This window comes from Cyclopterus lumpus, chromosome 2, assembly GCF_009769545.1.
Source record: "Cyclopterus lumpus isolate fCycLum1 chromosome 2, fCycLum1.pri, whole genome shotgun sequence".
In the NCBI taxonomy this organism is placed as follows: domain Eukaryota; kingdom Metazoa; phylum Chordata; class Actinopteri; order Perciformes; family Cyclopteridae; genus Cyclopterus; species Cyclopterus lumpus.
Genome location: NC_046967.1, coordinates 5,922,459 through 5,994,547, shown reverse-complemented (window position 1 = coordinate 5,994,547; position 72,089 = coordinate 5,922,459). Strand labels below are relative to the sequence as shown.

Here is a 72,089-nt window from a genome sequence, read left to right as displayed (position 1 = left end):
GACAGGTAAAGCTCCGGGTCTCTTTAAATCAGGCATGAAAATAGAGACACCACAAAGTGATTTACATAACTTGCTGACACTCCATATGTGTGCAATGTGTTTATAGTGCACAGATAAAAATGAATGCCATCTAAAAAATTATAAGACATAACCCTAAACATAAAAAAATGTTTACCATCGTGATCTCACAGAAATATGTGAAATTACCATAACCTCTCAGCAGCACATTGCCATGGAAACAATTAATGATGGCTGAAGGAAATACATTACGTGCCGCTACCATCTGATGCACTGTTTCACATATAGCTGTGATATTACCTGATTTCACAGAGGGGAAAAAGTAGATTATTATTATCTCAATTGTCTTTTCCGTAGTATACCAGATGTTTCAGGCAATTACTCAATTAAAAATGAAAGTATATATCTGTTTTTAAAATGGGCCGCTGGGCAACGTGTTAACAGAATATTGCCGGCTTTATCTTTCAGCTTGAGTTTGAACTTGATATGGAACGACGGCTCAGAAATGGTCTACTCAGTGACACTGAGAAAATGAAAATCAAACACTTACCGTTAATAGCTTAACAAATGCAGCCTGTGTCTATAAACCTGTTCTGTGGGAGATACCTGTAAATCTCCTTAGTGTGACAAATGTGTTTTTCTGTACTCAGCTGCTTTTGAGAGGAGAAGAAGAAGAAGAAGAAAAAAAGAAGCTGCACAGCATTTCTTAAGAGGCTCTTGGGAATGGAGCTGGGAGGGTTGTGGATGGAGTGAACTAACAGGGCACTTAGCTTGCTATCTGTGGATAAACAGGGCTCCAGCAGGATCTTATTCTTAGCAGAATGCTGCGATGTCTGAAGGGAGCTCAGACCACTGCTCATCCCCTAAGTGGTTTAGATCGCTCAAGACAAAACGAGGCCTCTCATCTCGGCCCGGGTGCTGGTCGGGGGCTAAACACGCGTGTGATCCGGGGCTGAGTAATGGAGAAAAGAAGGCAGACAGATGGAGGTAGACGTCTGGCACTTGGGCAGGTGTACTACTCTCAGTTGGCGAAGTTCACTCCTCCGGTTTCATTCGGCTCCCTCGAGTTGTTTCATAGTTAATGCCAGCGAGCGCTGCTCGGCGACGCTGGCAGCCGGCCCGGGCCGACACCGGGTTTGATTTGAAAAGGTGCAGTAAATGATTGATCGAGACACGAGTCGTATCGTGAAATCAAGTGAAATCTGAGCTTTGACCCCCAGTGGCTGAGGTTGACTGGCACCCGGGATGGTGTGTGCAGTGTGAGCGGACAACGCTGAAGTCGTGGCTCCTCTTTCACATCGTGTTTCGCCCGTGAGAGCCAGACTTGTAAGTGATCGCAATTAATCCAATGGGGCAGGTGAGGACCAGGTGAGGACCAGGGTCAGACGTGTTTGACAGCTTTCGGAAGCTATTTGGTGTCTGGCAAAGCTGTCTGATGAGTTCTCTGAGAAAGAAATCCAGGTGAAAAAGTGACTTCAGCGACTTCAATTTTCCTTCCAAAGGTTAGATGATTAAATTGATTGCACTATTTTATCCGTCCTAAAAAGGTGCTAAATTAGGAATTCAGAGCATAGTAATCACTGAGGGATTTTTTCCTCGCAGCCTTCGACATGGTGACAGCTGAGCCGGCGGCTAGGAGATAACAGCGCTGACAGAGGAAACCGTGTCTGCATCAGGGGGAACCGGAGGGTGGGCGCTACTTCCGGGAGGCCGTCGTTGGGCGCCGGCTTTAACCGACGTCTGAGCACAGCGCAGAGTGGCGACTATTAGCTAACCAAAGTAGTATGCACACAAGGGACTCACAAACCCTGAAATGCACATGCGGCCGGCTACGTAAGCAAAGGTTACAACACACACAGAGGGAGAGGGACTTCATTCTCTGCTGACATTACACTATATCTTTATATAGCAAATAGTAGTTTGATGCTATATTAATGCGTACCGTTAAACATGAAGCTACAGCCAGCAGCCATGTAGCTTAGCTTAGCAATAAAGAACAGAGGGAAACAGCTAGCATGGCTCTGTTTAAAGGTAACAAATTAAAACGTACTGTTTTGTTTCAAGTGTATACAATATATGTAATCTGTTGATTAGATTAGATTAGATTAACGTTCTCTTTGTGTTATCAACTTTCTCATCTACAGTAACTCTTGGCAAGAAAGCAAATTAGGCTATTTATTTCAGTACAATTTGTGATACTTCTATTTGTTTCAGGTCTTTATTGCTAAGCTAAATGGATATCATATCATGGGCACACTGAACAGTTAATCTGTTCACGACAATATTTACGTATTCATAAATTCTAGAAGTTATTGAAGTGCTTGTATGAGTCTCTTTATATGTCTAAAACATAACATGTGGGGCCCCAGTGCAAAGACAATAATTGATTTTCTAATTTAAAACCGATGCAAATAGTCATTATGGTATTCGCACCATTATAGCCGGAGCACATGGAGGAAGTCTGCCTTCAGAAATATCATCCGATTTAGAAAAATAGGATGTTTGGGTTTAAAATAAACCCTTTCCGTCAGAAAGCCCAAAACAAGACACATGATAGGTGTGTTTCAATGACATCGCCAACAGAGGGCGATATGAACTTACTGTTCTTCCATGAGACTCCTACAGTAGGACACATCCCTCTTATTACACGGAACAAAAGCTGTTCAATTTGTAGCCGCTGAGATTAACATTTCCATTCACCTGTAGGAATCACATCCGTGATTGTATCTTCTGCTCCATAAATAAAATACAGTGACACCCACCTCATAAAATATTTAGTGCAGTGCCCTGAGAGTTCTGGCATGTATGCAGCTCACTGCGAAGCCATAACACAATTTCTTTTGAGAAAAGCATGACATTCAAAAAACCTGTCAAATTCTCCACGTGATTCTCTAGGCGACGTCCCTCCTCACCTCTCCCATAACTTTGTGGCGTACAATGAGGCCAGCTGCTTTTAGAGGTGCCCCATAAGAGAAACTGAATCCGCGCAGTGGCTTCTATAGTTCCCCTTGACCCGGTGGCCGGCTCAGGCTCCTGTTACAATTACATGGAGGCTGTGTGAGGTGCACTGATGGCATTACACCATCAGCTGCATGGCAGCTCTAATTAATTGTGTTTAATTACACCGTTACGACTTGAGTACACTAAGACTCATTGTTTTCTACCCGTGTTTGACTGATGCTAGTCCTCGGTGTTTACTCCAAAAACCAAGCAGGTGGATTCAATTGTCGCCGTGGAACTATCATGTGTAATGTACAAACAAAATGTAAACGTTTTCCAAATATAAAAAGAATCACCTAAATGGACCAGATAACTTGACTGAAGAGAGGTTCGGTGTGAAACGGTGGCTTCGGCGTAGCACAGCATGTAGCATAGCATGTAGCATGTGCACAACTTCAAATGCTCACAAATGTTGTAGCTCGTTTGTTTAGCCTGAACAAGTAAAACAAATTGTTACTTAATTTACTATTTTGGACAGAGATGAATGAAGGATGCTACACTATGATAATCTCTATTCTCATATTAAACAGACGGTGTCACTCTGAGTCTTGCTCGACTCCCAGCAGGAAAGAAAACAAGCCCAATATGTCAAACTATTTGTTATTCAGCGTTGATCTTCCGTGATTACCTCTTTGGTTTTGACCGGTGAGTTGTTTGTGCACTCACAGAAGCGATTAACTCGGACGGATGTGGACTTATACTGGCTCAGTTGATCAGAATGAAATACTGATAAATAATAATTCAGCTCTTAGAAACAGAATGAGAGGCATTCAGAAGCTTTTGCAGACATTCACGCACTGAACTTACCGGTACTCACTGATTACATTTTAAAGAGACAACCAGGAGCAGTACTATAAATATCCCCGTAGATTAAAGCTGCATTCTTTATTTAGTCATTTGTACTGTCAATTAGCTGGCGGTAGCTTTACTTTCCTAAAATAAGATTTGCTGTCACGTGTCAATAAGCTAAATGTAGGAGCTTTTTTGCATTCATCTCTCAATGTCACTAGCCATAAATCAATGCAGGAGACTCACAAGGGGGCAACTTCACCTTGTATGACATGTTTTAAATGGATCGTCCTGTCAAGATATTAGGCAGGCTCGATTACGGGTATGCGTGCGGAGTAATGTGTATTGGCAGATTATAATTTGGGTTTAATCAAACATTTTTCCGAGCCAGAGGGAAATGTAACTCGATTTAGTGACTTCTCAGGCAGCCCCAGGTGACTTGATTTATGTCGGGAGCAGCCCGACACAATTCTATCTGTTTATTTGCACCGTGGGGAGTAGACTCCCGCGGCTTCTGCTGGTAAATTGGTGCGGCCGACGCCAGCGCACGTCCACTTGCAGCGCTGTCGTGTCTGATCCAAAGTGATGTGGTGATCACAGTGCGCCTCACATACAGTACAGTGTGGGCCTGTCTCTCCTCTTGAGAGCCGGGCGCTGCAGGTACCTGTTCATGTGGAAAATAATAACATCACCTGGCAACTCTCCCACAATTCTTTGATCAGCCGAGAGCTACTTTTCTTTGAAACTTGGCAACAGTAGCCTCGAGGCAGTCAGAAGCAGATTTATGGAGCGCAGGTAGCAAACTTGAAAGGCAAGAGACAGAGGTTAATGTAAAAATCCTTTTAAATTCTGGATACACTTTTTTTAGCAGTGCTAGTGGAGTGGTTCTATATAGGGATGGCAATGTCGGTCCACCATTTTCATCCTGACTGTAACATCTCAATGGATTTGGATGGATTACCATGAAACTTTAAAACGGACAGTCATGTTCCCTAGAGGATGAATCCTGATGACTTTGCTCATATCTTGACTATTCCTTTAGTGCCATCAAGATGCTAGCATTTTTGTAGTATTGAAACTTATCCAGTCATACAATACCTGAATTCTATTGTTTTTGTACCCAAATCTAGAAAAAAAAGTGTTTTCTTGGATTTAAAAGGTATGGTTGGTAATCTTCTTCAAAAACATTTGGTATTGATATTGAAAAAAGAAATGTTGGAGATTGAAATACATCCTGACAGCAATCTATGTTTCTGTATCACTTTAAGGGTACTCATATGGGTACCGGTATTGGGATGTTTTTTTTAACGATACCCAGCCCTAAATGGTATTACATTTTTTAACTGACATTCATTGTACATTTCTTCACCGACTTATCCAGTGAAACACCTCTACATCTAACAAAGGTTTATAAAGACTTTCATGGTTTCCAGAGGATAAATCCTACAGACCTTAATGAGCTCAATGTAAGTGGCAGTAGACGCTTCATAATATCAGCTACACAGCGCCGCTTGTTTTACTCTTTACCTTTTCGCCAGGCTTCAGAAGTGCAGTGAAACGTTGTTAAAGTCTTACTTTCATGAGGTTATGAGCTCTCCCTCTAAGAGTTTTTTTATTTGTAGCAAAGGAGCATCCTTGTATGTCTGCTTGTGTAAGGGACAGGTATCAGTACCTTGCCAATGGAGGAGGCATTATAGGAAATCTCAGAAAAGCCATGGCTGACCCTATCGCTCCATGAAAAACAAGCCTTAGATAAAGCCCTCTTTCATCTTACTCCGACTGCCACACATCAGCTGACAGACCTGGCTGACTCAGGGGAAAAATGTAGTGGCATGAAGAGATCAAGGGAGAGGAAGAGAAAATGAACAATAAGGCAGATACATGGAAATTGTTTGTTTTTTGGGGGGGGTTGGAACAAGAGGGTAAAAAGTTGGTGCGTGTGTCTGTTTTGTGTTCGCTTTGTGGGGAGGGCGAACACAATCCAGGGATGATCCATTCAGCGACAGGGATAGGACAAGTTGCCACGGCAACCCCGGCTCCTGATCTCTCAGACCGACTGGAGCTGGCACAGAATGAGAGCAGGCAAGTAAGAGAGAGGCAGACTGGATGGTGTGTGTGTGTGTGTGTGTGTGTGTGTGTGTGTGGGGGGGGGGGGGGGGGGGGGGGGGGGGGGGGGGGGGGCTGGAGTGCCACACATCCAGCCCCAGGAGTGCTGCCAGAGATTTTGACAACAGTTCGGTAATAAACAAGAGGGTTGGAGAGCTATAGTATAGGGAGCCTCCAGAGGGATGACCTCTTAATAGTTAGGCCATCTGAAAGCATCAGCCCCTCATTAACTGACAAGACTGAACACACACACACACATTGACGAAGTGTTAAAACTTCCCAGGAGGCGCAGTGTGCATGAGCATACTGTACAAACATACGAGCACAGGAAGCGTTAACGAGCTTGGTGTTTGAAGTTACTGAAGATATTTTAAGCCAAAGCCTGATGTTTTTCCTCAACCTAATTACCCAGTGTGTTAGAAACCAACGCAAAGGGGTCTGACAAAGTGTCACCATGTGACGAGTTGGAATCAGAACCCGGTGGCATAAGAGTCGTATCCATATTCACCCAAAAGATATTCTCTTGAACAAATCGAGAGCTATAAATACTAGAGGGACCAACTACTGTACTCTACAAATCATCAGAAAGAAAGACAGGGGATTATGAAGATGTAATTCAATAGGTAAACAACATGTACAAAATTCATGTTCTTGACTTAGCACGTTAGCAACTCGTTTTATGTTTCCAAGGTGAGTTTATGTGGAAGAAATGCTCAAATTGTTCCCTACGATGACTACAAAGTGCAACCACATTGTACATATTCACAATCGTGACTTCCTTCTTGTTAGATTTCTTTTTTAAAAGTCGGCTATATTTGCAATCCGATATCCCCCAAAATAGTTCTGCTGCCAAGTGAGTGATATTTTTACAAGACTTAGTTGCAATATCCTCAGATGCGAGCGCCAACTCACTATTGTTGCCAGAAGATGATTCATGTTTGTGAGATCTGTGGCTTGGGGAACATCCAGATGCTCTCATAAATAGATGCAATTGTCACCATCTGTGAATTGCAATCACCGCTTCATTTACTTATACACAGAGGTGTGTGTGACGAGTGCAAATCTCAGGTGTTAACGCATGTTTATAAGACACGCGTTAACACCTGAGATGTCATTTCAGAAGGGACAGAAGTGACAGAAGTGACAGAGGTCTCTCGGCGAGAGTCATAGTAGGCTGATCTGAGACCTGCCTTGGGATTTGTGCTACTGATGATCTGAAAAGTAACGATCCAATCTCCCGAATGCAAGTGGTAAATGAACGGCATTTATGTGGCACCTTTCTAGTCTTTCGACCACGCACGGTGCTGCACACGACCAGTCGCCATTCGCCCATTGACACACATTCATAAACCAATGGTTCAGCCTTCGGGAACAATTTGGGGTTCAGTATCTTGCCCCAGGACACCGGGACATTTTGGACTGGAGAGAACCATCGTCTTTCATGTCGTTGCCGTTCATGCAGGTTGAGAGAAGTGTAACCATAACTGTACAAAAGCGTGATTTAAGAGGCGGCAAATTATTTACACAATATTATCATAATATGTGTATTATTAAGATGATATACATTTTTCATTATTTAAATATCACGGTTATCGTCAATAAGGATAATCCCGATTTTCAGTATAGGAAGACTAGTGTACTATAGTGCGCTGTGTGCACTGTACTTGATGGGAACTGGGAGTCCAGATAGGCCCTGAAGCCTTCAAACGGGTTGATGTGGTTATGGTCATAACTCCATGAAGAAGTGGGAACGGGCCAAAATGACCTCACTTTACCAAAATGGCCTCCCTCCAATGTGCTTAAACTCAAATCTACTCTCACAAGGACAGCCACACAAGTATACACAAACACACGTCACACACAAAAAAACACACACTACCCTGAGTCACTCCACTCTTGCACCTCGAGTGGACCAGCAAAGAGACAGGGACATGTTGCAGGGTGATACATCTCCGGGATGACACCTCTCTCCGGCGATGAGCTGTGCAGTCACAGGCGTTTAGCTGTGATGGCGACGCTGACAGAAGACAAAGCCACGGGTTTTACAGAGAGCCGCCGGCGGTATCTTGGAGTGACACGTGGGTTATCGTCGACACGCCAACGCCGTGTCCTCCGGATGCGTATTTCCCACGAACCGCCGAGCTGAACCGCTCCCAAAAGATAGCAAGACAGCAGATGAGGGAAGGTGAGACAGTTATCTGTGGAAGAGGGCCGGCTTTGGAAAAAGTCTGGGACAAAGTTGAATGAGCGATTGCAGCGACACCAAAAGTTCAACCAGAAACATTGGACAACTTTCTCGTCAGTGCTCATCATCTTTGCCTTTCTCTTTGCGGAGATTCTTCTATTCTGCCTTACTCTATCTGTAATCATCCAGCTGGTCAACCTTGTCCTATAGTCTTTTCCTGGCTCCCAGCCAAAGAGGAGATCAGGGGCCAATGACAACAAGAAGAGGCAGAAATAAACAGAGAGAGCTTAGCGAGACCGCGGGGGTCATTCCTGTGTGGGTAGCCGCTCGCCCTATGAGATCCGTGGATTAGAGGCCAAGGCCTGGCTGACCGATCCAAATTGCTCCACATACTGAACAGATTAAGTTAAAAATGAATGGACCAACCGAGCTGATAGTGTCCGAGTTATTGGAAGATATTCTCCTGCAAGGAGGTGAGAGGCCAATGCCAGTTGGGAGATTAACATAGAGGGGGATTTGTTGTCTCACTGAGGAACTGACTGGCATGGGTTTACCCTTACTGATTCTACTGATTATCACAACGTTATTGCCATCAAGATACATCATCATTAACAATTGTTAATTCATTGTTAATTAGTTATGCTTGTAAAAAATTAAAAGTAGAATTTCATGACCACCATTACAGTATCGGCTGCACCGTGGTCTCCATCTTTTTCCACCATGCTAGCGTTGTTGCTTTAGGGATGGCGTGCCTGTTTGTCTGTTAGTTTGGTTATTTATGGTCCCCAGAGGCTGAATGCTTTTGACTATGGTGATCCCCTGACTTTTACTATGGTGCTGTCATGAGGTTGATATGTTTGGTTCTCATTGAAACAACTATTGAATGTGTTGCCGTGGCATTTGGCCGAGATTTCCATGGTTCCCAGAGGATGAATCTTACTAACTTTGATGATCCCCTCACTTTCACGACCACTCAAAGCACATTAACACTACATGTCCTTCACCGCCAATCTTCTGATTGACAGATGACGCTGTTCACTGATCCACAGCCCCACATCAGCAAAACCTTTCACAGATATTCACTGATACACAGAGGATGAATCCAAATCACTTTTCTCCTCTTGTGAGTGAAATGTCTTAACAACTATTGGATAGATTGCCACCCTATAGAGTTTAAATATTCCTGTTCCCATCAGGATGAATTCTAATAACATTAGGCGGTACCTAGTGATCCTTTACTGAACATGTTAGCATTGACATTGTGAGCATGTTAGCATACTGATTAGCTCAAAGCATCACTGTGCCAAAACCAGCTTAAAATCCCGAAGTTCTAAAAATGATGTGTATTTCCCTCAAACATATCATAGCCCATTATTTGGAAAACAGGGGTCTTCTGATAGTGCCAGATTAAACCAGATGAATACTCATTCACTCACATACACGTCTACTGTCCGCTCCACTCTGTGGTCACGAATGAGCTGATGTTGAGTGGATTAGGCTTTATTTAACGACTGATGCATAGCCTCCAGTACACTGAGCCTCTCTCGAGGGCCGAGGTTGGAGAAAATGCCTCATCGTAACAGAGATCCTTCACAACCACCTCGGGAAATCTCTGCCGGTTTGTTGGCAGCCCACGTAATTAACCATGTTAGTGTTCTTACACTCACACAATCTGGAAAATAAACCCCTTGTGGTCCCGACCTTTAAATCCTGTGTCACATTAAGTGGGGCGCGGCTATTTGACAACGGGCGGCGTCCCTAAATTCTGCATGATAAAGCCAATTTTCAATGATTTAGCGCTGACAAGAGAGGGAATAATGATGTGCTATATACAATTGATTGAAGAGGCTGAACATCATTTGTCTGAACATCTCAGGAGCAGGTGGGAATTCAGTGTCTGCCTTTGCTCTAGGAGAGTCCAGTAGGATTGATGTTTACTGTCCAGAGGTCTGAACCAAGGTCACTTCCACTGTATCACTCTACCTTCTTGCTCTGAGAGTGACAGCCTGTCTGGAGCTGGCAGTGTTTGGTATCAGTCTGACTAATTAGCAGGACCAAGGGCAAGGTTACACACTACAGTAATAATCTTTTTTTCCCCTTTCTCGATACATCATAATGATGGTGATGATCCCATAGGGCAGATTTGCTGTAATTTACCTGCTGACTCAGCACCAATTATAAAGTGGCTCAGGCATGTCCTACCAAAACCCAGAGAATAACATCCATCCTCACTCAAACAAAGACCTCGCTTGAGAGGTTTTTTGCCGCTCAAATGTACTTTGACTCCAGCAATGTAAAAAACTCTAGAAAATAATTGTAATGAAAATTACATGATCAATGATTTACATGAAATGGTTTAGAAGACTACAGTTCAGACTTTTCTATGCTTGATCCATCCAATTTGCATCCAGGACATTGAAAACATATCACAATGTTAATTTTATGTTTACCCAGTGGTCCCACATTAAATTATAAAAAGTCTGTAAATATAGGGGGGGGGGGGGGGGGAAGGATGTCATTCATTAATTTAGTGTCATTAAACAAGGATAACAGGTGGGTCAAGGCTTGGAAGTTACGTGGTACATTAATTTGTGTAACAAGCGAAAATGGATGGTTGATGGGTCAAACAAACACAGGACTTTCAAAACCCAGGAGACCGCTGTTAGTGTCCTGCTTGTTACACATCGTCTTCAAGCTGACCTTTCCCACGTGACCTTACGTTGGGAAAGGCTGATTGTTATTTATTTGCGCTAGTTACGTTGTGAGGTTATTATTTTAATAAAAACCTAGATTTGTCCCCTATTGTTGACTAAACCTAACCAATTGTTGGATGTTAACCACAAAGCATTGTGTATTTCTCCAAAAATGATATGAATCTGACCGCAACGTACAATGCCGCCATTTTATCTGGAGAGCGGGTTGCTGTATGTGAGGCTTTATTATTACAGTTGTAGAACTCAATCTCAGGATAAATTCATCTGACCATAACATTGTTGGACAGAGTGACTCTCCTGACAGACAATATTTCCCATGAGACAAAGGGTCTTAATATTTCGGTCTCATAGAAATGATCACTTGGTTGCACTTAATGGAATACAGCTCAGAACCACAGCAAATACCTCTTCTGAAATACACTCAAGCCCCCTAGCTTTACTTCAGAAGTCCCTCTTGAATTACCACTAAGACCCACATCCCTCTTGCATTGTTTAATTTCAACTTAATTATTCATTACACCCTTAACAGCATCTTAGGGATAATAATTAATTTCCTTGACTGACCGTGGCTAAAAAGCCTGGTCTGGAAGATGCAGTCATAAAGGCCATATGCAGATAAGTGATCTTTCAGATAAATGGAAAGTAAATACAGTTTACAGTTCAGTATATTTATAGCAATCAGCACGGAGCCTCCTTCCCACTGCTATGGAGGTATTCAAGGGCACATGGAAACAAGAAGATGGAAGTATTTGTGTCACTTCTCAGAAATGTTCTACACAGTTTGACTTTGTTGAACCGTTGGTTGTTCTGACTGATCCTTCTCACCCCCAATAAATCCACCCCATCATTTTTCATGAGGTTTGTGTCCAGGATTTAAGTGGCCTCTTCGTGGTGGTCACCAAATCACCAAAACAACTATGGTTCTATTGCATTAACACAGAGATGAGCGAGTCTAATCTCGTTCTACAAAGACTGCACTTCATATTACATGACTGTTCACCTTTCAACCGTATGGTGGCACTAAGGTGATAACAAAAACAAAAACAATTCTGGAAGCATCTGTCAGCAAGGACTCATCCTCTGGGGCCCATGGATGTCTGTCACCAAAGTCAGTAGGACTTATCCTCTGGGGACCATGAGTGTCTGTCACCAAAGTCAGTAGGACTTATCCTCTGGGGACCATGAGTGTCTGGCACCAAAGTTGGTAGGACCATAAATGTCTGTACAAATGTCATGGAATCAGTTGTTGATATTCTAGTTTGGACTAAAGTGGTGGACTGAGCTGGAGCTGTCCACTGTGCTGAAATGGACATGTAGGTTGCAGTTTTTTCTAGCTTCAGTGTGTTATTTGGCCTGGCCCTGAGGCAACAATGTGTCTGTAACCGCAGTTCCCCACAATCTTTAGGTTGTAACTAATGAAATAATAAAATTGAGGTCTTGGTAGAATGAGCTTTTAGTGCAATCATATATCTTGCAGATGTCTTTTTAAATGATCTGAGTCAAAGTTTGGTTTGTAGGAGAGAATTACACCCAGATATTTGTATAATTGTATACTTATATTTGTGTAATATCCCAAACAGTAATTCCTGTGTCTCCTCCTTGCTGAACTACAGTAATAAAGACACTGATGAGAGTGTGCAGGAGCTATTACTTCGTCAATTTGAATATATTCTCCTCTATTAAATCGCTGTTCGTCACCGGCAGCTGTCCTTTCAGTGAGCAAATTACGAGGTAAAATACAATTTATTAATGTTGTCATTCCCTTTAATGTGGATATGACTCAAGGGCAGGCCTACCCTTTAAAACTGTTTCACCGCTGTGAGTCAGTGAGTCGTGCTTACTGTGTGACAGAAACAGAGAGGGGGCAAATGATTTGTTGTTACGGGCATGCTTGTTTTTATGAATTCAAATATCATAACTGTTAATTTCTATGTTGGCAACAAAATGCAGATCGGTCCTGATCACCGCTAACGCAGCTAATTATATCCGCGCGGAAAGGCAGCACACGAGCTGCGAGGAAACAAAGAAACACATGCTTCAGCCAAAGAAAGCTGTCGGTTTATGACAAGGAGCAAAGTGTTGAACAAAGGCCGCCTTCACATAGAATCTACTGGAGTTAAAAACAAAAGGTCGTAGAAGCAGCATATGCCACCTCTTCTCCAAACTCCCCCTGGTCTCATGTACACTGAGGACCAGATGGAGAGCTATCGTGTAAGACCAGGACAGATGTTTCACTAGACTGTTTGCACTAACGGGGAGAAAGGCGGGGGGGGGGGGGGGGGGGGGGGGGGGTTGGTAAATTGGATCTGAAAGGAAAGTGGAATGGGAGTAATAAACTGAAAGAGAGAAGGAGAATAGAGAGAAAGCATTAAACCCCCAGTCCAGATTACCTGCCAGTGTTTTAACACGGCATACAGGACCGACTATAAGATAAGGATTCCAAGTGCTGTACCAAAGTACATCTGTGAGATATGTGTACTTCAATTGTGTTTCCATTGTATGCTACTTTATAATTCCACTCTACATTTCAGAAGGAAACATTTAAACAATGTACTTCACTGCATTGGTCTGACAGCCACAGTCAGATATGGTTACCATTCACATATATTTACTTTCTTACTTTCCAAGATTAACATTTTACACATAAATCAAGGGATCACCAAATAAGATGTGATGCATTATTATATGATACACTTCCCAATGGGGTATGAGGGCAAGGGGTCTAGAGAACGAGTCCTACTTTTAGATTCTCTACTTTTACTTGAATGAAAGGATTCCTTCCGCCACTTGACACCAGCAATGACGAATCAGTATAACATCACAATAAACCATGTTTTTGTTGTTGTTGTTGTCATCATATGCACATCCTGGGGATGCTGGTGCGCTCGAGCTGTCTCATACAGTGAAAAGCCTCGACAGCACCATGGCCAGCGCCTGCTCGTGCGCGGAGGGACACTTTTTTTTGGGGGGGGGGGGGGGGAGTTTCGTACTCCGAGGCTGTGACACTGGAGCATTACACGTGTGGGGAAAAGAACCTCGAGGCTCTCTCCACTAATGACATGCGCGATACACCTGCGCTCGCTGCCCTGACGTCACCCCTCCCAGCGCTATTGGCCTCGCGACTCGCTGCGAAACGAATCAGCAATTAGTGTCAGGAGTCACGTTTTAGTTGTAAGCTAACGGAAGACTGTAACGCGTTACAGTCTTCCGTTACCGAGCCCTGCATCGACTACCTCTCCGCCTGCCCCCCTTCGCAGCACCCTCGGCGTGTAGCGCCTCTCCGCTCCGCCAGACTCTCAGCCATTGGCTTCAGAGACCCATCAGTCCTCCCTTCACAACAATAGAACCCCCCCTACACGCGCACGCACCCACCACGCGCGCTCACCGTGCTTTCGAGGAGCAGACGGAGAAATGTTGGCGGAGGGCTGCGTCTCACAGACTACTTCTTCTTTTCTTTCTAGCTTCACGTCGGCCGAGCCTCTGCGATGCGCTCCACCGGGGACGCGTCGGAGTTGAAATAAGGGAAACACTGGGGAGGGGGGTCGGGGGAAAAAGAGACGGGGGTGGGGTGGGGTGGGGTGGGGGGGGGGGGAGAGAGAGGTTTTCTTACGAGGATGACTGACTGGTGACAAAGAAAACGGGGAGCCCCTCTGGCTTCAGTTGTCACCCGCTAGAACTTGCCGTTTTTTTAAGGGGGAGGGGGGGAGGGAGGGGGGCACCGGCTTGGTCTTTACTTGGACGGCCAGACATTTTTTTTATTTAGTTTTATCATCATCACTTTTGGAGGGGGAACCATGCCTGTCCGGAGGGGTCATGTTGCGCCACAAAACACATTTTTGGGAGTAATTATCCGGAAATTCGAAGGACAAAGTGAGTAGCTCGGTGTGTCTCCGGTGCCCGGTGCCCGGTACTGTGTGGTTGTGTTGGGCTGCCTGCCTTTTGTGTCTGTCATGCTGCGTGCTTTGAACAATCATGTTGGGTTGTGATGCAGATAGGCCACAATTATTGTTTTACTATATGTCAGATGCACATGAAAAGTTAATTACCCTAGTCTACCTTGTCTTGGGTTCATCTCCTGCTCAAGTGGCACTTGTTTCAAAAATGTGCATCTCAAAAACAAGGATAAAGGGGTTTAATAACTTTCTGATCATATCCCCAAAATACCTGCGTTGCCCTTATTAAATCCTCCCAATTATGTTTGAGTTTTCCTAAATGATTTGCTGTGCTGTGTGGCTGCACACCGTGCGAGGCCTGGAGACTAAGGAGTCATTTCTTGTGCTGTGGATCTGGTTTTACCGCTGAAAATGTGTGGCTGTAATTACATTCTTCTATTCTACACATAACTCAAATCATATATACTGCAATAATCAAGCTTTAATAATCTCAGAAACAAGAATCAAGCAATAGAGCCATGTTATGAAGTTTTTTTTATTCACTGAAGCAGCTGAGCACCATTAAGAAATAGAAAGGAGGATCAAATGTAAACAGATTACACCCACCTACCTGTATTTCCAGAAATATATTCATTTTTACATGCCATATTAATGTTATGTACTTATTGTTTTAAAGTATTCATTTATATACTTCCACATGAACCCTTCCAGTAAATTGGTCTTCAAATAACAATCGTCCTCTCTCAAACTCCCCTCTTCAGATAGGAAATTCATCATAGCCAATGCCCGGGTGCAGAACTGCGCTATCATCTACTGTAATGACGGCTTCTGTGAGATGACGGGCTTCTCTCGGCCGGACGTCATGCAGCGGCCGTGCACCTGCGACTTCCTGCACGGCCAGTCCACCACCCGGCACTCGGTGGCCCAAGTGGCCCAGGCTCTGCTGGGCTCAGAGGAGCGCAAGGTGGAGATCACCTACCACCGCAAGGACGGTGAGTTACTGTGAAAGATGTTCATTAGCCTGCGCTGGGAAGGATGTAGCTCACCTCCCCAGAGACAAATGTTGAGATAGCGAGGAGTGTGCTTTCTCTTCTCCTAAAACACACCATAGCTGCTGTACAGTTACTCTGCATCCATTCAGCTATCTTCTATAGCTTTCCCGTAGTTTACATAAGGGGATACTTATGAATACTGCATGCAGATCATGACTTGGCATGACAGCTGGTATTGTTTTGATGACGCCAGCTCCAGAGTGAAAGTTTAAACCAGTCGCATCAGCTGTGCTCGTTCAGGGAGCGTCCATGTGGTGACCTTAAACAATGACACAAGTATGGCGTATGTATTCAGATGATTGGGCCTCCTTGCATAATGCTAAAGGTGAAGTTTCTAATATGGCACCAATACGGATTAGTAGTTTTATAAGAGCTATGGGGAGATCATATGTGTCTGGTGTTATTGTTTATTGAATGTTGCCATGAGGCTTTATGGTGTTTTATCCTCAGTGATTGTTAATACTGCCGTGTGTGAGTTATTTTCAATCAAATAAAAATCAATCTACCCCACTTAGGTTGAGCCAATGATGTCGGGGCTCAACAATGAGGATTACGAGCCTGCGCTTAATTTACTTAAATAAAGATTAAACACAACAGCCAAACTTAGTCTTTGTTGTCATGTGACTAATATACGGGCAAGTATAAATTGACTTTATGCACGTAGATCCTGACCCACATTAACTTTGAACCCTGGGCTTACAGCATTTTTCATAACTGCAGACATCTTTTTATGAGGTTCATTGTATTTGATTATTGCTGCAGAGAGGTCTATAAATTAAGAAGCGTGTCCCACTGAGCATCCCAGAGTGAAGGAGCAATTTGGTGACGCAGGAGAAACATTAAGGTCCTGATCTTGAGAAAATGTATCTCTGCTTACGGCCTGATGTGCTCATGGATAATGAAACCAGGTGCTATCGGGGGGGATTTGTTTTGACATTTGATGTGAGATAGGAGCTTTGGATCAGGGAGTCAGTAAGAATCCAATAGCCTTGTTTTATTTTTTATTTTTTTCTGATGAATCAACAATCACCATAAGAAGCTCAGTCGGCATGATAAATACTATAATTTCCCTGCTGGAGATGAGATGCTGTGAGTTGCAGTCTTATTTTGTGTTTGCCACAGATTTCATCCACAGGGAAATTAACTAACATTTACTAAAGTGCCAAGTTCTATCTTGTGCAACTTTTATAGTTTCACACTCCACTACATTTTAGAGGTGTCTTGCCTTCAGCCCACTCCATTTATCTGACAGTTGCAGACATTTCCTGGCAGTGTTTTTCTGATGATGGAAGACAATTGTCACCTTCCTTTTGACATATGTAGAACTTTCTTTTGTGGTTCCTACAACGTTCTTGTCAACTTAGCAGACGATTGCATTAGGGGTATGACATGGTAAATGGACCTGTGCTTGTATAGCAACACTACATAACATCTTTCACCCATTTACACCCAGTGAGGTGGCTTCTCATTAGGAGTAACTAATATTCATAAAATATTCATACACCATAGGCACAGCTACAGGAGCAATTTGGGGTTAAGTGTCTTGCCCAAAGACGCATCCACATGGAATTAGTTAGACTGGAGAATATATCCAAGATTTAGCGGTATTGAAGAATACTTGAAACTAGAGATTGAGACCATAAACTCATGTTTACAATGTTTACTGAGGGAATAAATCAGGAGAGAAGTTTTGGTCATTTTTCTCATAGACTTCGATACAATCAGACTATATTGGTAACCAGAGGAGTCGCCCCCTGCTGATCAGTAGACAGAATGCCTTTTTTGCCTTTTCCATTTGGTAACTTCGTGGGCTCTGATTAATTTTGCATGCAGTTAACAGTTAATGTAGTTTTTAATAAAAACTCAACTCCTGACATTTGCTCAGTGGTCCCCACTGTTTCCAGGAAGATGCAGTTGCAGGAGTAACAGCTTTTGAAAGTGACACGTTTTCTTTTTCATAATTTGTTGCACAGCGGATCCAATTTACGCCGATGTGAAGGGGGGCTTATGTAGATTTGGAAAAGCAACTGATGACTATTTAAAGAAACTTTGGAGTGTTCAATTTGAAATGGTATTGTTCAGTAATTTGCTAAATAGTGTTGAAAACCAATATGAGAAAAAAATGGTGATGAGGTCATATCGCCAACTTAGTTACCAGCACCTTGAAGGAGCATTCTCGAGATGTTCTGAAATGAGTTGGCCGGAAGGAACCATTAGTGAGCACTCATTAGTGAACAGCATTGCACTACCACAAGACGACACTACGCAGAAGCCTTCTGGGAATATTTGTTGAACTAATTAACCAAGCTAAGATCTTTGAAGGTGTACGGACACCTTAACAAACAGCAGCCTTAAGGGAACCCGGCTTCAGGATGAGGGATGTTCTTTTACCGTCTTTTAGTTAACTTAAAAAGTTTTGAACCGAGACCACGATGGAGTATTATCATCCCGTGCTATTGGCGAGGTAAAGGATGGAAGTACTTCAAACAAGAGCATAACGGGTCTGATTTCTCTCTTGGGCCGCCGTGGTGTCAGCCATGCCAAGCTGGGGGTTCAATCTGCATTGATCCGCTGAGCCAACGCGACTAATGAGGACACGAATACCTTTTTATGTTTCATTGATCTTCAAAACCGGTGCATCGGAGAGAGGAAATCAATGAGGGCCCGACGGCCTTCCTCCACCAGCCGCCCCTCAGGGAACTTGGATATAAAGAGCTGGAGGACTTCTGACCCTCGGACCCTGTAGCGGGGGGGGAAAGCCCTCATTAGCATTCTGTGTGCTGTGCCTCTAATTACCTCAGTGTTTTCCTCTCACCTGACTTGGAGCTTCTCCCGGAAAGGTCATACACCCGTTTCCTGCTCCCATGCTCTCCTTTATATAATATGGCTGTGTAATGAATCCTGCAATAAGATTTTAAAAAAAAAATAATAATCCAGTGACAATGAATTGTTAGGTATTTTCAAAACTCTGGTATGGTATTGCATATCAATAATTAGGAGTGGAACATTTTTTATAATTTGATGTATCCCAATTCTCTCTTGAAAGATTATATATTGATGCATAAATGTAAAACTAAACTCTCAACGTTATGATCACGTCTAACAATTCTGTGGCCCCAGGCTGTGTAGAAGTAACATGGCGTGGACGTCCATCGACCCAGAATCATGTGTCGCTGCACTCTCTATGCATTGGTTTACCACATGTTCCAGAGGAAGTGTTTTTTTTTTTTGTATGAAAGCTGATAGCTAACGCTTATTGCTAATAACAGAAGTATTATTTTAACAACAAGGATCCTTCTACACAGACAATTCAATTTATTTTCTTGTTGATTCTCTTCAACAATGCCGGGGAATGTCACCCTGCAGTTTACATATTACAAATATGCAGTGTTTAAAATTAATTAAAAATGAATGCATCAAGATGAATCCATAATCAAACCGTAGCCCTCTGAATCGGAATCAAATTGAATATATATATATATATATATATATATATATATATATATACACACACACACACACACACACACACACACACACACAGCCCCTATGCCCATTCTCCGCTGTATTGGAACTCCAGGAGCTGATTGCTCTCCACGTGGCGGACCCCTGTGGGTTTCTGCAAGGCAATCTTCTTCTTTTTAATCCTGTGACCCGGGGTCTGCATAAATGCATCGCCCGCTGTCCTTTACAGCCTGTGAAGGAGATTCAGCTCGTCAGCACAATCTCCGGCACATTGTTAATGCTTTCTGATCTGTGCCTTCGCAGAACAACCTTTTTTCTCCTAGTGCTCATATCTGGACGACCTCTATAGGAGAAGTAGCTTATTCCAAAGCCCTGTGCTTGACATTTAGATGCTGAGCTGTTTGCTGCGCTTCAAACTCCAGCTATTGTCAAATCTGACTTTTTTTGTTAAGCTTGATGCTTTTTCTGAAAAGACTGGTCTCAACTCAGTCAGCACCTGGAAGGACAGCGAGTGATGCGCGAGTGCTTTTTCCTTTTAATCATCCCATACTTCATGTGTTTTTAGTTTTCCCATTCGTAATGTGACGACTGATACATTTCACACAATTGTAACCACATCAACAACAACAACAACAACAACAATGATGCCACTTGAACCTCGTTAATGAAAACTAAGCACAGAGTGCCTTGCTAACGTTGATGCATCTAAAACTGTCAATTTCACTCCAAGGAAAATAAAATAACAGCATCCTTTTTAAGTTGTTTTGGCTGTAAACCATTTCAAACTAGAAAGGTGAATTCAGTCAATGTTTCTCATTAATTACCAGAAACTACAAATGCATAACACATCTATTTGGGGCACAAAGAGCTGTTTCCATGCGCCTTCTCCAACTCAATTTAGAGAAGAGTTCAGAAGTTCCAACTTTAGCGTTGTGATAGTGTTATAAGTGCTCTGATTTAATAGGCCTATTTTTTTTTTTTAAATAGCTATATTTTTATTTCTCCAGTCACTGCAATGATTCAACTGTGAGACTCGCGGTCGAGTAAATGTTATTATATTATATATTATTATATTTCCTATATTTCCTATATTTCTTAGACGTAGTGGAGTGGAGGGACAAAGTCACATAAAGTAGTAGTAGCCTAAATGTACTTGGTTACATTCTACCATTGCTAGAAGACAGAATTGTTTACAAAAGCACAAAGTTCTTAATTTTGCCCTCAAAGTGCATGACGAATGAATGCATTTAACTTTAAAATGTACAAAAAAGCAGACGTCAACTGGCAGTATAAAAGGGGCAAAAAAAGGTGTGAGTCCCCGCTACCACAAAAGGTCCTTGGGCATGCAGCTGCCCACCCATTATAATATTAAATTGAGATTAGCCATGGACAGACAGAGGTACACCCACACACACACACACACACACACGCACACACACAAGCGATTACATGATTGTTCTGGCAGAGAAGATGATAACCTTCATAAAGCGCCCCACAGTGAGGAGAGTGCACCTCTTTATGATGTCCATCCAGGAAAAGAGCCAAACATTGCATTAAAATAAATCCCACGTTACAGAGGGGCCGTCAAGTCGAGAAATAATCGTGTTCTAAAACATAATCGTTTTCTATTCAATTAGCCCCTCCATTATGTGGCCTTACAGTAAATGCTGGAGTGTTGCCAAGATTTTGGATGAGAGTTTGTTTTCCTCTGGCAGGCTTCTTTAAAAGATAACCACATGTCCTATTTAAATGCTAATAGGGCACTAATTGGACTTGCAAAATGACAAGAACTCCTCATCTCAAACAAATGCTAATGATAACGCAGTAACAAAGCAACCATATTTTTAAAGACCAGGTCTCACTGAAGTTATTGCTTACAAGTATTTACTCTAAGGTGTCTTGCTTTCCCCACTCAACAGGCCACTCTCGGGGGCTTTTGGTGTAGCAAGAAGCTCAGTACACGGTCAAAGCTTTCACTGGCAAATAGTAAATGAGACTGAAAATGTCTCGCTATAAATAGGTTGAAGTTGTGCTTCAGCGATGCTCACTGAGATGAGTTCTTTTCCCTGCGCCTTTTTAAAATGTCTTGTATCCTTGCAGAAACTTCAGTCACTATCACTGTTATGAAAGAGGGACTGATGTTATTTTTCTCGAGAATTATATCTAATTATAAAAAATGTATGCCATAAGTTTCTGGATTTCTTGTTTTGTCCAAGTCGCAGTCCCACAAGGTCTTCAATTTACAATTATGAGGAACCTGCAAAGGTTTGGTGTTTTTTACTCAAATAGACTCGGTCTACAAAATAATAATATACTTGCCCATTTTTAAAGCTAAAATGTGCTAATGTTCAAACTGGTTTTGTTGAACTTTTACTTTGCATTTTTTGTATACCGGCTAATTTGAATAACGCTATAATCAACATTCCAGAGCATACAGTCCGACTTATGCCTCTCTGCTGCATAGACGGCCCAGTTTTTATGAAAAGGCCATCTTTCCAACAGTGAAATACTTCTTTAAGTTAATTAGGCTACCACAGTACTGCAACTGAAATGAAAACTAGCTGATACATCCCCGCCCTGAGAAACAAAGTTTAAAACATTACATTTGACCATTACACATGATGGTATTTAAGCTGCTCTCAGGTGTCTTTAGTATGAACATTTCATATTCTGGCAGTGTAGATGCTGCCGATGCAACTCAAGTTTTAAGTTGTGTGAATTGCTCTTAAGAATAACAAGTAACTAGTCCATGAATCTGGAGCCTCGGAGGAAGCCAGATGAGTGATGAGGAGAGGACCCGGGCAGTTCGATCCTGTGGCTGTTCTAAATGAAAGAAACCCAGTTCTAAACAGGATAGGCTCTCATTCTGTTTGGCCTGCAGCCTCTTCAACAATCTCAGGTTCAGCTGTGTTTGGGAGCGTACAGTGGGCAGCTTGGTTATCTAGCTCTCTAGTTCCCCCATGCTTTAATACTACACCAGCTACAGAAAGTAAGCTGTCAATTTTTGCCTCACTCACAAGGACAAGCTAACTAGCTAGCTGGCTAACTAGCAGGCAACTTGATTATCTAGCTCTCTAGTTCCCCCATGCATTAATACTACACCAGTTACAGAAAGTAAGCCGTCCCTTCGCCTCACTCACAAGGACAAGCTAACTAGCAGCTTGGTTATCTAGCTCTCTAGTTCCCCCATGCTTTAATACTACACGTTACAGAAAGTAAGCCACCCCTTCACCTCACTCACAAGGACAAGCTAACTAGCTAGCTGGCTAACTAGCCACCTGTCTCCCTGGAGCTGCGCTTCCTTCCCACCGAGTTACGACCCACAATTTAAGGCCCCACCGACGTGTGTTGTCCCCAAAACAACTAACAATCGCCATTTTCTTTTGTACTCGTTACATGACCACGGATAACAATTCAGTATCCATTCTGCTCTCGCTATTTCTATGGCCGTAGATTTGTAGTTACTCTGCTTGGTTGTTGCCATCACAAACACAAGTGCTTTAAAAACACTCAAAGTGTTGTGATGTGAAGTGGACACACGGCCCTGCTTTACTTTTCCGGTCACTCTTTAACATACTTCACTGTCACCACAAACACATATTTTGAACTATTCTGATGAATATCTTCCTGTGTGTCACACTTTCACTTTACCATCCCTATAACAAAAGTCTCCATGTGCTCTACAGCATACCGTTGTCCAGGCAACCATACATATGAAAAGTGGCCAGAGCCTAGTGTCAGCGTGAGCTTTCTGGTGTCACTATAGGGGCAGATTGGGAAATGGAGGTTGGATTTAGTGTGGATGGAACAGACCAAACATGGAGCTTTTTTGCTGAGTTTTGCAGCTGTTTGGTCACACAATATCCACCTGATGAGGGCTCTTAATGAAAAGGATCACCAAAGTCAGTAGGATTGAATAGTTGAGATTTCAGTGTGGACCAGTTTGTGCATTTTTCATGATATATATTTTATTTATTGGCATTCAATATATTGCTTCTTCCTTGTGGTAAATACACATCATCATCATCATTCCACATAAAATATGTCAACTCGAAGATGGTCATTCACAATTTAGACAACAACAAAAAATAAAACTTCAAATAAATAATGCATCAGGGTTGTTTAGAAAAGAGAAATGCGGCACATGATGTGGCCGTAAATATAAATTAGTAAGTATGTCCTCGGACAGATTGAGATTCATGAAGCCTTGCCTTTCTTTTTATAACAATGTCATTCGGATCAATAACCCATTCCTTCAGTGATCCTCCCCTTCCCATTGCTTTCCCATCCGGTCATTTGGGAAGATGTTTGTCTTTAGTTTAAAATTCAACACAAATCATATACATATATATAATATTTTCTCTGAGATGTAGTAAGTAAAGTCCACTCAGTTTGTGCCACGTTGCATCTCATTCTGATTTTGAGAACCAAAATCGGTCTGAAAAATCTGGCATTTTATGTTACTGTTTGTGTGGAGTAACTTTAATGGCCACAGATTAATTTCATATATGTATCGAAGCAGTCATATTTTCTACAGAATGAAATGCTTTCAGGCAGCCGTGTAACTCTGATAAACTGTGCTTTATGTTTGCCGATATCAACCACTCATACCAGTTGGACCTTGGCTTTTACTTCTGATTTATCTATTTAACAGCAAGGGTCAGCGTGCAAGGTGCCGATCAATAAATATAGGTCATGCTGATGTCGGATGAAGCCCGCACATGCTGCCAGTGTGTGATGGTATTACCATGAACACGCAGTAAGTAGCCCGACAGCCCCATCCATCCATCCATCCATTTTCAATACCGCTTATCCTCATTAGGGTCGCGGGGGCGCTGGAGCCTATCCCAGCTGACATAGGGCGAAGGCAGGGGACACCCTGGACAGGCCGCCAGTCCATCGAGGGCACATGTAGGGACATACAACCATTCACTCTCACATTCACACCTATGGGCAATTTAGAGATCAATTAACCTGCAGCATGTCTTTGGACTGTGGGAGGAAGCCGGAGAGCCCGGAGAGAACCCACGCTGCCACGGGGAGAACATGCAAACTCCACACAGAAGGACCGCTCCGATCGGGAATTGAACCCGCGGCCCTCTTGCTGTGAGGCGACAGTGCTAGCCACTACACCACCGTGTTGCCCCCCCGACAGCCCCCTCCCCCCCAAACACCTCGCTCTGCAGCTCCCCCTCGTCTCTCCCCTCACCCACCCTCCCACAGAGGTAGCATTCATCCAGCCAGTATCTTATAAATAATGAGCTGCATGAGAGCAAGGGAGTTTAAAAAAAAATAAAAATGTTGTGTCTCACAGTGCAGTTAAAAGGTTTAACAGTAACACATTCAATGCATATGACAGACGTTATTCATATAATGAGTTGTAGGCATGATGAAAAGGTTATGACTACCAATAATAATAGCAGTAGTGGATGTAGTAGAATAATAATGATAATAAAAGCAGTAATGGTATTGGCAATACTAATAGCACTGCAACTAATAATAATAATAATAATAATAATGATAATAGCAGAAGGTATCGGGCAGGACCAGGGTCCAGATATGACCACGATCCATGTGAGGCGAGAAAGCCGGACTCCGGAGAAGGAGCAAAGCATAAATTCTGTAAAAATTAGTATTGGACGAAGGTATAACGTTATCATGATGTAATCTTGATAATCATGATGGAATCTTGACTAAAAATTTAGTTTTGGTGATAAACTAAAGGGAATATGTAACACTAAACGGCTCATAAGTTTACCCAGCAAACATCTCAACCATCTGAAGCTCCTGTACTAAGCAGCTTATTACACATCAATAAAACTACTAAAGCCAAGAGTAATTGTTTTTATTTCCTAATCATATGAATCGTGTGTTTTTATGCAAATAACCACTATAGATGACGTGAATATTCTTGCTCTGCGGCTCACGTTCAATGTTTTGGCTAACCGCTATCAGCTAACTACCAGGGTTTCTGTCAATCTGATAAAAGTTTAGCTTATGAAAAGGAACAAGTAAATATTTGTTTTCAGTCCAGAGTCTGGGACTTTTATTGTCCAACACGTCCCATCAAGTCACTTTGCATCGCTGTATCTTGCACCGTCTGTCGAGTCAGATTATTTTCCACATTCATAATGATACACAGTGTATTCATGGCTCCTTTCACAGCTTGGTGTTTGACGGAGTCCGCAGAGCCTTCCATCACCCAGATGACCTTTTGGAGTGACACCGCATGGTGCCCAGAGCTCCAAGAGAGATTATTCTTGTTAATGCTGCTATGCGAGGCTTTGTTGTATTCCATGAATTTCACCTTTTTCAGATTATCTCACCACTCACTGTCACAAAGAGTGAGTGACGCATGAATGAAGATGTCCATAATCCATAACATTTAGGATGAACTCTTTGTATTGTGCTCTCCATCGTGTGTCATCCTCTGTTTCTGGAGCATACACAAAGCTTTAGTTTGCATTTATTTGTCAGTGTATGCGATCTCAACCTTGTTCCAAAATCAATTTGTATTTGGATATAATAAACATAAAACAGCACCAGTTCATATTTTCTTTCAAAACTAAACTAAACTCATTTCAGATGAATGAATCATCTCCGAGTGAAATCAAAGCCCCACAGAAGAGATTAAATCCTTGCCTGACGTGCACTTGAATATCTTGTCATCTGATTGTTTAGCTTTACCTTCTGCGGCTTGCAGGTCGCACTCCTAAGTTTCGAACATGTGGACCTCTACAGAACACGGTGACCTTGAGGTTTTCTTTTAAAAGTACTGATAGACCAAAGGAACAAGTCCTGTTTAAATTCATTATGCACTGACAACATCCTTAATGCCTTGGTCTTTCTCAGCATGTCCACTCCACATTGATTTTGTCTGGTTTTCTAGTGCAGGCGATATTGGCTGCCTCCACATCCTTGTAATGCTGCAGTGTATCGCACCCACAGGTCCCATCAGTTAGTCAAGGCACAATAGGACATGGGAGGAGATGGGGGTTTTGGCCAATAACTGATTTTCAGTATGTCATTAGAACATATACAAATGCTACAGCCATGAAATGACATTTAATGACGTTTTTAGGGTTTGCTTCGCCCCCACGAGGGTTGCTTGTTGCGTCTGACTACATACATGTTTCCCACACAGACTTCACTCCTCCAGATATATTAAAAGTAAATTTGGCTTCCACATTTTTATAATTTCTATTTTTGATTCTGTCTGAGAGAACAGTGCCATCGATGAAGATAAAGAAGAGGACAGAGAGGGAGTTCTCTGGCTTAGCCGTCATGGCTGGATCAATGGCGGGAATACAACCCTATTTCCTTTATGGTTAGATGACGCTTCCACAGCGCCACCTGTTGGCCAAATGGCACTACGTTTGTCATGGTCACTAAGACATCTACAAATTTGTTCCGGAGATGTTCTGTAACAGACCTGGTGACTATTTGTCGGAAGGAGTGAAAAATGAATCTTGACACAAATGGTCGAGGCTTACATGGATCAATGTGTCTGGACCCCCAAAATCCCCAAAACACTTTTTGTTTCTGAGATTTAGGGTTCAAAGCTAGTGACCAAAACTTAAAGTTGATTTTTATAGCGCCACCATCTGGTCCAAACTGGGTCGGATGAAAGTTATTGAGGCTCTGCAAAGGACAGACGGACAGTGAATCCTTTTCTTTATCGTCAGATGTTTGCGTGAGGTCTACATTGAAGAGAGAGTGTTATCTATTGTTTGTGTCTGGCTTTGTTTTCTAGAGAATTGTCTTGTAATTGACAGGCAGTGAATATGTATTGAGTAGAGGTGACATATTGAGCACTGAAGTTACAAATACCTTTTGAGCTTGAGAATTGCCATGCCCAGTGATGAACAAACATCTGTGTTTCAGTGATCTTACAGTCCTTGGGTTCTAGGACTGTTTCTAGGACTGTCTCCCCAACCATCAGGCCACCGTGCCGCCACTGATGATGTTGTAACGCCGGGGATAAGGTAGCCATCTTGGATTAGAGAATTAAACAGCTGATGACCCGGGGGGTAAGGGGAAGGGATCACATTTCCCTAGAATGGAAAGCAAAATATAAATAAGCCTTCCTCTGTCTGGTGCGAGGTCAATTCTTGTATTTAACTTTCTTTTTTTCCCCCCCACCTAAATAACTTTGGCCCAGCAGTGTCAAGTTCAGGGAACTAGTGTATGTGCCGCGGTGCCACACATTGGGGTAGGGTGATATAGAAATTATTTTGCTGATGATAAAAAAAAAAAAAAACATTATTAGTGAGACTTTTGCGATACCCATAAGGTGGCCACACAAGTCAAAATAACAAAAATTTCTCACAAAAATAGTTGTTGTTTAAAAGCCTTCCAAAATAAAGAAATTGCCCCGCGGTCCAAAACGTTTTTGAAGTAACTGGGTGCTCGAGCAATAATCTAACACCACCATAAACAACATTAATACAACCACAAGGACTTATGCGACAACAATGCATGAAGTGATGAGAAAGCAAGAGAGCAAGAGACCGAATATAGCGACAGATTCCTACCGAGCATTTTGGGCTGTCCTGTCTCCTGGGCTCCTCTCCTCAAGTGTGAGAGTCCTTCTCTCTCCCCCTAAATGATTAGTCCTCCACCTTGTTCTACAGAATTGTTTGTGTTTTTATTTGTTATTGAAACAATCCTGAGACGTGAAAAATGGAATACCCAAAGAACGAATCAGCGAATAGTCACATATTCCGGTCACGCCCTTGTGTAGTTTGTTGTTGTTGTTGTTGTTGTTGTGTCGGTGGACACGTGAGGACCACCATCGCCAATCTACATGGTGTTGAGCCATTCACGATGCCACTACGGTTTGTGGTGTAACTGTCAATCCGTACTTAATCAATACAAATACAATCTTTTATTTCCTTATTTGAATTGTGTGTTTAATGATTAAACAAACACAATAAATGACTTACAAAGTAAAAGTTTAGAATGTTTAATGGTTCACTAACTTCAGAGCGATTGAAATTATTAACGGTGGCAAGAAATAAATAATCTGGAGTTTTGTAGACCAGCTGCTATAATCAAATAACAATAGGATCGGTATACCGCCAATAGGGATCATTAATTATCATCAATTAGTATCGGTGGCAACAAAACACGATTAGGGATGTTCTTTGGTTCCGATCCGTGAGTTTTATCATCTGCTGCACCATCTACCACGCGTCCTCGTCCAAAAAAAGTCAGAGGGGGCAAAGATGGCGGAGCAGGGATTGATTCAGACGCACTGTAATGCGCACCCAGGGTCAGAGAGGCGACCCGGATAGCTGTGAAGATGCCCCCCCCGTGTGTGTGTGTGTGTGTGTGTGTGTGTGTGTGTGTGTGTGTGTGTGTGTGTGTGTGTGTGTGTGTGTGTGTGTGTGTGTGTGTGTGTGTGTGTGTGTGTGTGTGTGTGTGTGTGTGTGTGTGTGTGTGTGTGTGTGTGTGTGTGTGTGTGTGTGTGTGTGTGTGTGTGTGTGTGTGTGTGTGTGTGTGTGTGTGTGTGTGTGTGTGTGTCGAGCAGTGCAGCACCAGCCAACAGATCCCTGCTGCTGGAGGCTAGGCTTGCATCATTGTCACTCACTCAAACACACACACCTGTGTGTGTACACACATACACTCACCATGCCTATTAGGCCAGGGCAAAAAGCACAAGCTGCAATTTAGAATGATTTTGACGGTGATGCTCTTGGCAGCGGTTTCCCCAAATGAGGGCGATCAAGATTCCCATATGCAACAATCACTGTCAGACACAAGCAGGCAGCAGATGTCCCGTGTGTGTGAGAGAGAGACCTGATGTAATGCATTTTAACCACCCCAACTGATCAATGTGTGTGTGCTACGTTACCCCACCGTGAGAGCGGATTGAGCTGCATTGTCTTAATTATTGATGGTGGAAATAGAACTCTTTTCTCTCTGCATCGCCTCTGAACACACACGCACACTCTCTCACTCAACAATTCCTCGCTCTTCGTTCATTTCAGTTTTCTCAGTGTGCAAAACTGTTGATGTGTTCAGAGAAATATTGCTTTGCTTTTGAATAATGGAGCTGAAATGTATTGGTTCAAATGCTGTTGGTCCTCCCCCCTCCATCCATGACCGTAGGTTGCACTGGATTTATTAGATATTAGTTTACGTGAGGTCACCATGCACTGATGGTAAAGTTGTGACTTGTCCTGCAACAAAATAGCATACCATAAAATACTTTCAGGACCTTTCATATAATACTCTGAAAGGATCCATTGCTGATTCACTATACATTGCAACTACATTTTGCTCGTAATAATGTATACCTTGACTTCCATCCACCGGTTTTCATGCACATTTTAGATGGATACCCAGAACATAAAAAAAAAAAAAATGAAATATCACAAATCATTTATAGGCTTGTCTGTGGTGGAATAGTTGGCTTATCAATAACAATCCAATCTCTTCCTCTGCAATGGTGGAACCACCTGCTGCTTATCTCAATGAAGCAGCTCCTAATGGTCACATAAAGGTGGTGGATGGATGCATCCGCTTTTCATTATTCTCAAAATGCGGTTTCAAATTTGAGACGCGTCGGCCTGTGAAGTTTGATCAGTTTGACACCAGACGGCTTTTTATTTTATGTTTCTGTGCTCACCTTGAATCAGATTTTTTTTTTTTAAATACACCAAAATAAAACTAAATGTGTATGTGTGTGCATATTGAAGTGTGGAACAGTTGGTCAGTAGTGTATTGGTGTCTTCATGTGACCTCTCAGTCCAAACCTCAAGGTCAAATGAGCCCCGAATACATCTCTGGTGTAAAGAGTGCTCTCCGTTGTGATTGTCTCCAGCATATTTATGGTTTATGGCGTGAATGTGTCATTCAAGTAGTTTTGGCTTCTTCTGGTGAAACCGTGGCACGGCTCTGCTCTGAAAACCTTTTTTTTTAAAGAGCCCCTCGGCGTGTGTGTGCTCAATGCCACCCTGTGCCGTCATCCTGCCGTGCCATCTGTGTGGCAACAGATTACCAGGTAGCCCTATTAATCCAGGTGGCGCCGCGCCGCGTCAGGGAGGAAATGAAGTCGAGTGGAAAATGTTCAAATCAATAAGACCCACATTTCCTCTCGGGCTTAAGGCGGCGGGCCGGTTCCATCAGGCCGCTGCTGACGCTACATCTTTTTTGATGTTTCCCTGGATGATTGGCAGCTCCATGTTTATCAGCTCACTTTCACCTTGCCAAAAGATTATTGGCCTATCTCGCAAACCGCAAGTCAGCGCATCCCCCCTCCTCAGAAGATTAGAACCGGGAAAAGAACAGATTCGGTTTTTAGTCCGCGACTGCAAATTTGAGTTTATTTGAGTCACGCTGTGTTTAAAACAAAACAAAAAGGTTGTCATCTTTCCTCTTTTTATTTTCTGAAAAACATTTCTTAAGAAGATACTATCCTGATGTTTCACAAATATTCAGGTCAAAGACTAAATACGTTTTAGTTCCTCTCATAGGGTGTGTGTGTGTGTGTGTGTGTGTGTGTGTGTGTGTGTGTGTGTGTGTGTGTGTGTGTGTCCACTGAGGCAGGACAAGCAGGAATTTGCATCTGATCTGTTTGATCTATCCACTTAAAACACATCAGGCCGCCTTCCTGCAGAGAAGCTGGGCAGCGTTCTCATTTCTCAGGGAGGTGACATGCACAGACAGAGCAGGACCACTGAGGGAGAAGCTTGTCATCATGATTTCAAACCCACATGCAGTACTGTGCTGCATGTAGGCTTCACAAAGCAATCAAAGCACTGAAACATTGAACCGTTATTATTTTCTCTTTTATGGGCCTCTGCAGGCCTGTTTATGGTCCAACACCCACGATTCAGACTTGCTCCGAACACAACTCGGAAATAACACAAAGATAAAAATACACCCACGTCAGCTGAAGCAAGACTCAGCTGTACACACGCACACCTGCATGGTTGAGACGTAACATGTCTCAGGTTATTACTATGAACTAATATGTCACATGGAAAATATAATGAATGTATCCACCACTTGCTCTTAACAAGCGAATCAGTGGAATTTTCATTTCATCCAATTTTGGGAACCCATTTTCTGTGTGTGTGTGTGTGTGTGTGTGTGTGTGTGTGTGTGTGTGTGTGTGTGTGTGTGTGTGTGTGTGTGTGTGTGTGTGTGTGTGTGTGTGTGTGTGTGTGTGTGTGTGTGTGTGTGTGTGTGTGTGTGTGTGTGTGTGTGTGTGTGTGTGTGTGTGTGTGTGTGTGTGTGTGTGTGTGTGTGTGTACACTACACACACATGCTGCCTCCTCTCATTCTTATATTCCCTAAACAGGTCCAACCATTATGCTTTCTAGAACATAATACTTAGCGCCTATGAATTATAAATGCCTGTGGTTTCCACGGCTTATTTTACCTCACCGACCGCTCTTACCGGGTAACCTGGAGAGGGTCTGTGTCTGAGCCTTGTCCTCTGACTACTGGGGTCCCTCAGGGTTCAGTCCTTGGTCCTCTTCTCTTCTCTCTGTACACCAACTCTCTTGGCTCTGTCATTCGCTCGCATGGCTTCACCTACCACAGCTATGCTGATGACACCCAACTGATCCTCTCGTTTCCCCAATCCGAAACACGGGTAGCAGCACGAATCTCTGCCTGTCTGACCGGCATCTCTCAGTGGATGTCCACTCACCACCTGAAAATTAACCCGGACAAGACTGAACTTCTCCTCCTTCCAGGAAAAGGCTCTCCCACCCACGACCTAACTATTAACTTCAACAACTCAGTGCTGGTTCCGACTCCGACTGGCAGGAACCTCGGTGTGACACTCGACAGTCAACTCTCCCTGACTGCCAACATTACCGCAATAACACGCTCCTGTAGGTACATGCTGTACAACATCAGGAGAATACGACCTCTTCTCACTCAGAAGGCGGCACAGGTCCTGGTCCAGGCTCTGGTCATCTCACGGCTAGACTATTGCAACTCCCTCCTAGCAGGTCTACCTGCTAATGCCATTCGACCTCTACAGCTCATCCAGAATGCAGCTGCTCGACTGGTCTTCAACCTACCGAAATTTACCCACACTACTCCGCAACCTTCACTGGTTACCGGTAGCCGCCCGCATCCGCTTCAATGTCCATTGACATCAGGACAGCAGAAAGTCTCTACATCTTCCGTCGCAAACTAAAAACACATCTTTTTCGACTATACCTTGAATAGGGAAGGTAGAGCCGTAGTAGCACTTAAATGTCCCTTACCGATAGCACTTTGTTGTTTAGCACTTTAGTAGCACTTAAATGGCACGTGCGGATAGTACTCTGTAGTTTAACGTTATTGTACTTGCTTGATTCTTGTTGTTCTGAGTTTGGACTCATGGTTTAATGCACTTATTGTAAGTCGCTTTGGATAAAAGCGTCTGCTAAATGACATGTAATGTAATGTAATGTAGAGCGTACCCCCCGTGCACACAAACACAGATTGCTTTACAAAACCGAGGTTAGGTCCCGTCCCGAGGCACGCCGAACATCCAACGGGCCCTCTCTCTGTTACCTGTCGTAAAGGAGTCAAGAACGAGAAAATATTCCCGTTTAAGAAGCTGGAATCAAAGAATTTTGATTTCATTTAGGAGTAAAGTCACTGTTGTCAGAGTGCTCCGCTAACCGACGCAGATCAAAGCTCCCACTTCACTTGAGAAGCATCTCGATGTCGCTCGGTGCCGGTGACCAATGCAACTTGGCACAGGGAGTTTGCTTTTTCTCTGGAGCGCTCTGTTGTTTCCATGGAAACGCACTCCATCGTTTTTATAATTTTCATTTGCAAACAAGCGGGGCAACTAACGGGCCACTCGTCGGTGCCATTGCTGCTCGTTATGGAGATGAAAACAGACGACGGACTGACATGCAAGTTCTGAACTGCTTCATACTGCTGACGAGGTTTGTTGTGGTGAAATACAAGAACTCAAATCGGTAGTTGGTATGTCTCCTCTTCATAATAAAACGAGATGAATCTTCTTCCCAGAACTTATTTCTACGGCTCAAGGCCCCTGAGTGAAGCAGTTGGTTTATAAACGTGCTGCACAATAGGATTTAAGGTAACTCTGTAATGCACAATATTGTACTTTTGAATTGGGGATGCTGCGATACGACTTTTTCGGTCCCGATTTCAATACCTCGGCTTTTGACAGAGAGTGGATCCACCTTCGTTTGCTTCAATGTTTGGAGACTGGGATCAGTCTTATATATGTAAGAAAACATTAGGCCTGACTTAAATATCGCTTCACCTAACTAACTTAAAACATAATGTAATAAATACATACATAGATATACATTTACTGAATTGTTATTAAGATAATAAATTGTACACTTGCCACTTGGTAAAAAATCTTCAAAATTAACTGGAATTATAATTCAAGTAAAAATACGAGTCAAAACTTAATCAGGAGTTAAAGTTGCAGTGTATATTTTGTATATAGTATATCTATGGAGAATTGAATATATCGGCTACATTGTCACTGATACCTGATCCAGCTATTTGAGTCAGTATCGGCCCGATAGCAGGTATCGATGCATCTACACTTATAATGCGTTGTATAGCTATAATTACAGGCACTCGTATAATATAATATCATATAATTATGACAATAACCCACTCATTCTAAAGCTTTTTACAAAGCCTCATAAGGAAGTATCACAATACTTCCTTATTGCTGATCACTCTCTGACATTTTCTTTCAAGGATCATAGTGTTTTATAGCTATAACTTTATTTATTAAAGCAAACAATGAGTGGAGAACAGTAACTTATAAACATTAAATAAAAGTGATTAGAATGTGTTATAAAACATTGCAATTGGAATTATTATGGTCCTTTTTTTTTTTTAAACGGTGAGTGACCAGCAATTATGAAATATTATGATACTTCATAATAAGATGCTTTATAATGTATGATGATTATTCCTATAAAGCATCAACGCATATGAGTATAATTATACAGTGCTTCCAGCTGTATATAATGCATTGTAATTCATGGGTGCCAGATTTTAGAGCGTGACAAAACAATAAGAGAAAATGGCCGAAGACTGAAATCCTGCAATTATTTTCATCCGTGTGGCAAAGGCATCCTCATTTGCAAGTGCACACCCATTTGTGAGAACGGCAGTGTGTCCGCATCTCCGTGTTCCCCCAGAAAAGAAATGCTGGAGGCCAGGTGCCTGCTGGGCGAGCTATTAATAGCCTCCTGGTGACAGCAGGACTAAGAGCCTCATGTGAGGGAGAGCGTCTTCCAGAGATGTCCATGTTCATTATTTAGAACTTAATATGCATTTAATTGTCTACACCAGTAATCCTGCTCACAGCTTCTGTACATCCATCTAGAGAAACCGCTGTTGAAACGTATTATTAATGTCAGGCGAATCTGAAATATCTCCACAACAATCTTTTTTTTTCTTATTTTTTTTTTCTGAAAGATCGTACTTAATATGAAGCTGAGAAAAGACAGCCGGTGTAAAGAGTGCACCGTCTCCATTTCATCTCTGTCTGCTGTTTTGATGAACTGGGAACATTTAGATATGAGGCATTAACAGATTTACCTCCCATTGAGAAGCCTTCGGCTTCTGTATTAATTAGGGTTTAAGAACTGAGAGCAATTCATTTTCTTTCCCTTCAGATTGAGAACATGTCTACCGTTTGTCCACCTGCGACTCCTTTCCCATTGCCAGTATGGGTATAGTTTACGTATACTATGTCCAGTATCTGTGATATTACATATTTTTCTGTCAGGTTCAACGTCACAAAGGTACGTCTGTTACTTATTCAGTCTTTTTCAAACCCTCAAACCTTAGCTGGTGATGGTTGGAACAGTGGGAACGGACTAACGGTTTTGATGAACTTCATTCTGTTTCTGTGGAGAATGAAGTGTGTTTTTATAGTGATCAGAAAGGCCAAATAACTATATTTTTTAGCTTTGAGGAGAGCATATACAGTATATGGGCTGTTTCTGTTCACATCTAACTTGGCCAAATCAGAGTTGAGGGGAGGGATTGTTGGAACAGTAGAAAGACTTTCATTTAGTTTACGTGTGTTTTCAATGATCAGCCAGGTAAAATGACTGTTTAACAGGAGTCTGGTGGCTTTGAGGAGAGCATATTAACTGTATGTTTTGTACTTAATACATTATAGTAGTTGTCCAGATCCTCGTTGGTTGTATTCGTTATAATCACGTATAGCATTCTGCAGGAAAAGAGGTGGAAATGATTGGAACTAGAGACGATAAATACTTGTGACCACTGAGTCATTTGTCCCGCGAAGGAATGGTCTTAGTGGGTGTTGGAGGGCTTTTTGTCCAGTGGGACAAAGCGTCAGAGGGGGAGAGACATTCCTGGTTGCTATATTTTGGTAAATACATGCCGAGCATACATTTCATGTGCAAGTTTCTATTTGTGCGATGACATTGGATGTCGTCCGGGGGTTATACGGTATGGAAATAACTGGATAAGTCATGAATGTGAACTGGATGGTTTTCCCCTGTACCTGACGGTACTGAATCGTGCAGTACCTGACGGTACTGAATCGTGCAGTACCCGGCAGCAGGACATGTCTAGATGTATGAAATCATTCAGCTCCATCCTCTCAGTGGACCTCTTGACCTTTTCCCCCTCATTCCGCCGCCTTTTCGCGCACACACAGCTTTATCTTGAATTAGATGTTTGAATGTCAGAGTGTTTGGGTCAAACTGCACTGTATCTGAGTCTTTTGATCAGGTTTTACCATTTTGTTTTGCACACATTTGAATTATCCCTTTTTTAGAAGTCTATCAAACACAAACCATAATATGTTATTAGCCATGTCTAACTTTCATTTCCTGTTTAAAGGTTCAAACTTCCTCTGCGTCACCCATATCATCCCCGTGAAGAATGAAGAGGGCTTGGTCATGATGTTCATCCTCAACTTCGACTACGTCCTGGACGAAGGCAGCAGCGACTCGCTGGAGAGACTAAACCACACATCGCCGGCCAAAGCTGACCAACGTGAGTAGAGACGAGAAAGAGCTGGAGTGGTAGCTTAATATACGGCATTTCACAATTGGTTATTATAACAGATGATGAGATAATAGAGTTTGACAGAAAGTCTATTTGGGGAGATATGTAATTGATAGGCAGCTAGATAAGTCTCCCAGTGGAGTCCAGGCACTTGTGGTGGTTATGGCTGATGATTCTGAGACCGGTCGGCTGATGAAATGATGAAGCTGTGAAGACTGGGCGGGGATCAGGAGGTGGACGGGACATCATGTTTATAAAGAGACAGCATCAAGATGACGGAAGTCTAACAATGTAGGTGTGTTGCTGGGCTCTTGGATAAAAGATACGGGAAGATAACAAGATTGACGGCCCTAAACAATTACAGGAAATACGAAAAATAACTCTAGGCCTAATACATTTTGAGAGGGTTCTACCTTTAACCCAACATAAAGGGTTACACCTAGAACCATCTGTCAAAGGTTCTACCCAGAACCCCCTATGAGAGGTTGTATTGAGAACTCCTCTCTGGTGCAATGGTTCCACCCAGAACCCTCTCTATCCAGAACCCTTCTGACCTCTAAGGGTGTTAACAAGAACCCAACTGGGGTTTTGACTGAGAACCCTTGTATATTCCAAGGGTTTCATCTATAACCCTGTGAGGCTCTTAAAGAGCTGCGTGGGACTGATGTGGTTCAGCAAAACCCCCAACAATCCTGGTTCTCAATTACAGTTTCCTGGGTGGGGGGTGGGGTTGTAAGCGTTCACCCCTGCGTTAAAACCCCTGCTTTTAACAATATTTGAAGAACTCTTTCATCCAGAAAAAAACCTTTCAGAATCAAATGGTTGAAGGAAGAAGCTCTTTCGACTAAATTTACGCTAGAGCTTTATTTGGTAGAAGCTTTTATTTCCTACTACATATTTATATATATAACTACAAAGTGGAACACTTCTGCTCTCATGTACTGAGAAAGAAAGAAGCATAAGACCTTAAAGAGCTCGGGGGGGGACAGCCACGTGTGACCTTTTACTTGTAACCTTTTCCCACATCCACATCAATTTGTGCTTTTTTTTACACGACTCAAATGTTAATGTTATACACCCTGCAAGATGCTACATAGATACATTTGTTTACCTTGCCGCTTTAGCATAATGCCTAAACCTGACCGCTCTTTGGCATGTTGACACCGACGTTTAGCAGACAATGATGTGTTAGTCTGCCATCGTCTCAAAGGTCTGGCTCAATTATAGCTCTTAACCTGCCAGCATCGCCCGCTGAACCTCTGGAGCGGCGCCGGAGAGCGCTCCTCCCAGAGCTGTCGGGGTAATGGCGTAGAATGCCCCTCCCCCTGCAGCACTCCTCAACATGTTCTTGATGCCTGCCTCTTTCTCAGCAGCAGCATGGAGGACCAGAGGTCACCTCTAGATGACTGTAATTGGATGCGTTGCCTCATGGGGGTATATAAGCAACGCAGCCTCGTGTGCACACTCACGAAACCATGCGTGAACGTGTAAGCTTTTCTTTGTGAGCGTGTGTGTGTGTGCATAAGTGTCACTGATAAGGCCTTCCCCTCTCACTCTTCGGGAGCTAATTGCTCAGCCTGTGCATAAGTGCTATCCCTGCTGGGAACAGGCCTCTATGAATTAAAGTCTGTTTGTGAAAATCTGAGGTCTAGAAAATCTGAGGTCTAGATGTTTTTACAAGGTTGAGCGTCGCGCAGGACAGTGTCTCTCTATGCCTACACACAACCTCTGCCGTGGCATGCTTTACCGGAGAGGGTTGGTATTTCTCAGCCTCAGCCCTCCCGCCGGTAACTCCAGGGACCTAGTGTTGCACTAGCAGATGGACCGTGATCACAGACCATGAACACCTGCATAATCGAAGAGAACATTGCAGATGGACAAACATCTACAGATGCAAATTGAACCGAATGGAAGCCGGGTGTTACTATTCCAGGGCTCCGCAGTATGCGCTGGAGCAGCTGCCTGTAGGTGGTGTGAGGAGGTGATGATCCATGTGTTGCATTATCTAGACGCCCTCCGGGGAGTGAGCAGCCGCGCATTCAGCGCTGCTTATAGATTGCCTTCGCCGCTCGGCAACGCTTTAACAGATCCCTCGTTCCTCACACAAGACAAGTGTCATTTAGCTAACTGTTCTACAGGGGAAAGCGGTGCGAAAATGTTTGACGTGTACGAGGCTGTGCATTGTTCACTAACTTAAATGAATGACACTTTGAAGACCATCAGTAGGAAAATAAGGACCACAATATATAGAATAGAAGCCACCTCATGTTGGAAAAACAAGTCATTGAAATCAAAATGTCTAATGTTTCTAGCTAAACGATGATCCTCGTTCACACCTAACCAGATGGTATCAATGTGAATCCAAAAGCTTAACAAATCAAGAGACACCAGACAGACAGACACCTTGGAAAGTACTTAAAACCTCCTCTGCACTTGTTCCTGCTACAGTAGGTGTACAGGACCACATTTTGCCATGATGTCTCACACACACACAGACTCACACGTTGAAAACTATACCAGCCACACGCTGTCACAGCTGGTAATAAATATAGTGAATTTGACACCTCATCAGAGCAGCCATTTTTAACATCAACTCTCTGCCCGCTTCTAGAAAAAGAACTTAACAACCCCCGAACTGGAGCGTTGCATAACCTTAACTTGTAAGAAGCCCTAAGGTGCAGGTCTTGGCATAAGACCAGTTCCCATATTGTGGGACAGGTTGGCTTCCCAAAGGACACGGCGGCAGCTGCTGGTCTTGCTCTCGGTCTGCTCCGTATTTTATCCCACTGCTTGAGTCTCTCTTGAATCAGAAGACAAGTGAGTGATAGTGAAGATAGTGAGGGGTGGGAAATCATTTCTGAGCTATGATTTTAAAGAGAAAATAAAGTACGGTGAAAATAAAGTATGGTGATGTGACAGTGTTTCAACCACCTGAATGACCATCTGTTTTATAGTTTTATGGTTGTATAGAAGTATATGCTTTATGTGTTAAAGCTGCATTCTCTCTCCTGACCACCAGGGGGCAACTCCTCTGGTTGTATAGAAGTCTACGCTTCATGTGTTAAAGCTTCGTTCTCTCTACTGACCACCAGTGGGCAACTCCTCTGGTTGGATAGAAGTATATGCTTCATGTGTTAAAGCTGCATTCTCTCTCCTGACCACCAGGGGGCAACTCCTCTGGTTGTATAGAAGTCTACGCTTCATGTGTTAAAGCTTCGTTCTCTCTACTGACCACCAGGGGGCAACTCCTCTGGTTGTATAGAAGTCTACGCTTCATGTGTTAAAGCTTCGTTCTCTCTCCTGACCACCAGGGGGCAACTCCTCTGGTTGTATAGAAGTCTACGCTTCATGTGTTAAAGCTTCGTTCTCTCTCCTGACCACCAGGGGGCGACTCCTCTGGTTGAATAGAAGTCTATGCTTCATGTGTTAAAGCTGCATTCTCTCACCTGACCACCAGGGGGCGACTCCTCTGGTTGTATAGAAGTCTATGCTTCATGTGTTAAAGCTGCATTCTCTCACCTGACCACCAGGGGGTGACTCCTCTGGTTGTATAGAAGTCTATAGAAAATTATTCTACTTCTCTCTGGATTTAGTCCCTCAGTAAACATTGTAAACATGAGTTCATGGTCGCACTCTCTAGTTTCAAGTCTTCTTCAATACAGCATGATGTTCATTTAGTAAATGATGGTCCATTTAGAATATAAAAGACCATAAAGCAGGGTGTGGTTTAAGGCGGGGCCACTATGTGATTGACAGGTCACTCCTCCGCAGTTCTAATATGGTCACTTCCAGTCCCTGTTTGCTGTAACCAAGATGGCGACGACCCAAATCCCAAACTCGAGTCTTCAAAGCGTCAATCTACAAGCCAATGGGTGACGTCAACTTCCTATATACAGACTGTTTTCATCTCCTTGTGGGAACATCGCCTTATGCAGAAACACACCGTACAACTTGATCCTGCTTTAATTCTCTCTCTATAAATGAATGGGGTGAATAGGGACACGTCAGATTTACTCGTGTAATGGGAGCCCAGGTAAAAACTAAGGCATGCAAATCAGTTAGTAAGCGCATCAACTGCTCCGCAGGTTTTAATTCATTCGAAACCATAAGAACAAGCAACCGAAACAAAAGGATTCAAAGCCACCTTTGTCCCCCTTTCACCAAAGGATGGCGGTTTATTGTCCTCTATACTTCTCCCTGAAATCTGAATCACGCTCACATTACAGAAAGACATTTCAATCTCTGAGGGCCCAATTAATATTCAATGCAAATATTACTATCTGGTATCATAGCAACAAGGGCCAGTGTGCGTCCGTCGGTTGAGTTTTTTGTTTTTGCAGGGAAAGAATGAGAGTGGTGAGAGGGAGGGAGTGATCGCTCTCACACACACACACACACACACACCGAGGTACAGCACTCAGAGCCCTGAAAATTAAATATAGCTACAACGCTTCCAGCGCACACCGTGAGTGCGTGACAGACTTATGAGCTAATTAAAGGATTTGCGGCATTGCTTCTAAGCACATCTCTGAGCATGTGAGTGCTCATGAGCCACCATTCATTGTTTTGTCGAGGTGTCTTTCTAAACAGTCGAGGCTTGTGTTCAAGTCAAACTTTTGGAAAATGTGAAACGCTAGAGCGGCGCTATTTTTTTAATGAGTAAGACTTCTTTTGGAGGGGAACGTGTTTGAGACGGCCCCATTAAACAGGTGTTTGCTGTACTGTGCAGGCTCTTTTGGAATATGAATTGTCTCTGCTGGTTTAGGATCAAAAAGACATAGGCTTATATTACTGCTGTATGGGTATTGAGTAGTTACAGAAGGTCTGACACCCAGGCCAGGATGAAGTGACTAAGCATTTCTGTTCGTGAAAATGAAGATGATTGATTAAACCATGCACTCGCCTTAAAAATCAAAGAAAACCTTTTATTAATCAGAGCACTCGCATGAGGACGTAGCACCAGCTAAATATCTAATCACAATTTATGAACATTTATGAACAGGGCTCGTTGAAAGTGTGAAACCGCATCAGATAGATAACGGCAAGCGCCGCCGTCCGGGGCTCCAAAACAACAATGCATATGATGGTTTTAATGTCATGGGGGACGGTGACCAATATCGTTGGGATCATTTAAAGTATATGTTTTGAGTAAAACACAGATACAGTCCAGGCTTTTATTAAAACAAAATATTACATGAAATTACCCGGGTCGTCACCAATCAAATGCAAAATGTAATTTCCGGCACCATCAGCTTTTGCCTAAAGAGTTCATTTAAACGCGGTGACCCAAGAAGGAGAAAATGACTTTCTCTCTCTTCTCCCGTGCTCTCTCACCCCAATACAAGGAGCGATAAACACAGAGATGCTTGCTTGGCCCTTCAGAGCCTCAATCTATTTGACCTCCTATTGTGTCTCTGAATACGACGTTAGCTGGTCCCCTCTTTGCAGCTGTGCATATCCAATACAATCTCCAGTCGTTTGCTCAAGCAAATGTATAAAAGGAGACGTGAAGAAGGTGGCGTGAGGTGTTCAGGTGTGCTCGTCCCGTTCTTTTTCTTTGAATGCTTTCATGAAGGGACTTCTGCATCATGGCAGCAAGACAGAAAAAACATGTTGTGAATCTAGAACATATGCCATACATATCAATGTATGGCATATGTTCTAGATTCACAACTTAGGCCGATCCCACTGGCTCATTAAAAACGACCATAAACTCAGAGTTACCTAGCTATCTACTGCCTTAGATTTATGTTTATATGCGATATCAAATTGCCCGTAGGTTCTCTATACTCAGTGTCATTGGTCACCAAAAACAGTTTTTATGGAATAACAAGACTGTAATCTCGTTCTTATTGCTCTGTTCACTGTCAGGGAAAGGGAGATTCTTTCGCTTCCGTTTCCCGGCCATACCTCTCCTGGGCATCAGCAAGCAGTCGCTGCCCCAGGAAGACCCCGACGCCGTCATGGTGGACTCGCCTCGCCACAGCGATGGTTCGGTGGCGACGCGCGACTACCAACTCCCCACCACCCGCGAGAGCTGTAGCCCGTCCTACGCCAATGACACCCGCGCCCTCATCGGCCCCAGCCATTGCTCCACCCCCGTGTCCGGGCCCTTGGACCACTCGTCGCCCAAGGGCCCCTGGGATCGGACGTACCCGGACCAGACCATCACCCAGACCCACCACCGGAGCAAGGAGGACACGATCATTGCAGCGCCGTCAATCCCAGGCCTCACTCCAACCGCCTCCAGAGAGAGCGTGTGCAGTATTCGCAGAGCCTCCTCCGTGCATGACATCCAAGGCTTCGGGACCAACTCCAAGATGGCGTTCAGGGACAGACACGCCAGTGAAGGTAGGAATCACCTGCTCTCCAGTGCCCTTAATGTAAGCTGATTTTTTAACAATAGTGCAGAGCATGACACTAAAAGGTTGTTTGTACAAAGTCTCTCTGAGCTCACCACAAATATCGGATGAACACATATGCATTAAAGGACTTTGACATCAGAACTTGAGATAATTGACCCATTCCTAAGCCCCGCCCCCCGCAGCCACCCTATTAAGCTGTCAGTATCCCACACTGTCAATAACTTTACTCACTGAATACATCTGATGTGATTTTGAAAAAGCTATTTGAGAGAAGCCGACAGATGGGTCTACGATACGAGTTAGTAGGATGTGAAACTGATTAGATGAACGTTAAAGTCGACCGATCACAGTGTCAAAGTGAACCACCACATCACCTGGTGTTCAACAGAAGACATCAGATACCAACATTCATTAACAGTGTTCCTGTAAATCCGGGTACGTCTTTATACAAAAGCAACATGCAGTATACGTTCAGTAGCTTAGAAGTGCTAAAGCTACTTATATTATGCTAACATGCTCTGCTAACGTTAGCTCCACAGGTTTTTACGTAGAAATCCAACCTCCGGGTAACAAGCATGACTACACCAGAGTAACGGTTTACCAGAGCTGGATAGTTGTTGTGCTTATTGATGTTGATGGTATGCTATGATTGGCCAGTCTGCGTTTGAGGTCGGGACATAGCCATGGGTCAACTGTGATGTACTCGCAGACGGAGGGGATCTTTAACTAAATGAATAAAGGATATTTTTCCCCCTTGACGGTGCGTGGTTGGTGCCCGCTGCTACTTCCCCAGTGAATTCTAATGTTGTATTTCATAATAAGTGACTTATGAAGGAATTTAACAGTGACAACATTAACTATAATTTTCAATGTTATTAATTGCCAAATTTACTGCGGGCCCGAAATAGGAGATTGGAGATGTGGCGTCTCTTAATCATTATTACAGTGTGTCACCATCTACATTGTGTGCTATTGATCTCCCCTTGAGACTCATTAGCTTTTTGGCCTTCATTTGGATGAGGGGTAAAAGTGGCCCAGACTGGCCGTTTCCTCCAGGCCAATTAGTCTACTCCCCCCCCTCCCTTATCTATAATCCACATCCAGTGGCTGACACAGTAATACGTCCACGTCACAGTAATGAATTGTTCATGGGAACAGAAGCGGGGGTTTGATGCCAGCCCCCATTTATCATCATAGACACACCCAAAAAAAATCCTCTTTCACCCTTTTTTCTTTTTTTCCCCCTCCTACTGCCGTGTTGCTGCTATCACAGACAATGGGCGCAACATGAAAGGTAACAAATGGCAGCCCCGCTGCATCTCGAGCTGTTAGACTTCAGCACGTCTACCGGAGAACCTTCACAGCACAAAAGCCTGCTTGCTGCATGAGATTCCCCCACGCAGATGAGGTTTATGTCGAATGCAAATTCCCTGGCGGACCGTGTTTGTAAGCTCTCGTCCCGGAGCCTGGAAACACTGGCACGGCACTAAATGACTCGGTCTCGGTGCACATGACCTGCTGATCCCGAGCCAGTCGGCCGGGGGAAGACTCGGCTTAAAAAAAAAATAAAACACCAAAACACCACAATGACCTCTGCACGCGCTTGCATGAAGCAACACATTACGTCTTTCTGCTTTATTTGTTCATTGAAGAAAATCAATGAAGCTTTACAAGATGATACATCCCACTGTCTGCGACCTCTGGTTCCTTGTTGCCATGATTTGTTAGTGGATGAAGAGAAAACAGTTTCCATTTGAATTCTTTCAAATGGAAACTTGCCACTATAATGTGATTTCTTTTTTTAAGTCAAGTTTGTACCCATGACGACTGACCCTGATCCAGCCACCCCTCTATATTCCCACTTTACCCCGTTTGTTCTCTCTCCCGGTTTGCTAGTGTCTCGTTCCTGGATGGCCGGGGGGTATGGCTTCAGCTTTTTCCCTTTTTTTTAAACTTATTTTTCATGACTGCAATGACAAATCCTCACGTGGCATGTATTGAAGCTGTGCATGCAATCCCTCATCCTCAGCTGTCTGTTTCCTTGTCCTTGACTCTCAATCACTGCACTTTACTTTGTGAAAAGATTGTGTAACAGCCCTTTGCTGGCTCACAGGGCTGAATCAGCAATCCTCTCTTTTTCACTTTTTAATCGTGTGTGTGTGTGTGTGTGTGTGTGTGTGTGTGTGTGTGTGTGTGAATATGCTGTAAACTTGTAGAGAACGTTGTGTGGTATGAGGAGTAAACATTTAGTTAATTCTGGGGTTGGATACCATTCACATTTGAACCCGTACCGGTCCCTTTACTCTCTCTGTAATGGCAAAAATGGAATTTCAGTGGTAAAAAAAACTGTAGTCACGGCAGAAATCCCTCATAGGATATAAAGATATTGTGTCACGTTAAAGTGAAGTTGGCCATCATTGAAGGCCGAAGACAGATATGTTATCGGGTATCTAAATTTAGCACCGATTGATTTAACAAGAATCGGTACTGTCTGTAGTACCGAGTTCGGTACCCAACCTTTGTTAATTCAACACACCTCATCAGATAGATTTTTGACTGACTGTGTGAAGTGTCATTCTTCTCTTTGGCCCACAGTGTTCATTATCTTATAAGGAGAAACTTTGGAAGGCCTGTTCTACCTAGATGGCTCAGAGGGTGTCGGGTTTATCTGTCGGTATCTGTTGTATTCTGCGTGTTGTGTTGTCGTTGAACTTACTCCAAAAGTAAGGGCCACCCCATGCTCACTTCCCATGTCACCAGTCACGAGAGAATGCGACCGTTCTCTGACGTCTCCGTGATTCAGAACGCCTATATATCGACAGTTGCCTAAAGACATGGCGGCTTTTACCGACGCCGTCCTCCCTTTGTCGCTCTCTCCCTCTCTCTCTTAGGGCCACTCAGCCAGATCAGATCCAGCCTGCTGGGCTCCACCTCCGACTCCAACCTAAACAAGTACAGCACCATCAACAAGATCCCCCTCATCACGCTTAACTTCTCTGAGGCCAACAATGAGAAGAAGTGCCCCTCCCCTCCATCCTCTGAGAAAACCCTCATCGCCCCGAAGGTCAAGGACCGCACGCACAATGTCACCGACAAGGTCACGCAGGTAAGGCGCTCACCGGGCAAGGCTCTCCTCAGGAGTGAGAAGTTGAGACTGCGAATGGCCTTGAATGTCTCCAGTCATATGGAAAGTTCTGCTAGCAAGAGCTAAAGCCCAGGCCCGATCCCTGTTATGCTCAGTGTGATGCTCTGGTTTTAAGGCCTGTATGTCTATTTGTTTCATAGGATTGGAATATTCTCAGAATCCGCTCTGATCACAAGTCATATCAATCAGCTGATTAGGCCCAACATGTTGGACCCTCTAAATCCTTTAGTCCTTACCTCTGTGTTACAGTTGCACATAGTTTTCTGATGTTATATGTTTTAAATAATGACTATGAATTTTTTCTTAAGGACTTGTCAGTACTCAAACCTAGTTTGGCATTTATGTACTGCAACATTTTTTCCAATCCATATAATGTAGTCATCCTAATTTTCCATATTTTGATTAAGCTATTTTGGTCCATTTATTTCTTTCCTTGTTGAAGGTTTTTTTGGGGGGGGTTGTGAAGGATGAGCTGTCGGCCATAAGGAGTCACAGGTGGAATTTCAGAAGAAGAGTTTTATTTACCATTTACAAGATATGTGGCACAGTTCTTGGCCTATAATTATAATAATATATATTATATATATTTAAGATCAGCAAAGATGGAGTCAGCAATTATGCAGAGATGATGTCGATGAGCTGGAATAGTGTTGTGTGTCTCTTTGTTTGTGAACAACAGATGGAAACAAGCGTAATGCCAACAACACTAAATATACTCCGACTATCATGAAACTAAATCGCTGATGTATGTGCATCAACAGTAAATCTGTCTTGATCAAATTATGTACCATGTTAAAATCCCCATAGAACATTACAAATGTAATTTTCCCCTTTTCTTTTTAATTGAATGCGCGAATTTTAGTAGCTTCCATCCCTTGGTCTGTATGAACAGCGTGGGATAAAATATCTTACCCAACCGTCTATTAATACATTATTGTTCTGAACAATAAAGAACGGCAGTAGACATGTATAGTCGATTTGTATTATTAATTCATACCACCAGTCCCTTGTTGATGGTCTAAGGTTGTGCAGACTGGATATATATATATATATATATATAATTTACTATCCCCACAAATCACACCGTCACAGATTGAGCACCCGCCACGCCTCAGGGAGATTAGTTGAACTTCAAGGGGTTTGATACGTCCAACCCAGAGGTGTCCATCACTTAATCAGGGATTCTCCTACCGTCTGGTAGGAGAATCCCTGATTAAGTGATGGAGTGATGGAGAAGCCGTCTGGCTTCTAGAGCTCAGGCCGCACGTCTAGAGTTACCGACGGGGTTAGAGGTCATTCTCACCACCGAGTAGACCGTGACTGTAACTCACTGTATTCCCAGGCTGCCCCCAAAACCACCGATCAGGTCTCAGATTAGCATTTTGCCCATTAAAGGTGGAACGGATAGAGGGCGCAAAAGTTTAAACTTCAGCTGAAGGCCGGAGACTGAAGCAAGAGCCACAGAAGACCTCACTGACCTCCACATTCAGCATTAAAGTCAGCGTGAGAGCGGCCAGGCCTGTTAACAGCTTTTAATGGCATTTTGTGACGTGTCAAACCAGAGGACCTGAGAACCATATGCTGTGCGACTTGTCTGTGTACACACAACACATTAGTAGTACCGGTATTATACCCCCCCCCCCCTCCTGCTCCTGCTCCTTCTACAACTAGTCACACAGGTCTACGTTCTGCATATACTGCATGCTGTTGAAATAATCATAGAAACAAATGGAGAAATAAGCCCCGTGGGGATCGCGATGGATCTCCATCTTTCCACAGTTCTGGGTCAGTAAACCATTCTCTAGACGCCCGACTGTGAGCAGCACACAGAGCAGATGTCTCGAAAACCAGCTCCGGACTCATGCGAGTTAATTGGAAGCCACGATGGAGGCGCCTGAGCAGACTGGTTCTTCCCTGGTTCTCCTCCACGGGCAGATGGAGGCTTCGCCCAGGAAGCCTGGCCAGCTAAAAAAGACCGCTCACACGCTGTGAACGTGTCAGTGCACACACACACACACACACACACACTCACACACAATCGGAAACCTGGTTGTTGAAGATCCACCTGCCCTCTGCTGGGTTAGGGCTGAATGATTGGTTTTAAATCATAATATCAGGGTTAATCCTAAACAAATGTTTTAAAGGGTTAATGATAACAGATGCATGAAACAACACTCCTCTCCTATAAATGATTTTAAAAAAAGACTAAAAAAGAAAGCTAATGGTGCGTTCACACCAAACGCAGTTTACTCCCCAGACAAGTTGTGTTCATTCGCGTCTTTCGCAACCATTTGCGAAAAGGGGGCGTGGCTTATCTCCGTGGCTTATAATTTCCGCCATCCACCACGGAAGAAATAACCACTAGTTCTGCTTTATACTTGTTGTCGACATCCCATAAACGTCAGAACATCTAACGCCCTGGTGTTTGGGTTTATAACATCACCCGTAGGCTCACACAGCTCGGGGAATTTCACCGACTCCGTCTCGATAACTTCCGCTTACAGCGCTACTAGAGTAACAGCAGCCAGGCGGGCGGAGCATCTCAACGCTGATTGGCTAAGTTTAGCCAAAGTTGAAATATTTCAACTCGCCATTCGCGTCCATCCGGCGAAATTCGCAACCATTCGCGTCTGAGTATTGACTTTGCATGGGATCTACTCGCCCCATAACGCTCATTTGCATTTTGTTTGAAGCCGGGATCTTTATTTAGCCCGAGCTGTTCTCCTGCCAACCGACCGGCTCCTCCCAGGCTTGGCCGATGGGCGATGTATCCATCGTGGTCACCATCCTGTTTGTGTTATGCTTATATTATTTATTTATGCATGGAAGTGTATCATGCTGTGTTTGTTTGAAATCTGTCGTCTCTTTTTCTGTGTTTTTTTGTTTTTTACAACTTTTTGCCGTATGTTGTACGTTTTTATGTTGTGTAACGTTTACACTGCCATCAGGAACCCCTTGTAAAAAAGATTCTAAATCTCAATGGGATTATCGTGGCTAAATAAAAACATAGAATAGTAAAAATGTGCAAGCTCCTTCGTATGCTTGTTTTATAATTCTTTCTTGCTCATTTCCAACACAAATCCAATTTCGGGATACAGAAATCTAAGCATTCGGAAGTCGTCGGCAATTCCACATTGAGCTGTGAGCTGTGATGAAACCTGCTTTTAATGAAGCGGCAGCCTGGTGAATAATACAAGACATTTCTGTCCTTTTGCTGTCTGATCAATTCCAAAGGTCATCCCATACTGCGTTTGACCCTCCACTCCGCACAGAGGGCTGGAGTTTCTAATAACCAATTCAATTGCTAGGGCTTCAGTCTTTTAGTTTGATGTGCTCCTCTGTCACAGGGGTCGTGAAGGTCAGTGGGGCAGAGAACCGGGTTCAAGCAATAAGAGTCTTCTCTTGTTTCATTCTCTCGCTCACTGACACAGTAATTGTCTACCAGCTTGTGTACCACAGCATTCCTCCGTAGAGCTACTGGGCCCTGGAAGTCAGACACAAGTCATTGAGACTCCCAAATGGTCCATGACGCTGCTGTAATATTGATGTTAAAAGCTATTCAGGTATGTATGGTAACTGTAATAACAGAGATGAGGATCTCCAGGCTCGCTAGAGTGGATCACAGCTCTGCCCTGGAGGCGAAACACTGTTAGGGTTTTATTGCCGACCGTTGTTTTGTCCATGCAGATTATTTGTTTAATTTAATTCTGGTTAAATTGCTAAATTATAGACAATATACCTGATATTTATGTTGCACTGGTGATCACGATAAATGTACGTCTTATTTTATCTTAATATCATTATTATCATAGGATTATATGTATTGGTCATGTTATTGTAAAAAAGCTTCTTTTTTTTCCATCCTTCATTTAACACATGAATGATTTATTTTTGGAGGTGGGGGGGATTCATGCCTCAAGGAATCTGCTCATGCCAGGTTTTATTTCTGTTAGCAGATTAGGTTCAAGTGCATTCGGATTGTACAGTATGTACAGTCAATTTAACTTGACCTCATCCCAAGTCATATGTCAAAATGCAACTCCACATACCAGCACGCACACCAATGGCTCAGAAATGCAAATGCATGCTGGCTTGTATTAAACTGCATTAACATTTAGATAAATTAACCACAAGGCATGTTTAAGATTTTTCATTGTAGCCTCGTCTACATGCAGAAACACTGTACATGAAACTAGTGTTTTACTACCTTCAAGGGGTCTTCAGTGATTCAGTATGGCACTTTCGCCAAAATCAAATGAGCAAGAGCTGAGATATTATGAATTATTACAAAAACACTGCATCCTCCATTTCCAATAATGCAACGTAAAAGCATCTTTTCCTCCACCTTCCCTGCCTTGTTAATGCCCAAAAAGGTCACCCCCCCCCTTCCCCACCCCTCCAGTGTCATGCTCTCTACACACAAAAAAAATTAGCTTATGCCATTTTTGGAAATGATGCAACTCGGGATGAGTAAACGCTGATCTTCATGCACTGAATTTGGGCCTCTGCACTGTATAAATATAGAAATGATTTAGTTTGAATGCAGAGCAGATGGGTCAGGGACATAGGTTAAAAGTACAACAAGAGAACATTTTCTATTTGGGGAGTAATATTCAGATCTAATATTTCTAGATTAAAGTGGTACATTCACGAGATAAAAACAAACTTGGATGATGAGATTATAGTGGTAATTACTATAACCCCCCACAGGTTCTCTCTCTGGGTGCAGACGTGCTGCCCGAGTATAAGCTCCAAACCCCGCGCATGGACAAGTGGACCATTCTCCACTACAGTCCCTTCAAAGCCGTGTGGGACTGGCTTATCCTGCTGCTGGTCATCTACACGGCCATCTTCACGCCCTACTCCGCCGCCTTCCTCCTCAACGACATCGAGGAGCAGAGGAGGCGGGAGTGCGGCTACTCCTGCTCTCCCCTCAACGTGGTGGATCTGATCGTGGACATCATGTTCATCGTGGACATCCTCATAAACTTCAGGACCACGTACGTCAACACCAACGAGGAGGTGGTCAGCCACCCGGCCAAGATCGCCATCCACTACTTTAAAGGCTGGTTCCTCATCGACATGGTGGCCGCCATCCCATTCGACCTGCTCATCTTCGGCTCGGGATCCGATGAGGTGAGGGGGGGTCATCAGGCCCAGAGTCTTCCTCAGAGGAAGCTTTTCTTTTTTTATATATCTATTTTTAACGAGGAATTTTCATTTTGTGTTCATTTTGGCGGTCCCGCAGGTTCCCTTCAGAAAACCTCTTAACTGGTTGGTTTTTATAAATGTTTGACATTGTTGAAATATGTGTATTTGTAAATGGGGGGGGGAAAACCTTCTGAAACTCTGAGTATTTGCAAAGTAACTGAGATTTAACCCGTGACAAGTGATTAGAGACATGATACATTCCTGCGGTGTATGAATGGGTATGAATATGAGTTAGTCCTGATGGGCAGGTGGCACCTTGCATGGTAGCCCCTCCCATCAATGTATGAAGGAATGTGAATGGGTGAATGATGACAAAAAGAGATGTACAATTACAGTCCATTTACCCCTGAGCCACAGTTGCCACTGTATACCAGTATTAAACTGTGGATCATTATCATCTGCTCCAGTTGGAGGCTACACATAGTAAAGATATAGTGCTTTTAGATGGCTGTAATGAGTCTCCAGAGTGCAGGAAAGAAGAGCGGTCATCCACCAATCAGAGGGTTGGTGATGAGCAAGGTGGCCGTGCGTGGGTGCGTGCGTGCGTGCGAGCGAGAGAGTGAGTACATCATGCATCTTTATTCTGTCATCAATGCCAGCATAGGAATACAGCTTTTGGAAAAAGGTAGAATGAAAATGAGTTTGAATGTGTTTCTGTGATTTGTAGGGAGGTTTGTACCAAAATATTATGGAACACCAAAGTGCCAAAATGAAACCCCTTTCATGTTTGATACAGAACTCTTTCCAACGCAGTCCGAAAGGGTTTCTTCCCTTTGTTGTGGGACAGGTGACTTTGTCTACATGCATCTGATATTACTTTTATGAGAAGAGCATAAACGTTTCCCCCTTTCAAAAGCTTGAGCCCCTCGCCGTCACTCCAGCGGCCGTGTTCTGTTTCTGAAGCCGTTCCGACCACTAAAGCGATCTGACGCCCGGCTGTCACATCTGCTTCCCTCCGCTCTCTTTTCAGCGGAGCCCGCCTGGAGGACCCCCAGGCGATCCCAATCAGGTCAAAAGGTCTCCGCCTCACTCACCGCTCTGCCTGCAAGGAACCGTTTTGCTTGTGTGTGTCTGAGGGAGATGGTTGAGCAAGTTATCTAATGCTCAGAGAGAGCAGTTTAGAGAGTGCAGTATGTTTTGTATTTAGAACCTGCACACACACACACACACACACACACACACACACACACACACACACAAAGAAAACATCCTAGGACGATGTGTGTGTTGAGGGCGAGGGCCTAATTACCGGTAGGTGTGTGTTCATGTGGGGGGGGGCTCGAGGCTGGCAGTGAGTGGCAGGTGCAGAACACGGAGCGGACAGCTGAGCGACGGCGTGGCACGATGCATGTCCCCGTTACACGGCTAGATGACAGAGTGTGTGTTCCCGTCACACGGCTAGATGACAGTGTGTGTTCCTGTTGCAGCTTGTGTCAAAAGCACACAGCGACGGGACGAGAGGAGCGACAGGAGATGGTATTTTTAGCTCCTCCGATCACCAACAGCAACTGAAAATAACACGTCCATGTACAGTTTTAGCTCTCGCCTTTAAGGTGCGTTATTTTAGCTATTTGTGCGGAGACTATTTTTAGATGCAATCCCGTGCGCCGTAGTTGCCTGGAAACCATCTCCGAAAATACGGACAAGATTCCTTTTTTTTGTGGCTGATTTCATTAGAAACATGGCAGGTTGAAACCTCGCGTGAGAGACTTCAGCTCTGCAGGCTGCCCAATGGAAATGTTCTGGTGTCAAATTTACATACAGGAGTCATCTGAGCTCCCTCCATCATTTTCATAACGATGTCCATTTGCCTATTATGTCCATGTGCACTTGTGCTTAGGTTCCACATTTGAGGTCATTGCAAATTACGGCGGTTTAGTGTGAAAATGTGCTCTTAACCAGAATGTAAATATAATTTTCGTGTGGAGTTGAATTAACATGCATGTTGATGCAAATTAACATCAAAGACTTCTTCCCCAACATGGCTTCTTTGAAATGAGTCCATGTGTTGGTTCAGTTGTCCTTAACATTGAGTCACAAATTAACATACACTTTAGTCCACATGTGTCGGGCTGTTATTTGTTGTCAATGAGGCAGTTCCACAAAGTTGACCATGTCGATGATTAGTATTATTATATATATATTTTCCATAGTATTACATTAACTTTCTGAGATCAAAGTGCAGCTCATTAATGGCAGATTTTCAATAGATATTATCATGCAAATTATCCAAGCTTTGTTTAATTAATGATTAAAGCAGACTGTACAGAAACTGCCGCTCCATTATGCTGCTGAGGAGGGAGGAGAGAGGGGAGAGGGGAGAGGGGAGAGGGGAGAGGAGGAGGAGGAGGGAGTTCATTGTAACCAGCAGCCACCTCAAGGACACTTTAGTCCTGCTGGAGTGGTGCAGACGGTCCGAACAGACACAGACGGGTTTTAAAGTATTCACTCCTCGTTGGGCCCAGTTAGTTGTTTCCTTGTGAGATTAGATGAATAAACTACACCCTGGTGTATTTAAGCAGAAACCCACAGAGGACAATGGCCAAGCCTGCAGTCCCCCTCTGCCCGACAGCCTCTCCCAGATCATTGCTTTGGTTTCATGCCGTTGGTTCAGTCTTGCTGCTCTCATCAGCATCTTTTTCTGCTGCAGCAGTGAAAATGCACCGTCCCCATTAACCACACAGACACCAGCTGGTAGACATAGTGGGAGCATTTATGGATGTCGGGGACCAAAATGGATCTGAAAGCATGCATTCATACATCGCCTGGACACAAACACGACCCCATCAACTTAAAAAGTCTGCTGTGGTAACAGTTTCCAATTATCTCAATGTTGTTTCTTGTTATTAAAAGTTACGGTTCAGATTCAGACATGATGTAGTATTCCTTTATTCAATTAAATTCAGTTTATTTTGTATAGCCCAATATCACAAATTACAAATTTTCCTCAGAGGGCTTTACAATCTGTACACATACGACATCCCTGTCCCAGGACCAGCATTTTCCAAAGTTACATAAACACATTACATGAATATGACAATGTATGAATGGACCTCCACAATCCATGAAACAGAAGGAGGTAGAGAGGAGGGGGGGTGGGGCGCATCAGCAGGGCCAACGCGGGAGGCCGGCTCACCAGGCATCAGACACCTCCAGGTCCAATAGACCCTATGAGACGTGAAGTCACAACGACTCCAGGGAGGAAGCAGAGTTAATAAGGTGCAATGGAGAGATGTAAATTCATCCATAAGGAGAGAGAGAAGAGGAAATAGGTGCTCAGTGTATCCTAAAACATCGTACAGCAGCCTATAAGCCTATAGCAGCATATCAAGGGGCTCGACCAGGGCAAACCTGATTCAGCCCTAACTATAAGCACTATCAAACAGGAAAGTCTTAAGTCTACTCTTAAATGAGGTGACTGTGTCTGCCTCCCGGACTGAAAGTGGAAGCTGGTTCCATAAAAGAGGAGCTTGATAACTGAAGGCTCTTGCTCCCATCCTACTTTTTAGGACTCTAGGAACCACAAGTAGCCCCGCATTTAGTGAGCGCAGCTCTCTAGTGGGGCAATATGGTACTACAAGCTCCTTAAGATATGATGGTGCATCACCAATCAAGGCTTTGTAGGTGAGGAGAAGAATTTTAAATGTGATTCTTGATTTTATAGAGAGCCAGTGCAGAGCAGCTAATACAGGAGTAATGTGATCTCTTTTCTTAGTTTTTGTGAGTACACGAGCTGCAGCATTCTGGATCAACTGGAGGGACTTAAGAGACTTATTAGAGCAGCCTGATAATAAGGAGTTGCAGTAATCTAGTCTGGAAGTAACAAACGCGTGAACCAGCTTTTCTGCATCCTTTTGGGACAAGATGTGCCTGATTTTTGAAATGTTACGTAGATGAAAAAATGCAATCCTTGAGATTTGCTTAACGTGGGAGTTTAAGGACAAATCTCGGTCAAAGATAACGCAGAGATTCTTTACAGTGGTGTTGGATGCCAGGGCAATGCCATCTACAGAAACCACATCACCAGATAATTGATCTCTGAGATGTAAAATAACTTTTTGTCTGAGTTTAACATCAGGAAGTTGCAGGTCATCCATGTTTTTATGTCTTTAAGACATTCTTGAATTTTAGCGAGCTGGTTGGTCTCCTCTGGTTTGATCGATAGATATAATTGAGTATCATCTGCATAGCAATGAAAGTTTATGGAGTGTTTCCTGATAATGTTGCCCAAAGGAAGCATATATAAGGTAAATAAAATTGGTCCAAGCACAGAACCTTGTGGAACTCCGTGATTAACGTTGGTGGTCATTGAGGCTTCATTGTTTACAAATACAAATTGAGATCGATCTGATAAATAGGATTTAAACCAACTTAGTGCGGTACTTTTAATGCCAATCGACTGATCCAGTCTCTGTAATAGGATGTCATGATCAATGGTGTCGAACGCTGCACTAAGGTCTAACAAAACAAGTAGAGAGATGAGTCCTTTATCTGATGCAATTAGGAGGTCATTTGTAATTTTCACCAGTGCTGTCTCTGTGATGTGGTGTTTTCTAAATCCTGACTGAAACTCCTCAAATAAACTATTCTGATGTAGAAAGTCACACAATTGATTTGCGACTACTTTCTCAAGGATCTTAGAGAGGAAGGGAAGGTTATAAAACTCCTTTATTAGGAATTTTATATACAAAATCCTTTAATGTTCGAGTGAGGGTTATCGTAATTGCAGTTGGTGTTTTAAAGTGGCCGGTCCAGTCTGTGGAGCCATAGTGGCAGATGTTTTATACAGCTGGTTGCTAACGGCAGCTTTGGCCCCAAACGCCTCCGACTTACTGTAAGCCCAGAGTTTAATCAACCGCTCCGATCACACGCCGCGTGCTGCGTCATCGGACCGAGTCAGAACTAAGGCGGCGCTGGATCATTCAGAGCTCGTCCGTTCCAACGTGTGATTCATTCACTGCCCGCTCTGTCAGTGAAAGGGGGCCCCGCCGGCCGTGAATGATGACGGTGATTTAGGGCTGAGATTGGGACGACGGAGGCTCCTTAATGGACCCATCAGAAGCAGCTACAGCGCGCTTCCTCACAGTGATGGAGACGCACTTAACCTCCATGAATCATCTTCAAAATAAAAGATAAAAATCCACTGGCCCCGTTCCCGCTTTTAAATAGTCCATGTTTTGTTCCCTCTCACCTGTGCATGAGGCCTAACACGTATAACACAAATATTGCGGGAGGCTGCCGGTAATGATTTGTCAGGCAGGATGGGACCTATGAGCATTCTCACTTATTGTGCTTACGGATTGCACGACACTGATAGATCGGGGCTTGTGTCGTGTCCCCCTCCCTCCCATGGTCTGCATACTAATTTAGTCTGTCTAGATATATGTTATTTAACTTGAACCAGGGAGAGGCAAGTCTGTTTTAGATTTGTAACGCAGGAGTGGGCAACATTTTTATTTGATTTTGGGCCACATTCAATTCAATTCAGTTCATTTTGTATAGTCCAAAATCACAAATTACAAATTTGCTTTACAATCTGTACACATACGACATCCCTGTCCCAGGACCTCACATACAGAAAAATATCAGCAGTCAAAAGCTAAACAATAGTACGTGCGTAGTTCTTCTAGAAAATCTGTGTTTCTGTACCTGAAAATGCCATATATATATATATGACGTTGTCACCAAGATAACTAGGCAGCACTAGTCCACTAGCCCACATATTACAAAAATAATTTCTGTATCTGCAGCGCTGAAATATGATTATGAATACAATACTTTTTAACTTCACACACTGTATGGCCTTAATATATTATGATTGTGTCAAGTTGTGAAATGATAAAGATTAAAAATATATCGTTTGTTGTTTGATCACGGTTTACACGGTAATGCACTTTTGATTTCTTTAAATTAATTTGACCAATATATTTCTGTGCTACTTTTTAGTTTTAAGATAACTGCATGACCACTTATTTTCCAATATAATGTCCACTCTGGACTGAGTCGTCTGGGTAGAAGCAGGAAGCAGAACATGTCCACGAGGCCTGATGGACTGTGATTGGCTCCAGGTCCCAGATTCACTAGCCAATATGTTGACGGGAGGGGGAAGATCTATTTGACTCTAAATGGACCATAATTTACAAAATGAACATGTTGTATTGAAGAAGACTTGAAACTAGAGACTGAGACCATAAATTCATGTTTACAATATTTACCTTGTGATAAATCAAGAGAGAAGTCAGAAGTCATTTCCTCAGACTTCTATACAACCAGAGAAGTCGCCCCCTAATGGTCAGTAGAGAGAATGCAAGTTTCAAGACACTTGTACATTTTCTTCACTTTTCAGACCTGGAGGTTTCCTCTTGGCTAAATCCTGTGTATGTGTTTTTGCCCTTAGACCACCACTCTGATCGGTCTGCTGAAGACTGCCCGTCTGCTCCGGCTGGTACGAGTCGCCCGTAAGCTGGACCGGTATTCAGAGTACGGCGCTGCCGTCCTCATGCTGCTCATGTGCATCTTTGCCCTTATCGCCCATTGGCTGGCCTGCATCTGGTACGCCATCGGCAACGTGGAGAAGCCTTACCTGGAGCATAAGATTGGCTGGCTGGACAACCTGGGGGTGTCAATCGGTGATCCAATTTGTTTTTCGTTCTATTTTTAAACGGTTTTAAGAAAATACAATTTGCTAGTTTTGTATGTACTTCATTTCCATATTTGTATTCATTATAGGAAAGAAGTACAACTACAGCGACCCCAGCTCGGGCCCTTCCATCAAGGACAAATACGTCACAGCACTCTACTTCACCTTCAGCAGTCTGACCAGCGTGGGCTTTGGGAACGTGTCCCCCAACACCAACTCTGAGAAGATCTTCTCCATCTGCGTCATGCTCATTGGATGTGAGTGACGGCTGTCTCACAGTACATGTAGTGTTATAATCCTGGTATTACTGCAACCCTCTGTAATCAGGGGTTCCCTCACACAGTATTTAATGTTGCTATTATACTACGTTTTACTGATAAAAACGCTGATTTATGACATTGTGTGGCAGCAGCAAGAGGGGTTTTGTTGGAATGCTGTGTATGCTGTGATGCCAACGTGGCTCAACGGTCCCCCGTATGACTTCTCTCCCAGCTCTAATGTACGCCAGCATCTTTGGGAACGTGTCCGCCATCATCCAGAGGTTGTATTCCGGTACAGCCAGGTATCACCTCCAGATGCTCCGGGTCAAAGAATTCATCCGCTTCCACCAGATCCCAAACCCGCTGAGGCAGAGGCTGGAGGAGTACTTCCAACATGCCTGGACGTACACCAACGGCATCGACATGAATATGGTACGAGAAGAGTGTGTGTGTGTGTGGCCTGTCTTTAAAACAAAATATATAATATCAAGTTTTGTTTGTTGTTGCTTTCTCCTGTGCTGCTTCTTCTCTTTCCAAAACGTTCAACTATCCTGTCGAAAAAAATAGCCGTAACCACATCGTGAAGAATTCTCGCTATGTCACTGGCAAAGTATAATGTTGGCATCGTGATTATACTGGGCAGGTGAAAATGAAAGCCCCAGTTATTGCTTCTGCATACGGTAACTCTGGCTTTTCTCATCATGATACTTACTGTCCATGCTACTTATATAAGTTTGTCTCTTCCATGTCCGCTTCATGTCAAATGGAATGACCCCGCCACTCTGGTAAGAGCAGGAGGTACATGTGTTGACTCGACTAATGCCGATGTGAATGACCCTCAGTAGTAGAGCTTCCCCTAGTTGTGTTTGATTCCAGTAGTGGAATGATTTCAGTTATTTGAGTTGAGAAAATAACGGATGGCATTCCAGTTTGTTTAGTTATTTCCCCAAACATGCATGACGTTGTCTCACCTGTTAGATACATGAACACGTACTGTAAACGGTTGCTGTGATGCCACATCATAGATGGATTTACAGTATCTACTTGTGCATGCCAGTTACTGCACACACAACACGGCCACATTAAAGGGATAGTACGGATGTATTGAAATGGGGTTGTATGAGGTGTTAATCCATAGACGCTGTATTATCTACAGTAGATGGCAAAGTCCCAAATCTAGAGCAAAGCTGCTGTGGAAAGGGGCAGCAAATTGTATTTTAGACACCAGTCAGTCACAGTTTATATGTACACTAAATGTATAATATAGTAATTTCTCATCAGACAGCCCTTTGCAACATTACCTATCTCTCTTTAAAACTACAAGACTCCATTGAGAAAAACAGTAATTTAACTTCATAGAACACACAAAATGCGGTTCTACTTCTGCCGCGATGGGTTAGTTTGTGTTATTGTGTGACTTTGGTGAATCCGAATCTAAATATATCGTAAACTTATACTGATATAGAAGATACATTGCTTTGCTGATACTCCGGTCACACAATGCCACTTCAAAACGTCCAAACTCTCCCTTTAACCGTGAACTTGCACGTGGCCTTTTGAAATCGGTGTATTCAAACGCAACCCCTGTGATATTCATACTGGTACCAGAACCGGAGTGAATCACGCCTGTGAGAGTGGGCACAGCCTCGCCGGGCGCTGCCAGGTTTCCCTCCCACTGTGGGAGGCTTGGCGGCACGCTCCACGGTGGCACCTGCGCTTGCCAAATGTTGTTCAGTCTTTCCTTTCCAAATCTACTGTTCAGTTTTTGTTCTGAGCAACAAAAAAGATTATTTTGAAAACCGAGGCAGTAAAACAGTTCAGGCTACATTTCTTTGTGCCATGCTCGTGTCATTAGCACATTGTGTCTTATGTGTAAATGACAAAGATAACAAATGTGTTTTTTTTGTTTCACCTGTCCCTTATATGTCCCCACCTCTGTGTCTGTTATGGTGTTCAAGTCCTTTACAGTCAGTTCACGCTGTTTTGTCACTGTATTTGTCTTTAAAGGGTAAGTGTACTATAAGTCTTTTTCATGCATCAGAAGCTCCTCCTTAAAAAAAATGTTTCCTTTCCTTTATAGGAAATTCAATGTAACTAACTAATGCTAACTCAGATGGGTACGGACGCTTGACCAATCGTAATCAAATTTCAACATTTATTGCTTATTTCTTTTTTTTTAATATATTTCAATAAACAGACTACCTTTGATACAATATTGAATATTGTTGCTTCTTACACCAGGTTATCATCTCAGGACATAAAGGCAGTGAAACACAAACGGAGAGAATTTTTTGACAGAATTTTTTTTATTGCCCCCGTGTTTTCACTCTGCTGTCATTTATCTGCAGCTTCTCTGTTTCTGAATGTTCTTGTCTTGTCTCTCGTCTGCTGCTTAACAGTAAAACAGTCTAGTGTCGCTCTGTGTTGAAAGACATCGCAGGGTACGATCGGTTTTGAGAAGAAGGAAAGAACACAAGTGGCAATTGTATCAAATTTCTCTGAAAAACAAACAAATTGGCCTGCAACTCCCCCCCCCGCCCCCAAAACAAAAATTCAGCACACATTATGAATCCCTGCACGCCAAAGCTCCGACAGCTTTTTAAAGATCCGCCCCGTAACCGCGTCCGCTTTGACCCGTGTTTCACACGCAGGTCCTGAAGGGTTTCCCAGAGTGCCTGCAGGCAGATATCTGCCTCCACCTCAACCAGACCCTTCTCGAGGGCTGCAAGGTATTTCAAGGAGCCACCAAGGGCTGCCTCCGGGCCCTGGCCATGAGGTTCAAGACCACCCACGCGCCCCCAGGAGACACCCTGGTCCATGGCGGAGACGTGCTCACCGCGCTCTACTTCGTCTCCCGCGGCTCCATCGAGATCCTCAAAGACGACGTCGTCGTGGCAATCCTCGGTGAGTTTGCTACATAGTTGGACACGCTTGTTTGCATTCTTGCCAATAGTTGGATAAGAGAAGAAATACCCGCTCTCAGATATTAATATCTGGTTTGTTTGCCAAAAAAAGAGATTGGTTATTTACGTGCTGGAAATATTTCCTGGGTGAGCTTCCTGACTTCCTGGAGTCACATTGTCAGGCAACTAGGGTTCCCCTTGCTTTCAGTGTTCATGCTAAGCTAAGCTAACTATGAGGTGGCTCTAGCTTTACCGAATATAATAAGTGGTATATGATTCAATGATCTATTACACAATGATGCACCAAACAATCATTTCTTTTGAAGTGCCTTGGTTGGCAGCTCTGATCCCTAATGGGTTTGTTGTAATAACCTCTGATGGAAAAAAGAGAGCGAACGATTGCTTTCAAATAGAGCCGTGTGACAATAGGAGAGGGATGGAGAGCTGAACTAGGGAGAAAGACAAGACAGGCGACGGCAGAGGAAGAGGAGGAGGAGGAGAACAGGGGCCAGATGGAGGAATCGGGAAGAAGACGTTTGTCAGAGTTCCACGTGGTTGTCAGTACGGTGTGATGCGGTTCTTAATGACAGGATCCACTTGTGTTCATCAGCTATCATCCCAGCAGCCAGCAGGTGTACCCACAATCCTTTTCTGCATTCCTTTTTCTTCCAGTGACCGCTTTTATGGGGCCAGTAAGATTTGTCAAAAACCAGTGACGCATTAGGGTCATGATGGGGTGAATTGTAGGCCACATGCACCTCTGCACATATTCTCAGCTACAGCAGCAGAACTGCTGAATACTACATTTTCATATGTGCCTTTACATATTTTCATATGACACGACGCTGACAGTAATAGTATGATATTAATCTGAAGAAGATGGAAACAAGTAATTATCAAATGGCTCAATGCCGGGAACAAGATAAATGTGACACTCGGCAAACACCAAAAAAACAAAGAGTTTGAAATGACCATAAATAATAAGACCAGATAAGAATTCATTCCTATGGAGAGCCATCCTTTCTCCCCAAAGTGGTAATTATATATAAAAAAGAAAATACATTGAGATGCTGTAGAAAAATTGTATTTTTAAATTGTACACAATATATAGAAATGAATTATTATGAAATGTTATTGCTTAATTTTCAGAATGAAATAGTTTAATTGAATATTATTTTGTATTTGAATAACTTGTATATGACTTATTTATGACTTATTCATGCCATTTCATGAAAATACTACACCTTGATGTTTTTCATTCATTAAAAAGCAGATAGTGTAGGATTAATTCATAATAACTCATAGATGAATGCAGACTATTGACGTTGCCGCTTCAACCACATTAAAGATTTCAAGTGACATTACGAATCCAAATAGAACCACGAGATAAAAAGTGAAATTATGAGCTCAAAAGAATGTATATTACATATATAAATTCATTTGAATAATTGTAATGTAAGAAAATGGTATGCACATTAATACACCTTTTTTCATGATTCACGAGCAATATAGTTGTGTCATATTGAACACTTTATGGTCCCTGGCTTCAGCGAGTGTGGCGAACCCTGCAGCCGTCCCATGTCGGTCACTCCACACTAAACGGGAATGTTTGGCCTGTGACTGACTGACTTTGTGCAAACCCTTTTTTAGATGGCTGCGATACCCTTCAGCCTCTTTAACATTCTATCATTCTCTTTATAGCTCATCGCATATGTTCCCCCAGCAACAGTGGATGTTGTTCCTTTAGAACAAGCCAATGCTAGATAAGATTGATTAGCTAACGGGAGTCGGTCACTTGTGTCTGGTACGACAGGTAAGAACGACATCTTCGGTGAGATGATCCACCTGTTCACCAAGCCGGGGAAGTCCTGCGCCGACGTGCGGGCGTTGAGCTACTGTGACCTGCACACCATCCAGAGGGAGGAGATCCTGGAGGTGCTGGACATGTATCCGGAGTTCGCCGACCACTTCCTCGCCAACCTGGAGCTGACCTTTGACCTCCGGGATGAAAAGGTAATCCGTACGGCGGTGCCACAACCAACTCTGTGAAATGGAATCGAAGGCTTTTCTGTCAAATCCATCTTTTGTAATTCTGCTTTGCCGTACAGTCCTTGTAGATAGATGAACATTTATCTCTAATTAAGTTCAAACGTTTAAGTAGAGCAGAGGGTTCCTCTTCATCCTGCATATTCGGTTCGACGTGGTTCTAATCATTGTCCTCTTACAGACGACTGATTCTAACGTGGACGACATCGAGGGTCGAAGACGGGTGTCCTACAGACGGAAATCCTCCACAGGTCAGCTTGAGACGCAACATGGCTACTGTGCATCACATAATCATGTTTATTTTATTCATAAAATACTCACTGTTCCTGTTGCTCTAATTCATAGCGACATATTCAAGGTAGACTGGCGCTATAGGATTGTTAAAACGATGGAGTCTGCTCCCAGATATCAAACCAGGCCGGTGTGGCGGCTCGATTGGAAACTTTCTTTTATAATGCAAACTATTTATATAAAACTTAAGCGACATGTGTTTCTGAGAACTCTTTAAGAGAGAGATAAGCCTCGCAGCCGCTTAATCTCTCGGTAATTTTGATTGACAATGTTTATTAGGGTGCATCAGAATTCAATGCAACATTTTAATGTAAATATATCTGAACTGTCTGGGGTTGCATTTCGTTCGAATGCACATAAAAATGATTTCTGCAAAACTTTTAAAATTTGCATTTTGGGGTGTTTTCAGAACTCCAATTGACAACTTCACAAGGCTGACATAAAAATGCAAGAAATTGCCTCGAACCGTGACAAGGCTCCGATAGAACCGGGTCGCTTGGCATGCAGTCACAGTTGTCATACACGGATTACACGGCATTGCTGGTAACCCCCTTCAGTCATAAAAGCTGATGTGCCGTTGCATGTGTTGTAACAACATGAAATGGAACACTTTTAGCACCCAGACGGATCAATATGCTGGAAATGTGTATTTTGATGCACTCTTAACGTTTATTTCAAAATGTTTTCGGGAGTTTCCAGAGGCTGTGACTCACCAATGGCAATGGTTTGTGGTCTTAAAGGTTTTGCACCGTTGCCTTTTTATCCATTTAAAAATATTTTTGGTCCAATCAAATGTTTTCTGGTCATAGTTGGTGCTTAAAACTGAAACGTCAATGGGGTGAATGAATGAATAGGAAAATCACTTCCCTAACCGTAACCGTTCCAACATTGTTGATCTCTATTAAGACTCTGACTAATGTTGCTTTTTATATTCTTCATATCTAATAGGGAACACAACATGAACTACAATTACATTTTTTTTTGGAAGGGAGTCTGTTGCACTCGATAAATGATCATCTGAATTCTCCTGCATAACGGGCAAAAAGACGTGTGCGTGTTGTTGTGCTGCAGCAGCCGCCACGTGTCACCTGATGTCAGGGAGGTAAACACCGAGGACAGCTGTGCATAAGGACACTGAGCTCTGGGGCTGCAGATTGATCTCAACTTAGTCCTGCTGCCTCCAGGTGGCTGAAAGAGATCCCTCATACAGTACCAAGCAGCTGTGGACTCCTTTTCACTGGGATACGTGCACACAGGTGTGATGACACATTGACATTATGATGATTTAAGGCTCCCATTAGTTGGAGGGTTTAATTAAAATAGTTTGTTATTGCTGAGTCCACTTAACATCCCAGTGGACTTTTGCTGGGGCTTGCTTAATAACCAAATGATGGTCCCATCAGAGGGATGTTTCATAACTACCTGATTACCAGTTAAACTGGGCTTAATTCAGTAAATCGGGCTTATTTTCAGGATTCTGTGTCATAAAAAAGATTTAGATCAATCTGAGCCATCATAGGTTATTCTTGTGAGAAATTGTGTAAAGTTCTTAAACTCATCAACACTTGATCTCTTTTTGTGGCTTTGTTTATCCTGGTCCAGTTCATTAGGCTCATTCAATAGAGACAAACCTCCCTCAGTACTCCGTGTGCATTGTAGTTCGACAATCTCTCCACATCAGGTGCCCGACAGGTAAGTGTGATGACAGACGACCGTGTGTTTGAGGGCAACCGTGAAAACTCCTCCACACAGCAGCACCTTGGCTTCGATTCAGGCAAATCGAATTGCGTTACCATGGTTACAGGAATACAGCAGCACCATCTCCCAATATAACACAAGTGAGGACAGAGAATGTACCGCGCTGATCCAGCAGCCTCCGTCCACTGACTGACACCTGCTGATCACTCGACTGACACGACACACCCTAAGTAGTTTAGATTATAAAAAGGCTCGCTGCCAAGTTTGTCCTCAGTTCAACCCTAAAGCAAAACACTCGCCACTTGTTGTCAAAGATAATGAGGCTGGCCCGACATCCCCAGAGGAAGTTTAAGCAGAGCACACTGCCTGATTTTCACTTCTCCCTGCAGGCTCACACAACAAGGAGCCGGCGGGTGCCTACTGCGATGCCAAGCAAGGGAGGCACGTCTTCACCCCCTCGGCAGCCGAGGAGACGAGGGAGTCCGCCGTGGAGGTGGAGGTGGAGGATGAGGAGGAGGAGGAGCAGAGGCCCTTGTGCGCTGGTGTGCTGGGCTACCCGGTGGTTAGGGACCACACCGTGGGCGCCGGGCTGAGCAGCGCTCCAGACGCGCAGGCCGGAGACAGCGCGCCGAACCAGACGTATCAAGGTGACGAAATTCTCATTCAGTCTTTTATTCAGGGTTTAATTTTGGCCTTTTTTTTTTACTTCCCCGTCATTCAAATAAGTGTTTATTCAAAACTAATTCTTCCTTTTTTTGGAATGTCACACCTAAAATCTATTAAAAATCCCAAACAGGGATTATGTGTCATTATGGTGGAACCTAAAACCCACTCGGTAATAAAACCTAAGAGGATTATATCCAGCGGCCCGGGGTCACCTCTTTTGACCAAATAACGGATTTACAGGAAACATTAGTAAAAAATCATGTTGTTGACACCACTGTGTTTACATCTTTTTAGGAAATGTGAGGAATAAATATGGTTTTAATGGTGAAAATGAAAGACAAAACAAGTAAAGAGTTATGTTAGCCCCAGTAGGTCCCAGTGCTGTGCAGACAGTAGGAGCTGCATCCTGGATGGAGATCCACAGCAAGCTGTGAGGATTCCTCTCCTCCACCGTCTGTCTGCTGCTACATGTCGAGCAAACACACCAGTTTGAAAATGCTTAAACCACCATGAAACCACCATGAAACCACCATGAAACCACCGGGTGTGAACGAAGCTCCTGCTCACACACTGAAACACAACAGCGTTTGCTGCAGGACTCCCCTGGATTTCAACTGCCAACTTGATTTAATTCTATGCTGAGAAGGATGATTTAATGTTATTAATATCCCATAATTCAGCTGTTGCAGCCAAAAGAGGATTTCTGCCAGAGTATGGAGTGATATTGATTCCTATCAATGCCAAATGACAACCTAATTACCAGCCATCCCTTTTTTTTAAATTTATATTAAAATATGTTTGGGGCTTTTTTCGTACCCTTTGATTAGATACAACAGCTAATTGGGACCATTGTAGGTACAAATGTTCAAATAATAAGGAGATAGGAGAGGTGTCAATATTCTGAGAAGGAATTTACAAATAAAATTGAACTACATTGGTTCCCGTTGGAAGGATGTACAGCTACATTGTTTGGTTTACATATAGAGTATGGAAATAAGATAATTGGATCATATATTAAACATGTTACCTGTGTGCCTTATACATTAAAGGGCACTAAACTGTGCAGGAAATGTCTTTATTCTTTGATTTTTGATTTCGCAAGAAAATTATTGAATAATTTGTATATTTGCCACTTCAGTCTCTGAGAAAATTCAAGGCTTCTTCCTTGTTAATTAACTAATTTAATCTTTTAATCTCTAATTATTTTCTCTGAATATTCTCCACTTCCTCCACATGTCCCTTATTCACTGGCGAAGAGAGAAAAGGGAGGGGTGGGGGGGGGGCTCCTGCTCTAACAGGTGACGCTATCGAGAGAACAAGAATCCCACTGAGGGTGTGATTGTCAGCCAGGGTCAGGTGTTTTCCTCTGTATGATAGAGGTTATGATTGAGCATAAACAGATCAGAGCTTAGTAAACTAAATGATGGCAATATGCACTGTTGTAATAACACAGATAATGTACTGTGTGTGTGTGTGTGTGTGTGTCCGTGTCCGTCCTCCAGAGCTCCATGCAGACGAGTGGGTGCGTCAGCGTCCCGACGAGGGCGCGCAGGAGTTGGCGCGGTGTAGAGAGACGCCAGCCGGGGAGGACGACAGCGACACCGATCTCACCTACGGAGAGGTGGAGCAACGGCTGGACCTGCTGCAGCAGCACCTCAGCAGGTGTGTTGGTCGCATAAACAAACTCCTCACACGACATCATGCTCTTTGCTTCATTTACATCCAGGGACATATAAAGTATCAGGATCGTGGTTTTCCCAGACGCCCTCTAACTGAGACTGGAGAAGCTGATGATCCGTGGCCTCATTCATATAATCCCTTCTGGCTTTATCTTAAATCCCATCATATCATTGTTTCAAAGGATATGAGGAAAGTCATGTGGCATTTCAATGAGCTATTCACACCTTTTAAAGAGCAACAACATTTAACGTTGGTCTCCAGATGTTAAAGAGGACTGCATATGTTAAAAGGGTTCTGTAAAGCCTTTGCTGAATGGAGCCTGATGAATGTCAAGTGATGTCACATGAGTCTGCGTCGGTTGGGTCAGAGGACTTTTGTAGTTTAAATGAAAGGAATGAGCGGATGTAAGGTGACAAAGGAGTTAGCTGAGCTGACCCCTGACCCCTCTGCTGCAGAGTAGAGGCTCCAGGCCTACTTAGCCACCGCTAGCATATTGCACCTGAATCTCTGATTTGAACTGATGGTCGGTGGCCGAGTTGGATTGTGGGTAGTGTAGGCACCAGGTTTCAACAAGAAAGAAGAATGCAGGACTTTAAAAAAACGTTGAGCTATGTTCCTTTAGAAATGACTCTTGGCATATAGATAGCGGAACTAAAGACACCTTCAGGCTCATTATAACCATTATAGGAGTTTTATTTTTCATTCATTTAAACAGTCATCTTTCAGAGCTCGCAGGGTAAGCCCCCGTCATTCCGCCTGTAATTGGCTGAATACTTGCACCGAGACATTTTGGGCCAGACACCCATGTGAGCTGCTCGTGTGATTCTGGAGCACTGATACAGATGAGGGGAGGCAGGCAGCGGCTGTCTATTTATAGCGGGGCAGACGCATTGCTAAAGACTGTTAACGTCAATCTGTGAGGTGGGATGGCAGAGGTCATCGTAAAGTTTTGGTGCAATTATTATTATCGCTGCTTCCCTCAAGAGGGTCAAAGATAAATGCATGAGTCTGCTGTGGGCAGACTGATGCATTTTTATTATAGTTTTTAATGCACTATGTATTTGATAATATTCCTAATGCAAAGATAGAGCAAATAATTGTATTAAGTTATGTATAATTAAAGTATGAAGTAGTTAGTTAGTGTAGTAAGTTATAGTAAGTCATGTTGTAGTAAGTTATAGTAAATTATAGTGTAGTAAGTTTTAGTGCAGTAAGTTATAGTGTAGTAAGTTACAGTAAGTTATAGTGTAGTAAGTTATAGTGTAGTAAGTTACAGTAAGTTATAGTGTAGTAAGTTGTAGTGTAGTAAGTTATAGCAAGTTATAGTGTAGTAAGTTATAGTGTAGTAAGTTACAGTAAGTTATAGTGTAGTAAGTTATAGTGTAGTAAGTTACAGTAAGTTATAGTGTAGTAAGTTACAGTAAGTTATAGTGTAGTAAGTTATAGTGTAGTAAGTTATAGTGTAGTAAGTTATAGTAAGTTATAGTGTAGTAAGTTACAGTAAGTTATAGTGTAGTAAGTTATAGTGTAGTAAGTTATAGTAAGTTATAATGTAGTAAGTTATAGTGGAGTAGAATGAAAATTCATAGCAATCAAGTCATAATCATTAAGTCACAGTAAAGATGTCCTACTATACTATGCTATGAAAAGTCCTAAAGAGTCATAGTATAGCACATGGCCACTGCACCACCGACTCTTATGTGACAGAAACAGGCTGAAGCCAAAATGTTGTTTTCACTTCATTGTCCTCTAAAGAGCAACAGGCAGCTTGCAGAGCGACACAGAGGCATCCCCCTCTCCGCTGTCTGGAAGTCTCTCTGCTCGCTCCGTTTGCTCTGTGTCTTTTTTGCTGATGGATTGAAAATAAAGTGTGCCGAAAAGAGGTGATTCACCATGGATATGCCATGATGATGTAACTTGCTGCATTCGGTGATGACACACAGGAGTTGAATGTTGTGGTACATGCTATGAAGACAAGTGTACCTCTTGGAAGTTGTTATTGTGTCTCATGCTCCAACAATCATCACACCAATCAAGTTAAAATCCAATAGAGACACAGACACTGTGGGTGGAAGTAAGACTTTTAAGTATTTTAATTTCCTGAGGCAAATATGTAACGCATATGTTACCTCCTTCTGTTTCATGGATTGGAGTTCCATTCATACATTGTCATATTCATTGAACGTGTTTATGTAACTCTGTAACACTGTTCATTCTGTACATATGACATCTATTGCTTCTGTCCATCCGGGGAGAGGGATCCTCCTCTATTGCTCTCCTGAAGGTTTCTTCCCTTTTTTCCCTGTGAAAGGATATTTTTAGAGAGTTTTTCCTGATCCAATGTGAGGTCCTGGGACAGGGATGTCGTATGTGTACAGATTGTAAAACCCTCTGAGGCAAATTTGTCATTTGTGATATTGGGCTATACAAAAAAAAATTAAACTGAATATAGTTAAAGTACATTTTGATGATAATTCTTCTGCACTTAAGTAAAACATACTCCATTAGAAGTAAAGCTCTGCATTAAAAAAAGGTACGTAAGAAAGATATGTGATTACTTCACTCATTCCTCATCAGAATGATTCTACTTCCTGGAGGACGCTCCATACAAACATCTGCATTTGTAAGGTGGAGCCTCCCCCTAGTGTTTGTTATTAGTATTGACCACAAAATGCATCATCGCATAATAAGAGGGAAACATGGTATACAATATGTTTTTTTTTGGGGGGGGGGGGGGGGGGTGTTCCTGATCCAATGTGAGGTCCTGGGACAGGGAATTATCGATTGTAAAGCCCTCTTAGGTAAATTTGTAATTTATGATTTTCGAACCTTAGTTTTTTCCCCACCAAATACGGTGATTTTGATCCATGTTTTATTCTTTGTCCGTCCATCAGACTGGAGTCCCAGATGACTTCAGACATCCAGGCCATCCTGCAGCTCCTCCAGAGGCAGACCACGTCCGGTCCCCCCGCCTACAGCACTGTCACCTCCAGCCCAGAGTACCAGAGGCCAGCCATCAGGGTCCAGCCAGTGTCCGCCCTCCAGACAGAGCTCAGCCTCGATCCTGCTCCTCCTCGGCCACAGGTACACCACAGTATTTGAAATAAGTAATCAAAACTCTTATTTCATGTAATCTACTGTATTACAGCAATTATAGATAGTGTAGTCTTGAGTCCGACACTAATGCTGTCATGGTGTACAAGATCAAATGATGATGGTCAAGGGGGCAGCAGGCTTGCAGGGTGTCCAGACGTCCCTCTCCCAAGCAGCCTTTTCTGCTCTTCCTGGGGATCCTTGAGGTGTTCCCAGAGCAGTTTCCGGACCAATGGACAAACTTTGGCCAACCAATTCTGAAGAGTCTACTTCTTCAGAGTTCTCCAGTGGGTTCTTAATTTGAAGCCTCAGGCATCAGCAACCCTTCGACCACAATGGAGGTTTTGAGCAGGACCCACTTGGATTGCAGGTCTTGAGCATCCCCCGGGATGCATTCAAAATTCTTCCAATGGCGTTAGTTGCTCAGGGTGCTCAGTCAAACTCAGTCTGGCCTCACGATGGTTGGGCTTACCAGGCCTGTCTGCCATCTGATCCAACTCACCACCAGGAGTGTGAAAGACATGGCCGCAGGTCTGATGAAACAACCACAAGTCAATCAGTGATCTTTGGCCAAGAGTGTTCTGGTACCAAGTCCACGTATGTTTGTTTTGGCCAATCAATAACCAGCACAGAAGTCCAACGACAAATCACCACTCGGGTTCAGATTAGGCGGGCCTCCTCCAGGTTTTTTCCATCATTACCCACGTGAGTGTTGAGGTCCACCAGTAGAACTGTGAGTCCCCAGTTGGAACCCAGAGCCTCCAAGAAGGCCGAGTACTCCAAGCTGCTGTTTAGTACATCAGCACAAACAGTCAGACCCATCCTCTCAGCGAACCTCTTTCTCCGAGATCAGCAAGGAAACAAAATACTGTAACTTTGAAAGATACCCACATGAACTTTAGAATACATGTTTGCATTTAAAAGCATGTCGCATTGAGTCTGATCTGAAGTATTCAAGTTAGTGCCAATATGAGGCGTCTGTATACTGAGGTCCTGACACATTGCAACTCCAAGGCATCGCAAAACACTGTAAATGTTAATATCATGTGCAGTAGGTCAAGAGTCTGCAGTAATATGTACTCGGTACTTCCTTTGATATAACCATTTTCAATGTCTCTGCCAAATGGCTCATGCGTGTGCTTTGTCTTCTTCAGAGCCCCGGCACACAAAAGACCCAGAACAAATCCAAAGAGACCCCCCCAGTCCTCTGCACAGAGACTTTTCCAGATGGGAACATTGTTGGACTGCAGGTGGGCGACACAGAGCAGAGACACACCCCCAACGGCGTGGACTCTGCGGAGCAGCAGCCCCCGAGGTTACCATCCGTCCGGCAAGCTTCTCTACCTGACGTCCCCAGCAGCTCAGGAATGTTGGGACTCTACAGGCCCGTTTCTGACCCGTGGCTTCCAGGAAAGTAGGCGCCCCCCACCCAAGCCCTTCGACGTCGACCAAAGGTCTTCTCTCAAGCTTGACTCAGGGTCTAAGAAAGAGACTGTATATGCAAAGGAAAACAAACTGTAGACTTTCTTCCATTTCTTTTCGGAAATTCTCCCAGCTCCCGCCCTTCCAACTCTGATTTAGATGTATAAAGTCCATTTATACAGAGGTATTTATACATTATATTATTACCATATGTAAAGTCATCATCTACAATGTACATACTTCAAATGGAACACTGCCAGCAACACAAGCACCTGATGTGCTTTTTCTATTATGCATGTTTTGGTTTCCTTTCTTTCTAGTCGCATGTTCCTCACACTGCAACTCCCCAGGCAATCAGCTGTGATCTCGGCACGCTTACAGACGACTGTAGCTATCAAGTCTCATTTTCTAGGACTCTTCCCTCTTCACAGGGACAA

The 72,089-nt window shown here is 43.3% G+C and overlaps 1 protein-coding gene across 1 annotated transcript; it reads left to right on the top strand.

Moving 5' to 3' along the window:
- Positions 1–14,606: 14,606 nt before the first annotated feature.
- On the top strand, positions 14,607–71,648 carry kcnh7 (potassium channel, voltage gated eag related subfamily H, member 7). Its single transcript, XM_034552297.1, has 18 exons — positions 14,607–14,682; positions 15,467–15,697; positions 36,065–36,220; positions 42,104–42,583; positions 43,871–43,891; positions 44,494–44,523; positions 45,489–45,703; positions 50,453–50,878; positions 57,351–57,582; positions 57,683–57,850; positions 58,086–58,285; positions 60,505–60,757; positions 62,570–62,781; positions 62,984–63,053; positions 65,181–65,438; positions 66,960–67,119; positions 70,032–70,221; positions 71,385–71,648. The coding sequence occupies exons 1-18, from the start codon at positions 14,607–14,609 to the stop codon at positions 71,646–71,648; spliced, it is 3,642 nt and encodes a 1,213-aa protein (XP_034408188.1).
- The last annotated feature ends 441 nt before the right edge of the window (positions 71,649–72,089 follow it).

What these genes read in the sequence shown, in the direction of transcription:
- kcnh7 (XM_034552297.1), top strand. Translation starts at nt 14,607, where the DNA reads ATGCCTGTCCGGAGGGGTCATGTTGCGCCACAAAACACATTTTTGGGA. An exon ending in CTGGATGGCCGGGGGGTATG is followed by an intron (nt 44,524 to 45,488) that starts GCTTCAGCTTTT and finishes TCTCTCTCTTAG; the next exon opens with GGCCACTCAGCCAGATCAGA. An exon ending in ATGAAAAGGTAATCCGTACG is followed by an intron (nt 62,782 to 62,983) that starts GCGGTGCCACAA and finishes GTCCTCTTACAG; the next exon opens with ACGACTGATTCTAACGTGGA.